We start from the raw sequence: 71,360 nt of genomic DNA, 5'->3' as shown, positions 1-71,360 counted from the left end.
ATAAAATATGTAAATATTCTCTGGGAACAGGGAAGTGCTAGATGATGTTAGTTTATTATTGTGAAAACTACTAGATCTCAGGGTCCCGAGTGACCATAGGCTCCAGGTGTCAGAGGGAGGACTGGGAGGGAGCAGGATTTCCTTCGGGAAGGAGGTCCAGGCCTTTGCTCTTTGGCCTCTGCCTTTCTAGTGATTGACACCCATGAAAGAGACACACACAGACCCATTAAACTGCCTCCCCCAGGTCACCTGGCAGTGAAGAGCAGGCAAACACCAGCGGCCTTACATGCCTCCTCCCTGGCCGCGTCAGGGCTGAGGTCATCTGCCCGGAGCACCTGGTGGTGGGGTGAGGAGAGGAGCCTGGAGTCTCCCACAGTCACTCCTGGGCCTGCAAGGCCAGGCTGGTGACATCCTCCTTAGTCTGGCCTCCCCCCACCTCTACCACTCACAGCTCTGAATCCAGCCCAAGGGGGTCCTGAGGGGGTGTCTCCTGGCCACCTTTGCTGCCTCACAGAAAGTGACCCACACTCAAAGAAATCTGGCTGGGGAGGGGTGGGGGAGGGAGAAAACACAGCTGGGTGTGACAGGAAAGGGCATGGAACAGTATAAGCCTGGGAACAGGACCAAAGACAGAAAAATGACAGGGGAGAGAGAGAACTGGAGAGCACTATTATTTTTTTCTGCTCTCTTTTCTCATGCGTGAGAGTGAAATCATTAAGAAAAAAAAAGACATGCTTCAAAGGAAAAATAGCAATCAGTGTTAGCTTTTTGTGCTTGCTTGGGTGGCAGTACCTTCCAGCTGCCATCAGGAGAGCTAATATCACTAAGGGATGCTGCAGGCCAGAGGCCCCCCCCCACCCCCACCCCCCCAGGGCCTGCTGGCCTCATACCCAGGCCACAGGACCTGTGCAGGCCACTGCCACCAGCCAAGCAGTTATTTATCAGCCACTCATTCTGGTTCTCTTTCTCCTTCATGAGTTACGTTGGCTCCAGCAGAGACTTAACATAACAGTTCATTACACTTGGAAGGTGCTTATTCCTTCCAGAGAGCTTCACATCTGTCAACTACAAGCTCATACATCTGAATAGCCCTTCAGGGTCGAAAGTACATGTGTACAGAGGGACTCTGTACTGGAAGATTCTGAGTTCATTATCACAGGTAATGCAGTTATTATCTGCTATCAGCTGGGGCCCCATCTCATCCTCAGAGACCTGTTCAACTTGGCTTAAACCCCCATTTCCAGGGCCTGTGACCAGGGTTGGTTTCAGACCATAACAGGCCGCAGGGCCTTTTAATTACAGAGTTTGCATTCCACATTATATCAAACACATTAGAATATACCCATATTTCACATAAAATATAACATTTTTGCTGTGGAAAAAAATCAAAAAGGTTTTATTAATTTTGCTTTTGAAACTATTTAGCTACCAGTCATTCATTTATGATACGATTGGCTGTGATTTCTGGGCTGTCATCATAAATGCACGGGAAATTTTATAGAGTGAGAAAATCGAATCGTAGCACTATTTTCAACTGGAAAATATTTATAAATACTAAATTTAAAAATGAACTTGACATAATTATGGGTTTGGTAGACATTGAATTAAAATCTGTTACTTTCAATTTTATACTTTTTATGTTTTAGATCCATTGAATTTTTCTCTCATCTCACGTGTTTTCACAGGCCTATGAAGAAAGCTCATCTGCCGGAGGCCCTGTGCCCATGGGGCCTGCTCACCACATGGCCCCATTCGTGGTTGGTAAAAGCCCTTCGCAGATTTCGACCTGTCCCTCACCTCACTTCTAGCATCTTTCGGATTCCTTGCTCCTGTATATCTGCTCATGTTTTGGTTCTAGCTGGTATCAATAAGGGTCACAAAGCTCAGCTCCATCAATATTTCCTACAAAATGTCCCACCACACCAAACATTTCATCAAGTTGGTAACTTGACAAATTCTGAGGGCCACGGAGAGAGGTCGCTCATGCACCTCGCAATCTTTGCCATCTTGATGGCTCCACCTCTCCAGCCAGTGGCCACCTTCCCCGCTCCATATCCTCCACACTGCCTGTGCCAGCAGCGTGGCCACCTTGCCCAGGGCAGCTCTCCAGGGAGCCTATGTCACATTGTCTCCTTCCCTGTTCTGGCTGCTTCTCTTGCAAAAAGCAGACATGCCAGGAATGCCTGCACTCTCTACTCCCCTTTTTCTCCATCTCCTCACTCTGATGCATCCGTCCCCCCAGAGCACCCTGAGCGGGAGCCCCTGCTGGCCACTTCCTGGGATGGGGCCCTCACCATCTCTCCGGTCAAGGCTTTGGCTTGCCTTTGGTTTGTTTTTACCGTTACAAAGTAATAAGATCAGTCTGAATTCTGGCTTTCTTGAACCATCACTCCCGCTCCTGGTCCCACCTCAGGGCTCCTTTGACCTTCAACATCCCCCAGAGAGACACAGCTGCATCTCCAGGAAACAATGGCAGAGTTAAGCCGTTAAGTCGCAAGTGGGACCCAGGCCTCTCGATGGCCAGCCCTGGGCTTTCCCAGGGTCTTTTCCCCCTCACTGCCTTTTATTACTTGGCCTTCTTCAGGGAAGAAATGCCCTGCACTGTGAATTTCCTTCAGCAAATACAGACTCTGCTTGTTTAGGCAAACTGGGCCATGGAGGGTGGGGTGCAGCAGAGGCTGTGGGGGTGGGCAGCAGGGCCAAGTTCTCCATCAGGCAGGAGGCACAGTGCCCAGGGCCGTGATGCTTTCAGAGCCCCATGGATGGGTTAATTTCTTTTAAAATCAGAAGAAAAAACAGAACTCTTAGGTCAAAGAAATTGTTTTAATATATAATATTCATATGTTTGTCTTCATACCAATGCAAACATACCTTTAATATTTTTTATGGAGGAAGGGGCCCAGCAAGGCAGAGTCCTCAGAGTTCACAACATTCATAACGTGGCTCTGGTGGCCAGGGGTCTCCTCATTGAACTTTACCTGTGAAGGTCCATTTCATGGGACAGTTGTGCTGCTGGAGGGGGACAGAGAATTGGCACCTCCTGAACTATGATCAGCTATTGCACCCGCGAGGTAAACCAGATGAACTAATTAAAAGGCTGCTTCTGTCATCAAGGTCAGCATGGATGGGGTCCAGCTGCCCAATCTTAGGGAATTTTCCATAAGTGGAGATACCATACAGAGTATGTGGTTGCTGATTTTCTTCCTGACAAAGGAAGATGGCATAAAACTTAGCCATGGTTTAGGATCGAATCAGTTCTTTATCTCACACCAGGTCAGTGGGCATGGGTATACTTCTTTGTCCTAAGCATCAGACAAGTAAAGCCATAGACCATACTCTGGGGGAAGGGGATAAGCTTTCTCAGCTTGGAGTTGGCAGTCTGAAAGCAGGGTCTGGGGCACGTGTCTTGAAGCTGTGTTTTCACACTTCACGTAATATAAAGAAATATTAATAGCTTATATCAAAGATGGAGGTGTGCAGCCCTTGGTGCTTCCTCTGTCTGGCTTACAGTAGCTCCTCTCTCTTCTTTTTAATGATTTGATCCCATCCACCAATAATCTGCCTTCATGGCACCCCACCTCCACCAGCCACAGGAAGACAGTGTGGTATAATGGGAAATGCTCTGGATATGATGCCAGGGGCCCTCGATTTTAAAGTGAACCCTGCTGCCCCTTAGCTGCAGGATTGTTGGGCAAATTGCCTCAACAATCTGGTCGTCAGTTCATATCTGTAAAATTAAGTCTCCTTTTGTGAAATAATAATATACATATATTGGTCTCTGGTTCCTGACACAGAGCTCCTAAAACCCTTGAAAATAGTGGTGCTAGCAGAACTTTGGTTCTAATAATTTAGTCTTTGACTCCAGTTCCTAACACAGAGCTCCTAAGACTTTTTAAATTTCATCAGTGATAGGCGTGTCTTTTGTTCCAATGAGGTGACTCATGGTGGAATCCTGGATGGGGACTCGTCACTAGAAAGACTATGCTATGATCAGAAGCTTGGAAATTCAGCCCCAACCCCCATCCTCTGGAAAGGGCAGGAGGCTGGAGATAATTGACCATGCCTACATGATGAAGCCTCCATAAAAACCCCAATCATACCAGGTTTGGGGAACTTCTGGATTGATGAACACATCTACACACTGTGATAACGGTGTCCCCCAACTTCACGGGCACAGAAGCTCCTGCACTCAGAACTCTTCTGGACCTTGCCCTATGTGTCTCTTCACCTGGCTGTTCATTTATAACCTTTATTATACACTTTATACTAAACCAGTAAACGTGTTTCCCTGAGTTCTGTGAGCCATTCTAGCAAATTATCAAACCCAAGGAGGGGGTTCATGGGAACCTCAATTTACAGCCAGTACAGATGACAACCTGGGACTTGTGATTGGTGCCTGAAGTGGGGACGGCCTTGTGGCACAGAGCCCTTAACCTGTGGGATCTGACGTCAACTCCAGGTAGATAGTGCCAGAACTGAATTGAATTGTAGAACACCCAGCAGGTGTTGGAAAATTGCCTGATGTGTGGAAAATCCACACATCTGGTGTCAGAAGTGTTGTGAGTATGGTAGTATTTTGATTTTATGACTCTGGGCAAATTCAAAGTTTCTTCACATCAGGAAAAGATTGGGGATTCTTTGTTTGAAGGTATTTCACGACATACACCACACTACACTGTGAAAATGGGGAGACGGAAACATTCACCAGGCAGAAAACCTGCTGCCTTCCATTAACTCCTTCAGTTCACATCCGGAAGCTGGAGCTGCCTTTTAAATTGCTCACCAGTAAACTAGAGGCAGCTAGAAGGCTCCCATGCTGCTATTGGCTGTGTGAATTCTTATATAGTACCCTGCTGCGACCCTTTGACTAAGGTGAGAAGGGAAGATGAGCTTCAAGGCTCACACTGGAGAGACCAACAAAATCCCTCTGGCAAATCCAGGAAAATCTAGACTTCCAAAGCACCAGGGGAAATCACAACTCTCAGACTCAGATCAGACTTCATCAACTTTCCCAACTGGGAGGTGACGTCTCCCATGAAAATCCCTGTGCTGCCAACTCAGCCCAAGTTTACTTCCCTTGAAGTTGACCAGCTGCAAACCCAGAAGTTTGGGGAGAGAGTCCGTGTGGGGATATGGGGACCAAAATGACAATCCCACATTTACCAATAAACTTGGGAGTGGAGTGGGGGAGAATGAGAAAAATACCAGTTGTGGAATTCCTATCCTGGTCTGTTCCCGCCCGCAGCTCCTTGCAGTATGGAAACCATTTAGCTGCAGACAGATGATTTCCCAGGCCTATTGTCAGGAGCACCCGGAGTAAATCACTTCCTTCTCCACCCCTGGGAAAAGTCTCTCTTGCTTGGATCATAATTCAGTCTGCCTCCGGTGAGCTGAGACGGAGATGAAGTATGGAGTGCCCCGGTACGGATGGCCTGAGCTCCAAGAATTATGAGCAGTGAAAAGACAAGATAAAGAGGAGGAAGCTCTGGGGTGAGGCAGCGCCTGCTTCAGACGAACCGGACCCCCAAAACTCAGAGGAGAACATTTGCATTTCTCTAAATCTAAATAATTATTTTAGGTAGAAATATAAAAAATATTTAAAATGATTTTATTCATAAGATTTCTATTTACACATACCTTTCTGGGAATCTATGTATCTCCTAAAATAGGTGTCACTTCCTCACTAAAATTAAATTACATCTAGTGATTTTATAAAAAACACTGGAACAAGCTGATGGGATAAGTAACAAGAGTACAAAGAGCCTCCTTTTAGAGTAGGGAGGCAATAAATGTCTTCCGTAAAGAGCTAGATAGTAAATATCTTAGACTTTGTGGACCATAAATCTCTGTCACAAATACTCAACTCTGTAGTTGTGCCACAAAAACATCCATAGACATCACATAAATGATTGGATGTGGCTGTGTTCCAATAAAACTTTATTTATAAACAGTGAAACGTGAATTTCATATAATTTTCACATACCATGGAATAGTATTTTTTTGAGATGTTTTTCAACCATTAAACAATTTTAAAACCATTCTTAGCTCTCAGGTTGTACACAAACAGGTGGGTTGAATTTAGCCCATGGGTGAGGTTCTGCCTGGTTTATAAAATGCCTGGGGCAAAGAGGCAATGAAGGCAAAGCTTTGTTTTTGGTTAATGTAATCCCTTTCCTATGCTCTGTATTTTAAAATAAGACAAGTGGGTAAGGAAAATGAAAGTCAAAGGAATAAATTGTTAACACAGGAATTTCTAGAAGAGTAAGAGAAAATATTTTGAAGAAGGTCCCTCATTTGCCAGCTTGTAAACAACTACTGACAACTTCAGGAGTGCTGGTTTCACCTCTGCCCAAATCAACAGACTTGTACTGCCCTCTGTTATATTGCAGGAACACACTAAGTGCAAAGATGGTGAAAAAACAGCCCCTGCCCTCTGATAGGGCAACTGCTATTAAATAAGGAAAAATGCTTTCCATTGAGTGATAGGATGCCAACAAAGCATTTATTGAGCACCTGCTACAGGCCAGGTCCTAGGTTAGGTGCCAGATGTTCCAAGATAAATTCTGAAGATGTTTATGGTAAGAGACTTTCTTCCTCACTTTTGCTTGGTTCTTATTTTCTTGAGGGACGAAAGGAGGCACAGAGGGTCAGGCTGGCTGTCCCAAAGGGAATATCAAAGAGGGAGACCAAAGCGTGACTTGTATGTGCCTTAGCAGGGCTGGGACTAGGGTGAGGGGAGTGAGGCCTCTAGGGTGCTAAAGTTAAGGAGGTAATCGCATGCAAGGGCATGACCTTGAGAGTGAGCACCTCCTTAAATTTTGCACCCTGGCACTTCACTTGCCTCACCTTAGACCTGGCCGGTGCCCTAGCTCCCCATAAGGCCTGCTGTGGTCCTGGGAGGGCTGGAGCGAGCATTTGTGGGTTTGGACGACCTGGTGTTCAGGCTCCCTTCCTAAGATGCCCCGATTTCCTGCTGAGCAATCACTTCTTTCTCACCGTCTACAGTCTTGTGGAACTCCCTCGGGGGCCTCCCCCGCCTCCCCCAGAGCCTCAGCTGGTGTGAGGCCCTGAGGCTGGTGTGGGCATCACGCGCTCCCTTCCCGGACTGTGACTCCTGAGCTGGAGGAGTTGGTTTCTGTCTCTTCCCACCACCTATGTGACATCAACAGTCTGAGTAATGCCAACATTACATACCAAGTCACATCTCGGAGCCCTGCCACTCTGAGTGTGGTCCCCAGACCGGCAGACCGGCAGCACCTGGAGCCGATGAGGAGCAGAACCTCGAGCCTGCCCCAGACCACAGTCAGAATCTGCATTTCGACAAGATTCCAGGGTGATTCCTGGGCTCACTAAAGTGTGGGAAGTGCTAACCCACACCTTTCCCCCGCCCGCCCTCCCACCACCGCCATTGCTGCTGCCCTTGCATTTCCCAACCACAGGGACCTGGGAAAGGAGCCTTTCTTGGAAACAGGACTTGCTGAAATTCAAGGAGGCTCAGGGCTGACCCTGCCCTTCCCAGGTGGGCAAAGGGCTTCTCAGACACACTCACCTGGTGCTTTGTTGATGGCTGACTCTACAATAAAAGAAAAAATCAGGCATTGGTTTCAAAAATGATGACAGCACCACCCTTTGAACAAGCCTCTTTCCAGAAAAGCCCCTCCCCTTTACAAGTTTCAGGCAGTGGAGGCAGGAGGCTCAGGAGGCTGCTTCAAAGGGTAAGTTTCCCTACAAAGTCCCCCAGGCTAATATGGGATAGTGGTGGTTCTTTTTTGGAGAAGGGACCTGCTCTATCTTCCTTTTAGAGTGGGCCAGGAGTGAAGAAAGGGCACCAACAATCCTAATCTTCACTGATAGCCTGCCATGCACCAGCTCCTGGACATGTTCTCTCTTTTATTCTTGAATGCGACCATAAAGGACAGGCTTTTACAGAGGAGGAAACAAATTCAGAGAGGCCAAGTAGCTTGCCTCAACTTCTCCAGCTGTTACCTGGGAAGAACCAGGTATTGAATCCAGGTTTCATCAGTGTTGCAGACTCATAGAAACACATGAAACCTAACACACAAGAAATAACTGCGGTCAGCGTGTGCCCCACCTGAGTGGTGCTGGTGATGACGGCTCTGGGTGTGGACGTGTGTGAATGTGTTGGGGGATGGTGGGTGGGGTCCTCGGGAGAGTCGAGGGCACAAGTGAGAAGCTCACAGAGGGGCCTAGCCCTTCATGGTGGTGGGCCACGGCATGGATGAGATGCAGTTGGCTTAAGGCACCCTTCACACATTCGTAATTCAAAATAAAATATCATTACAAAATAAGTGGCAGACAGACCAAGGATGTTCAGATTTTTCCAATGGTGACTCCATCAATGTTTTTTGGAGCAAGTGTAAAATATTAAATTCTATCATTTTTTTCTCATTCTCTTGGGTGCCCTGCTTTTGCTGATGCACTCAGTGCACGTCCCTGTAGGACCCACCTTCACGCCAGCTCTGAGGCCTAGGGAAGCTCGCTCAGCTATGTGGAGGGGGCAGTGATATGCCCCACCTGGAAGACCAGCAGTGCCAATCATGGTTAGGGAGGTGAGGAGGCTGAAAACGCAAGTGAGTCACTGCTCTAAGGATTTCTGGAGTGCCTGCTAGCCCCATTCCTGGGCTCTGAGTCAAGAATGTCATTGAAGACATAGGACAATAGAGAGTGAAAGGAAAGATGTTCCCTGGTGTCAGATACCCTGGCCAGCCAGGGCAGGTGCTTGGCTTTTGTTCCTGCTGCTGGCCAGATCCCTGTGCCCTGCCCCACACCCCAAAGCCTCTCTCAACAAAAGCCACAGCCAAGCAGCTCAGGCTCCTCCTCCAGCACATCCAGGACTGCTCCGACTGAGAACAGGAACAGCCCGCTTCCTCCCGCCGACCCCTTGTTTCAAGGCTAAAGCTACAGAGGCAGGAGCCACATCCTGACAAAGGGAACCACGAAGCAGGGCCTCACATGCTAAGGTTTTTTTTTACCAGAGGAGGACAAGGATATTGTTTTTGTCTGAAGAAAACTTTCAAGTGTCCCAGGTAAGCTTCTCCTCTCTGGAAATAGGATCAACAACTAGGTGAGCTGGGTTTTCATAGTGTCCTTGATAAGTCCCTGGGAAACCAAACCCTGGAGGCGAAACTCCATCATGCCCTGGTGGAGACACCGACCTGGACGCTCCCTTCTGGGCGGCTCGGGGGAGGCGGCTCCCAGAGAGCTGGTGATGGTTGGTCATTCCGTCATTCAGGGTCTATTCAGGCCCCTCCCCTCCCCACTGGAGAGGGGCTCTTCTTACTGTTCACCAACACTGGATTTTAGTTCTGAAGGGCAAAGAAGCCTTGCCTCCTTGTGATTTCAGGGGGGAGATCCAATTGGACTATTTGGCCCTGAACCATCCTGATGAAATGAACATCACAGGCAGCCTCGAAGGAGCCAAGACAGCACCACACAGCAGCCTCACAGGTGAGTACGGAAGAGACAAAGGGCAGCCTTATCTTTGAAGCCTGGGGAAGTTGGCTACAGGGGCTGTTCGCAAGGACACAAGACTCAGATGTGTTGAAATAATAGCATAACAAAAGAAGTTGTCCATCATTGACAGTTTGCCGCATCGGGCACTGTACCAAAAACTTTTACTTGCAATATCTTAATGATGCTGTGAATGCAGGTACTATTCTTATCATCCATTATGCAGTTGGAGAAGTAGCTTACCCAAAGTCACATAACCAGTAAGTGGCAGAGGTGGCTTTCCAATTCTGGTCTTACTTCAAAGCCTGGGACTTTAACCACTGTCCTAGGCTGCGTCCTCCGCAGCACAGCTTAGGTTTCTTTCATCATGACTTCTTTCCTGCATCACTGCTCATTACCAGTAATTAAGGGTCTTCCCAAAATGGAGACGAGAATCGCCCTGGGCAGTGCCTTGGAGCCCACACACCCATTATTCACTTTATCAACTCTGGATCTAGACAAAGAGCGGAGTGGTCGCTGGGAATGTATCTCTTAAATTTCAAGTTTGTGTGTTATTGTTGGTGGGAGGAGGAGAGGGGGAGAAACAGAGACAACACATGGAGCTAGATTTCTTCAAGGCCTCTATTTCAACCAGTGTGGGGAAAGTGTTTTGTTTTTTTTTAAGAACGCAAAGCCTGGAAATCAGATGGCCTTGTAGCGGGAATCACGACAGAGTTAAACAGCTTAACACTATATTTAGGATATGCCTGCACTTAAAAGAAATAGCTTTGTTTGTTTTTTTTAAAGTGTGTGTTTTCATTTCCTATGAGTCAGAAAATATCCAAATTACCAAGAATCTCATCTCAGTTCTAGTTACGAGAGCAAAAAATCAGAAACAATCCAAATGATCAAAAATAGGAGAATAACAAATTATGGCATATTAAGCAGATGGAGTATCATATAATGATATCATAAAGACTAGGTGAGTCACATAGGAAGGTGCTTATGCAAAATTTTTTGAATAAGGTTTTGAATGAAAAGCCCTATATACACACATAGGCAAAACATATAGAAAATATATTTTTTATAGTGGTAGTGAGATTATGAGTGACCTTTTCCTTCACAGATTTTCTCTATTGCTTTTGTAACGTTTTGTGACACACAAAAAACTTGAAATGTATACAGTTATATGGTGGCATGTACATTTTGGCTTATTTGCCTTGCAACTCTGTATCCAAATGTGGCAAAGAGCTTTTCATTTGAACTCACAAACTGCTGCATGGAATTTACATATTCCTTCAAATATATAACACATATCTATTGCTGTTAGACAAATTGGAATGAATTCTTCAGGTTAGAGTCTCTTTCATCCAAATTTAATTATGCCCCGTTTATCAGTAATACTTTATCTTTCTTGGGTAGGAACCAACGTTAGAAAAGCATAAGGAGAGTTCCCAGCCCCCTGCAGTTCCTTCAATACAGTAGCAAGACCCAATTCTCTCTGGCATACCACCTCACTTTTCATCTTTCCTGGAAGGCTGGAAAATGGATTATCCAGAGATCCCCAGGCCTCCTTACCCGTTACGAAGGCTGAACCCCTGCAGATCAGGTCACTGCCTTCTCTCAGGGTCGCAAGGGCTCGGGAGTCTTCCCATGGAAGAAGTGAGCATTCATGGCAACTCTCCTCCATTTGCTTTCCCAGAAAGCAGATGCTCCCTGTGGACCTCCCTAGTGGAGTAGAAAAGCTGATTTTATAGTCCCTAAGAGTCGATGTCATTATTTATACTCTATTCTTTGTTCTAAAGATTGAGAGATGCTCTGGGACAAAAGCCAAGGCATCGCAAAACCAAACTTTACAAAAAGTTAAATGGCACAAAACAAGGAATGGGAAGTGGGTGAGAGTGGCGAATTTTTAAAGTCCCGCAGAAGAAACCTACAATAAAGAACAAAAAACTTGGTGGCCAGAGTAAATAGTAAAGCCAAAGCCTTTATAAACTAGCAGAGCTCATTTCTAAGATTTGAGAGGTGAGAGCGAGTCGTGAACTGCGTGTGGCTCGAGGACCTGAGAAAGTTACACAGCATGCCTGAGAGCCTTTCCCACTCATTTTAGGTGGTTAAAAATCTTCTAGGAAGGGGGCATGATACCTGTTTTCAATGCACTCCTGTATCATTTACTCTCAATTTGCCATGTAATCATATCCTATTATCACTTTTTAAAGTGTGTGCATTGCTTCCTCTAGATTATAGACTCCGTGAGGTCAAGAAGTCTATTTTATGCTTTTTCTATATTGTCCTACAACCCCCAAGCTATAGACCCTAAAATAATGTGTGTGCTTCTTAAGTGGAAATGGAATTTAATTCTTAGTCCCATAGGCCAAATCAAGTATAATCTTAATTTACATCTATTCTCTAGTTACTAGAAGACAACATGGAAGCCCTTTCTGTGTTTAAGAGAGAGCGAGCAGAACAAGAGATCTAGAGTAATAAAAAATTGTAGTCGGAGGGGGAAGAGAGAACCCAAGCGAGAAACAGGAGACAGTCCAGTAGGGGCTTTCAAGTAGAGGATTAGCCACTGAAGAGATGTGAGCAGTTTTGCCAGACTTTGAGACTAGCAACACTTCGTTGCGGCACATTTTCTTTACATTTATTACATTCTTATTCCTCGGCAAACTACTCTGCCTTGTTCCTTTTTAATGTCTTGGGAAGGTGCTAAGGCAGTCTTGGAATGTTCTGGAAAGAAGTACTTTGTGAGGAAACAGCAGGAAGACAAATCATGATGGCAGTCTTCAAGCTAAATAAGCCAGCAATTAATCACTTGCTGGCTGGGTTCCGAGACACAGATATGCTGGCCATCCCTACGAAGCCGTCATCCACTTTAAAAACAAAGATGAAAAATCCTATTGCCTGGGTGCTGGTTCATATTTCTAATATGCTCATCACCGTGCTTTCAGCAACAATATTTAACCCTATTGGGGTGGTGACAGGGTTCACTTCAGAAAATGGTGTCCTTGATCACAGCATGATTCAAGTAGTTACTCGGCAAGTGTTTTATTGTGAAATATGGTTTTCCCAGAGGCTTGGGATGGGATGGGGTGGGGGTGAGGGTGCTGATGCAGGATGTGGTCAGCCCATCGAAACCTGGCTCATTGGAAGGCCACAGAGCTATATTATTTCACTGCATGTACCTGGGAGTTTAATACCCAATTTATGAGTCCAAACAACAAGAGTTCCACTGGAAAGACAACGTTTCAAATCCTGAGTATCTCCTGAGTTGAAAACAGACTCACCATCACACAGTGTGCTCCCCTCTCACCCCTGTTCCTATGAAGCATCCACCCAGAAGCTCCTCCATGCCTCCCGCCCAGGCGTGCCCAGTTGGCCCCTTGGGAGACAGAAAGGAGAGTCCTTCCTTGGGCACACACACAAAGGGCATTTTACCTTTCCCATCATTAGCTTTCCTCTGGAGACAGTGGGTTCCACAGTGGTCCTGCCCAGAGGCTCCTCAAGAATGAATGGGGCTGACCTGCCTTCACTTACACCGGCTGCAAGGACTGTGAGCAGTATTCCTTATTCTGTCCGCTTCCCCTCAACTCAGCAACACATCCAAACACAGTTTGAGAATGCAGCAACAGAAACTCATTTCCAAGGGCCAGTGTTTTGCTTAGAAATGAAATGTGAATCTATCGCTTTGAAACATTCTTTGCCTCTTGTGCACAGGTGATTAATGACTCCGGAATTGTTACTTGAGGGTCTGTGTCTGGACCATTTGTCCAATTAACAAATGTATTTTGAATGTCTTCTATGTATGGGGTACTGTTGCAATGCAATGAATGGCCTCCAGGGGGATGGAACTGGGAATTTTCATTTCAAAAGGAAAAAAGTTACTTTCGGTTTCCCTAAGGACTCAATGCAGGGGGAGAAGGGCTGAGGAGCAGAAAGAGGACCAGAGGAGAAGGGGGGCACTATACACACTCCACCTCGTTTACTTGTGAGGAAGTGTGTAGGGATGGGAATTAGGCGAACCATCTCCATTAAGGATGAAGAAATTGCAGCTCAAGTGGTAAAATTAACCCGGGGTCTCAGTGAGTGGTGGAGCAGGATGCAACGCTGGCCCCTCTGGTTTCCAGACCCGGCACTGCACTGCCTGCCCCACAGGAGAGCTGAACTGGATGGGGTTGAACTCAACCAGCTGAATGACCTCGAACAAGCCACTGAACTTCTCTAGGCCTTGAGGATTTCAAGCCTCCTTCCTGCTCTGAATCAGCATTTCCAGTCAGGGCCTCAGCCTTGGCAGGCCCTGATAAGGCCCTGACTCAACTCTTTGTTCTCCATGGCCTTGGTAACAGATGGAAATGAAACTCTCACAGGCAGCAGGAACCAATCTTATCCTCTAGGTCGATGCCCATTTGTCAAAAATTTGGCAAAAGTTGCATTCCTATTAGCGAACCCTCAACATAGCTTCATTCATTGTTTGGCACACAAAATTTACGACATCTGTCGAAGGAATGTAGCTCTGAAAACTCTCAATGTCAAAAAGTATATATAATGGAAGGAACATTTCTTGCGCCGCCTGACATTTCTAATTTCTTTCCAAATCCCTGTCTCCAATTCTGGGAATGATGGCTCCCTGAGCACCCAGTGCTTTTTGTTTTGATTGGAGAATTCAGATTTTTTTTTCTGTATGTACATCTGACTGCAGATTAAGAAAAAAAAAATCACTTCTACAAATAGTGTTGACAAGTTGGAAAAATTGTTAACATACACTCAGACATTTGTTCAAATAAAAGACATTTTTTTCCCCTAGATTAAAAGAAAAATCAGGCCCAAAGTATTAAACTCTGGAAGATATGTACCAGCATACCCCAAAATTCGAGTTTGTTTCTGCTAACAACCTCTAGAAGCAATAAGGAGAGAAATCGTTGCCTTCAATGCCAGTCTCAAAAAGTTCAGAATGTATCCACAAAGCACTTTTCCTTTTTTGTTAATAAACGACTGTAGCACTCTCATCACAGATGTCATCGTTTTTGGAAGGCACTTATGTTCCTACCCTGTACCCCTTCTCTCACTGTGGAGTTCCAGTGTTGTACCCTGAATAAGGCAACTTTGCCAGCTGTTCCTTCTGAAATCCGGGCCTGCTAAATTTCAGCAATGGAATTTAGAACACGAATCTTGAATTCTTTGTCTGACTTCATGGTTTTCTAAATGGTGACCACATCAGCTTCCAGCCTCAGTGTCTCCAATGAGGAGCCCTAATCTCTGAGCGGCCTGTTCAGGTTATCACCCTGGGGACAGACCCAAGGTGTGTGCCACATGGAGATTGGGTGTTCTCCCTTTTCTATTTAATCAGAAAGATCAGGTAATAATCATTCTTCGACTTGCATGATGCTTCCTTAATTCATGGATTTCCTCTGACCCCTGGAACCCAGGGAGGAAGTCAGGCGATAAACCACTCGTGGTCATGACAGCTGCAAGTTGACTCAGCCTACACCCTCCCAGCCGAAATTGCTGCTTCGTCTCTTTCTCCCTATGTCTAGTAGTTGCTTTTCCTCTGCTGTAAAACATCTGAAACAAGTGGAAGAATCCGAACGGGGCTTATGGAGTCACACAGGCCTAGGTTTGAAGTCCGACCCCACTCCCTGTGAGCTACAGGGCTGCAAGTAGGTTGACCCAGCCTCCTTGAGCCTGTTTCCGTGTTAGTAAAACGGGGACTGATGTGAAGCTGAAATAACATGGGTAAGGTGCTTATTACAGGTTTTGGCGTATGGCATCCGAGAATAGTATTAACAATCATCATCATCATCTGGGGCAAAGGGAGTATTGTCCCAGCTTGTCCCAAGCTGGCTATTAAACATCCTCTGTGGTGGTCTCTGGAGCACGTGTGGCATGCTGAGGACAGCAGCAGTTGGTGGTTATCAAGCATACCTGAGGGCCTGTGCTATGTACTTCATTACACGGGTTATGCATTCGAGTCCCATGATAACCTATGTGCTAGGTGCTAATCTTAGCCCTGTTTCATAGATGAAGAATCTCAGATTTTAGGAACTTGACAGGCTAGGCAGCTAGTAAAAGGGAAGCCAGATCTGGCTCCCAACGTGGGAGTGTTGGGTCCAGGAAAGGCCTCTAGGACTAGAGGTGAGGCAGAGAGGCCTTGTCTGTCTAGCTGAGGAGGGCAGGGTGAGCCCAGGGAGGTGAAGATGCGGCAAGGTCGAGACCCAGAGCGTTGATTTGCCTTATACCCTTTTTTTCTGTGGAGAAAAACCTGGTCAAAGGGCTTGGAAAAACAGCTACAGAGATGTTCAATACTTTTCAATGGAAATACTACCCGAGCATCCACAGGCGTTCTCGTTTATCTCCATTCTGCTGTGTTCACTTTTCCTGAGAATGCCTTTTCTCCCTGCAGCACAAGTTTGGCCAACTAATGTTGTTACTCATCTATCTGGTTGGCTTCAAGTCTTCAAGAGTGATCCGTGATACTTTGTTTCCTACTCTGAGAAAATGACCAATGTATTGGAATTTAGAACTCAATGTAAAAGCAGAAAATCACAAAGACCCTTTAAAGCAGTACTTTTAAGTAGAATCACACTGCTGGGGACAAAGCAGATTTGGTGCATTACCCCATAATTTGTTGATCTGTATGTTTGGCACTGCTGAAGACTAACACATGAGGCACAGTCGTCAAAGTAGTAAAACCACTGCTGAAGGGCCTACAGGGAAGTGCAGATACAGACAATAGACGATAACTGGAGGTAGTCTTCTGGAAAGGGTCTTTCCTGCTGGGTTGTAACTTGAACTGACCGAAGGGATGCTGCCTTGAGTTGTTCTGGGAGGGTAACACATGGAACCCCGTTTCCCCCTGGACTCTGGGATATCGTTTTGCTTTCAGAAACCACCCATCAGGGAAGGTGGGTCAATCATGCGATCTAAAGTTCACGAAGTAAAAATAAACGACAGGACCACCAGATTTAGAAAATGTCCTACAATGTGCATTTTATTCCACATCATTATACAATGTTTACATATAGTTATAGCTCTTAAGAACATGGTTTTTCTTCACCAATTATATGTAGTGCCTAAATCTTTCACTTTAACATCAAGAAATGAAGAGTGGAAACCCACATCGAATGCTGTCCTACGAGCTGTAATGAGCTGCAAGTGTGCCAATTAGAAGGAAATGGTCTTAAGAGAGCAGCGTGACTTACAAACCCTTGGCTTTAGTGAATTCAGGCATACAGGATCCATAGTCTCATCTCATAGTAAAACTCAAGACAAAATAAATTAGTGTTGGACGGAGTTCTAAATTGTACAATATGGAACGAAAGACCACAGTGGGACCTTTTGTTTAAAGTAGCACCAATCCACACCTGATTGTGTTTCCAACATGAATCTTCCTGATGAACACGTCGTTGGCACTTCGAGTGGAAATCTTCCTGCTCTATCTAGTGAGGATTCCTAGACTGACTAAGCATACAGTGCTGCTAAACTCTCTACGAAGTGTGGCAACGTCAACCCGGGAAATGGCACATTGGAATCTTTATGGCCCTGACAGGGGCTTGCCTCTGTGTGTGTGTGTTTTCCCCACCCCCTGATCTAGCTGGTATGTTGTGGATGTTTCTGTGACAGTGGTAAAAGTAAATAAAAATGCATTTACGGGGTTTCAGGGTAAGCATGGTGTTTAAAAACAAAACAAAAAAAACAACAAACACAACATGAAAGAATGTGGTTCGCAGCTAAGGAGGTTTTCACATGTTGTTTAACTCCAGTAAAGTCTGATCCAGCATCTGATGCATACTAAGGTTTTCTTCTTTGGCGTGAGCCACTTTCTCTGTGGTGGGATTAGAAAATTAAGTCATGAATAGCTGCGCTTCGGACACAAGGGTGGTTTGTGCCTTTAGGCAGGCGAACATCAATCACAGACATGGGGGAGACGATTAGAACCAGGCATGCTGGGAGGACACTCCTCATTTCCACACAAGGACCTACGAGGGGGAAGCCGCCTCTGACCAGGAGGAACCACAGGCACAGCGGGTTCTCACGGAGCGGCCAGGCGGGCCTTCACCAGCAATCCACTCAGAACAAAGCTCAGGTGGGGTCAGGTGACGGTTCGCCGGCCGTGTGCCGTGGGGACGGGGAGGTGCTTGCAGCATGGAGTTAATAACAGCAGACATTTCTGAGTCACAGGCAGTGAAAGGTCTGAGAGAAGTGCTGTGGCACAATCTCGCAGAAAACAAAGATGATGTAAATGGTTTTCCGACAACGTTTGAAATCACTTATTTCTGTTGCTCATTAAAAAAAAAGGATCAACATTTCATGCACACTTAGTACGACATCCCCTTACTACTCTTAAAGTGTTCTATTTATCATTAGCATGACAGTCTCACCAGACTCCAACATCACCATCAGACGGAATCAAAGCATACCTTTCAGACAACCAGGGCCTTCTGACATGAGCTCCTGTTTTCAAAAGCTATTCTGCCCAAGCATAGGTACATTTAACCATATTTCAAACACTATACCAGGTATTAAGATCTTAGGAATATGAATATGTAATAGAAATATATATATTATATACCATACCCCATATATAATATATATATATAGTTATACACACCCCCCCTGCTTTGGCTTTCTAACTTAAAGCAGGACTCAGTTCTCTGTAGGAAATAGAAAACATTTTTTTTTTGGTTCTCATTATATTTCGGTTCAAACAAGAGGACCTGCTGTCGCAAAGAGGAATGCTGAATTGATAGTTATAAATATTTATCCATATACATATGTATTTTTACCATAAAAGCTGTTTTGAGATTAAAGAGAACTTAATACTCGAGATAGAAGAAGATAATGCAGGCGAGGCCAGCCTTTCAGCTGCTTCCCTCTGCTTTCGTACACTTCTGCAGAAAGCCACTGTTTTCAACCCTATTAGTTGGAGGTACGACAGTCTGAGGTTTCCTGCCCAGGGCTCCACTCCTAGAATTCAGCCCCAGTTCTTTCCCATTTAAGTTTAATCCTCATTCAGGGCCAGCTTTAGTTGGTTAGTTAGGCGGCGGTTTTGCTCAAGTTGCTGGTAGAGTTGATCTGTACAGGTCAGCAAGCAGGTTAGCAGAAGAGAAGAGGCAGAAGGAAGAGAGGTTAGCTAGACTTGGTGAGAGGAAGTTAACAGACAGAACACAGAGATACCTCAGACACAGGTCACTGGCTGAGCGGTTTACCCTCACCCCATGGTCATCTGTCCCGTCCCCAGGGAGGGTGGATGGTAAAGGCCTGGCAGACTTAGGGGAAGCCAGGACCTCTCTCTTGGTGGGAGGGGAGGGGAGCAACAAGATATGAGGGGGAGAAAGAGTGGATGTTTCTCCTGCACCTACAAAAACCACTGTGTGTGAGCTGGAAGCAGTTTCTGGCAAAAGCTGGGGAACTGAGGCAGGGCTGGAGGCAAGCCCAGCATGTCACCCGCTCCTTGCTAGGGCTCAGTGGTGATCTTACGGTGACACCTCAACCTGCCCATTGCTGCTCACCTCTTCCTGGACCCCCTTTCATGTCCACTCCAGGGGCTGGCTTTCCTTTCAGGTAATACCAAGAGGGGGCAACAGATACTGCATTAACATTTTTTGAAATGCAGAACTAAGCTCGCTGCCCCTCCCCCAGTCACCATGACACAGGGTACGAATTCTGAACTCTTGTCCAGCTTTGCTACTGGGTGTGTGTACCAAACAGCAAAAGAACACTTATCTCCATTCAAAACTGACTTCAAATTTATCTGCTTACTTCTTGAAGAGGATGGCATTCGAGTTTGGCGCTAGACGGATGTGTGTAAAATGAACAAAATCTCAAACATCTACATGGAGACCAGTGTGATATAAATTTTACACATTGGTATGTAATCTGCAAGGAAGTCTGTCTGTACTGATAAGAGTGAGTCTATATCTGACGGTCCAAGGGACACCCAGACAATGACAAGAACCTGGCACCTACCACAAAAAGCCGGAGAATACAAAACTGTTGTGAATGACAGTAACAGCCCGGACCCAGAAACTCTAATGATCTTGAAAAGTTGAGAACCCCAGCCCTGGGGAAAATGAAAATGTCCAGTCTCCAGCCCTATGTCTGTTGGGAAATTGATCAATTCTTATTTTAACTTTCTCTGATAAATAGTAGGAGATGGGAAAGATGTTATGTTCATATTCTATTTTCTAGCTTGGAGTATCTGCCGCCTTGTCCTCTTTGCTCATCCAAATTTTCTGAATACTCAAAACCCTGGTCAAATGTCACCTCCTGCAGATGGCTTTCAATTATTCTCTCTTCCTCGCTGACTCTAAACGCACATCACCTATTAGTTCAGACTTGCTTCACTCATCTGTTTTCTCACAAGATGGCCAGCTCGTGGAGGCCAAGAACATTTCTGATTCATCTCTTGACCATCTTCCACTACTTTCCACAGTGTCTTGCAAACCGAAATCCTGCCACTATATTCACAGCCTCACATGGGGAAGTATCCAAATGGGCAGGCAGGATGTCTCAGTCTGCTGAGCCAATGTTTGGCCAAGCTGGAATGGAAGAACTTCGGAGAAACCTTAGGGAATCAATGTGAACTGAGCTCAAATGACAGCTGCCCCTACCACATCCTCCTTTGGACCTGCTCCACCTCAGGTGCCATGGAGCTGAGACACCTGGGTAGCCTGAGGGCAGGGATCAGAAATCGTTACATATTTGGAAGTATTTTCCCCTCCTGTCCCACCTCCCAGGTGTTGGGGCCTCTAGTGCCCAGACTTGGCAATGCTTTCGATTTGGTCCAACCAAGGCTCTTGCAGCAGCTGTAGCTGTGGCCTAGCCCTTTGAACTAGAAGGCTGGGCTCTGACAATTTCTCGATAAACTCAACTTGCTACTTATCCTCTTGCATGCCCACACCTTCTTGGGCTATTCCAGATTTGCCTTCCCAATCCATCAGTTTCCTATTTCCCCTTGTAGACTGTACTTAGAGAAAGTGTGAAAGTCTCTGGAAGAGCTTCCAAAAAACAGATGTGCCCTCAGACTTAACAAAACATCTGCTCAGCAGAACGTGCACTCTGGCCATTTTGTCTATGGCAGGAAGCAGGGTTACTCAGAGAAGGGCCCACGTCTATCACCCTGAATTTAAAGAAGAACTAAGCATGAATCATGGTCAAAAGTAGGCCCAAGGAGCCTTAGGAAAAGAAAAACGTGCAATTCCAGACGTCTTTATATTCTCAAGGGAGAGACACCGTCCTGATGGAAGTCTACTACAGCACTGCTAAAATACTCATGTCACAGACCTCTCAAGGGTATTCTTTTCTCTGCTCTGACGTCTCTGTTGAGTGATTGACATGACAAGTTTATTTGACTACAGTGGTACATCAACCCTCTTAGGCTAACAAAACCTACACACAAACAGATGAAGATCACCCACATTTAAAACACAGGAGAAATACAGCCAGACTTTTGAGGAAGGAGAAATGTTGGGAATTAAGAAACAAAAGTCCACATCATTTTAAAGTTCTAATTTTGCAATGTTTGTGTGTGTTTTTAATCACTTACTTGCTGTTTTTGAAGTGAAATAGTGAAGCCCAAATAAAACAGAACTGTATTCTGAATTAATTTCCACCAACTAATTTGGCAGGGGGTGCCGACGGGGAGAGAATCACCTTCATTTGCTATACTTTAAAAATGTTCACAAATGAAAAAAAACCAGCTATTAACACAAAGATTCTGTATGTACAATCAATTTTGACTTGAACATAGTAATCACATTTAGTAAACCTAAGATGTCATTTCATGATTGAAATGAACGTGGCTGAGTAATGAATATCCTTTGAAAAAGTTTTAAGTGTTCTTTGTGCTAAAAAAAAAAAACGGATGATCAAGGATCTCAACTTACGTGGTTTGAATCCAAGTTCTTTTTCACCTTTCCCGATATGTAAATTCCTAGCAATGGGGGATGGCTGGGGAGCCATTCATTAGTTAATCACGTCCTCCCATGCAGGGCCATCTAAATATCAACAAAGAAGGCTCACCACACCCCAAACTAAATAAACCTCTGGCAGAGGAAGACACTGCTTAAGGTGGATCTTTCAATTCCAACAAGCAGCATCCTCTGTGCAGATGTTCTCAACCCAGACTGTACACCAGAACCGTCACAATCCCTAAAAAATACAGATGCCCAGGCCTCACTCTAACCCTTGGAAACCAAAACTCTGAAAAGGACTCAGGCATGGGTATTTTTTTTAAAAGTTCCACAAGGAACCACTGCTTTAGGAACTCTTGATATTAACGCATAACGTTCAGAATGAAAAGGGAAAAAGCAAAAAAAAAAAAAAAAAAAAAGCAGCAGCCAAAAATTAACCCTCATATGCATGAAGCAGATTTGTAGTTTATTCGGTTTTGGAACTAAAATGTCAATAAATAAGAAGTAAAAAGAAAAGCCAACAGAAACAGTTCCACAGTGTTTATTTTACACTGAAATGAAGAGCTTCTGTACAGTAGAAAGCACAGTGTGTGCCTGGCCCTACGGCAGGAAGCTGACAGAAAGAGCCAGGCTCAGCTGGAGAAGAGACAAACCGCAGAGCTCAGAGAGGTGGAACGTCCAGCTTGATGAAAGGGTCTTGGGAGAAGTGAAGCAAAGAAACTTATCTGCATGAAGAGAAAAGATGGGAGAAAAAGAAAAAAAGTGGCACAAATGGAAAAAAGGAAAACCGAACTCAGAGATGAGAACAGCACTTGAAACACAGGTGAGAAGCAGACATGCAAAACCCGCGGCCAGCTGCACCTGCAGGAGGACGGCCATCTTTACCCCCAGTGTCTGGACCCGAGGGGTCACAGGCCCCCTCTGGGTAAGGGTCCATTTAAAGACTCATGAACAGAATTTAAAAGCAAATTTTAAGCGAAACCCACCTCTCAGAATATTTAATTGTACTTGATGCTAAACGTTTTCCCCATAGAATCACCAAATTTTAGTACTGGAAAAGACCTTAGAGACTGTGAATCTGGTCCACCCCTTCATTTACAAATGCGAGAAGAGTCATGGAATGCTCTCTAGTTTCCATGGTGACAGTCGTGTCTCTAAGGGCAATGTGGAGATTCTATAACCTGTAAGGCAGCAGGCACATGCCACACTCTTCAAGCTACCATTTTTCTGCATGGGTAAAGGAATGACAGGTGGGCCTGGAAACGAAATTTCCAGCTCCTAAGGAATTCGCTGCTATATTATTAGAACGAAGAGCATACTCGGTGAAACATTCCAGGTTAGAATTTAAAGAGGCAGAGTAAGTTTAATGTTTAGGTTTGGTTAGTAATATGTAAATTACTTCTGTCTGCTCATGGTTCTCATGAGAACAAGACCATCTACTCCAACACTGACTGCCTCACCATAGAAAAAGCTGGGCCATTAACTCCCAAACTCATATTGCACAATCTGTGTTCTATTTCCCATGTGTTTGACACAGTTTGTGGTGTTTTTTGCATTTTAATTCCTTTTATATAAATACAGAATATTAAAGGCTTGGTTACTCAGCAGAGGGTTCATTTCTGTCTAGAATTCTTAAAAGTGAGGAAGAGATGATCTTTTACAGCACCATTCTTCAGGCTGCATTTGATCAATTTCCTTTCCCTCAGAACCTCAGTAACCTGACACTTTAGGGCTCTTTAAATGTGTATTTCTTTTGTGAAAATGATCACATTGTATTTCATTGAATTTCCGGAAACCAATTGTTATTTCCAGGGAAGTTCCTGCACAACTGCACAGCTTTCTAATTTCACTTGAGCCTCGTTTAACTTCCTAAAAAGATAGCGCTCAAGTCACTCATTGCAGGTCACTGCTTGGTGGAAACAATCCAGCTCAGAGATTATGAAATAAACGGATTCTGAAAGGAAAATGACTTGTACAGATCCTTAAACTACTTGGCCTTTATATTAGTAGAATGTGAAAAAACAATGACGATCCTAGATTACGCAGAGAGTAAACAGAAAGGTGCAAAGATGGAGATTCTGGAGGTACAGAAGGAAGCAGCGGTGAGTTTATCGTATTAGCGTGAGGGCGCGAATGTGAGCAGGCAGGGTGGATGAACATTTACATGGAAGTCATATCGTTGAGAGCGTGGTCCAGCTCCTCGCTGATGGCTTTGTACTTCAGTTTCTGAGCGTACAGCTCGTCTATGACCAGGAAGTGGAAGGCAGAGGTGCAAGGACATGGAGAGTGATCAAGAGATGGAGGGTGAGTGAGGGTGGCACGGACACCATCCCGACACAGCAGCAAGAAAAGGGCAATGCATGAAGGAATTGGTGCCGCAGCAGGTGGCCAGTGCAGGAGGCGTGCGTTTTGTTTTTAAATGAATTGAAACAAAAACAAAAAGAACAAAACCCATTAGAAAATAAAACAAGAAAGACTCAATATGAAAATCATAACAAATAGGGTAGGTAGGTTTATCAGTAAACCATGTTAAGCCCTAAACAAAACCACAGAAGGCTGTCTCCTGGGTGGGTAAGAGAACACTTTTCTTTTATAGGGCCATATTTTAATTACGGTGGAGTAGTCAGCCGCCTGCAACTATAAACAGTGGAAAAAATATCCAAGGGCAATGTTTGGGAAGAACAATTCATGACAATAGTCTGTAATCCTTCTCTGGCTCCACTTTCGGGCCACTGACTTCCTGACAAACTAGACCACTAAGCCGTGGATCTCTCAGTGCTGTGTAAACTCCTCTTGTGGTCTTCCTGCTCACGCTGTCCTGTCACCGCCCAGGGGGCTTGAAAGGCGCCGACAGCCACACTTTTGACGGTGGTAGTGTGCCCAGCCTGCACTTTACAGTTTGTCATGATGGAAGTTTCCCACTTTGCTGCCCTCTGGCAGACTGTTTGGTAACCATTCATCATTCTCTCTTCTCCATCAGCTTGGCTATCATCTGCACCAACCCCCAGTCCCTCTCTAGCCCCTTCTGCCTCTGATGTACATATTCTATGTACTTTTTCTTTCTTTCCTTTCCACAGCTGACCCTTCACAAGCCTCAGAGCTCAACATTTAGGATTTCTGTGAGATACAGTGGGTGTTACTAATACAAAACCTTAAATATCTTAGGGGAGAAATGCTTAAGTATAATCTCAAAATACAATGCCCTATTATCCCCACCCCCTTTCAGGGTATAGAGCATTTGCCAAGATCATTAATGGCTGAAAAAATCCCCACCTACACCCTTACACTGAATTCCTACTTGGAAGAAGATGAGTTCTGTCTAAAGACAAATCCATATCATTCTGTCAATTAGGAGGGGTGACTAAAGACAGACAATACACTAGAGTCTTTCCCATTTACAACCACCTCACCTACAATGAAAAATAAACCTGCCACACTCCTGAAGGGTGTCTAGTAAAGTTGGATGGGTCTGGCATTACAAAGAGATGTACCCTGTCTGCTGGCTAACAATCATCTGGTGAGCAGAGGACTCAGGCCCAAGAGTTTTAGAGCCAGAGAATGAAAACCCCGAAGGACAGACAGGAAGAAGGTGCAAGAGCAAAGAAGTATATTAAGGAGGATGCACGTGGATTGGAAAATTGTCTTGCCAGGTCAGTATTCAACCATAAGGATTAAATTAAAAACAAAACTTAAGGTCTTACCTTCTAAGTCATCAATGCTTTTCTCCAATTTAGTTACTGACCTCTCTGCAAATTCAGCCCGAGTCTCAGCCTGTAATGATTCAGTTTATTTCAATTAAAATTGGGAAGTTTATATTTCCAGTAGCTACAAATATAGAGAAAACCAGACAATGAAAACCAAGCTCAGCACCCATAAAATGGGTCTGATACTACCTGCCAGTCAGTCACCACCGTGAGAGGCGGCAGCTAGCGCAGTACATGAACTCCAAGACCACCTATGCATATTCCTGACTTGGATCATCATAACTTTAAAATGAAAAGGCCCTGACCTGCTCCATAAAAACAAACTCATTTAAAATCCAGTTGGCTTTGTCCAAAACACTCATAATATTACCTCCTTCAGCTTGTCAGAAAGGACCTTGATCTCTTCCTCATATTTGTCTTCCTTCTGTGAGTACTGTAATTAGAAAGAACATTCCAGATGTCAGGCCACAGCTCACTCAATACTCTTGTCTTCTAATACAAAGAAAGCGCCAGCCCAGCCAACAGATGTTGAGGATCTCTTAGGAGGTAATGGAGCCCCTGATATCAAATGGCATAGCACAATACATTCTCTGTTTTCTTGCCTCTTGTTTTACATGAGATAAGAACAAGATAACTTATCCATTTGGCACTTGGTTTAAATTAAATTGTTACAGATGACTCACATACTCAACATAAAATACATTCTTGATTAAAAAAAAAAAAAAGAATCTGTTCGCCAATAACCATTAGGAAATCACCTCAAAACGATTCCATTTACTAAAATGCCTGATGCACTACTGCTTTCATCGGCCGGGCCTCAGAAAAGAAAAAGCGTGTGTCTTTTGAGTAGTTCTTAGAAGACACTTTTCCCCCATACCATGCTCCTGGCCTACCTTCTCAGCCTGAGCCTCCAGTGACTTCAAGTTGTTCGTCACAGTTTTCAATTCTTCTTCAAGCTCGGCACATTTGCTAATGTTTTCGATCAGAGGCAGAGAGGGTGGGAGACAAGCCAAAGGAAAGAGGAGAGAAAAAGGAGAGGGATGGGAAAAAATGAAAACCGAGTCCTAGAGAACAAAGGGCTGCCTTAAAGTAGCCAAATCATCATGTATTAAAATGCTCAATTTTGCCATGGACACTGCCCCCCTTGCAAGAGCAGAAGGCAGGGTGACAAACGCCAACAAATTTGAAGTGTGATAATTTGGCTGCTTCTTTGGCTGCACCAAAGAGCATTTATGAAGGAAAAACAAAGGAGTATAAAGGACCCAAAGAAAGCACTTAAAGCAAGAAATAAGACAGCAGAGGGTGTAGTGAAGGTGCAGGCGTTACACCAAACGGACCAGGAGGCATTGGAAGCTGAAAGACGTCTGGGTTGCAGTTAAACCTAAAAACCACACATGAGCCATCAGTACCTTATCCTCTGCAGCCATTAATGCTTTCAAGGTCTGATCCATTATTCTTAATTGTTCTTCCAGCTGTCGAACTTGGCTGTTAGTGGACACAGGAAATGCACAAGGCCATTCTCAAAATCAGTGTGCGGGTAAGGCATGCGGTGATACACACATTCACACACAGACACCCCGCACAAGTGCTCCGAGTTCCGTACTCGTAACTCATCCACGTCAACACAGAAGGAGCCCGGAGCTGAAACAGGTACATGTGCAGCTGCCAGAAGGTCATGCTGTTTAGTCACTGCTCTGCAGCACCCCACACACGGCCTCCTGGCACCGGGCCTGCTTACCCTTCTGAGAGCTCAGCCCGTTCCTCTGCACGTTCCAAGTCACTCTCAATGATGACCAGCTTACGGGCCACCTGTAGCAGGACAAACAATACACACACACCATGGGGCTTGCAAGCTTTGAGTAAGGGGGTTTCGGGTGGGAATTGGATCCATCTGCCCCTAGGAGTTCTTGTCCACAAACAAGACGATCTTCTTTCCCATGGACTGGAGAGAAACCTCTGTCCATGAGGAGTGCCACTGGAGAGAAGACCAGAGGCCTCTGCTTACAACGACCCAGAATGGTTAGCGATGAGTGGGCAGTCTCATTTTAGGTCCGACCCAGGTGAAGTCTGTATAATTACACAGCAGCCAGACCAAAGTTTGGAAGGAGGGAGAGAGACAAAATTCACAATCTCAAAAATAGCAGTATGAGGAGACATGACGCGTTTTATGCTGAAAAGGTGGGGGCTGCCAAGCAAATACTGAAAATAATCCTAAGAACTCCATCAATTTAGAGCTTTGTACCTTAACCTCCTTTTTGTGGAGGAAGGTGAAGTGCCAACAGAAATAGCAAGAGAAGCTAACGTGAGATAAGCTGGCGAGATGACTAATGAAGCCAAGTCTGTATTTAGTGGGAGAAAGAACCAGTGAGAAGAAAAGATCCTCTGAAGCATTTCAAAATTAATGGGCACAGTGTAATCTGGAGATGACGACAATAATAATAAAAAATAAAAGAGGGTCAACGCCATTTTCAGGATAGCCAGGATGTGATAAGTAAGGGAAATACTAAAACCTTAATGGTCATTTTGGATCTGTTATAGAGGTCGTCTTCATGGGGACACAACCAGGAGCTGATTCACCCTGAACCCGCCTTGATAATGGGATTCCACCACCTCGAGGAGAGAGGAGGACAGATTGAAAACAGCCTCTGTGGATCTCCTGAGTGAGGGCATGGTCCGCGTCTCTGCGCTGCCTGAAGCGGACGGTGCTCGGTGACACGCCCGGAAGAACCGCCTGCACGCTGACAGCAAGAGGCTCCTTCCACAAGACTCAAGAGGCCCAACTCTCCCTTCTCCTGGCCAAAAAGCTTTTGCTCCGGTCTTTGCGGGGGAGGGCAGGGAAGCTTCGGTCTCTCCTAGTGCTACTACTGGCTTCATGATAAAGCCTGGGATCCGCTAGCAGGATCAAAATAAGAACCATTTTCTGGAGACAAAGGAACTCTGCTTCTCAAAACCAGGCGTTTCTGCCAAGGAAGCAGATCATTTCACTGGAGAATTCAGGGCTGCACACTCTCCCTGGCCCCCCCTCCAGGGCTACTGCTGGGGAGTCCACGAGGCTTCGGGCCCCAGGATCTGACCTCTTCATACTTGCGGTCGGCATCTTCAGCAATGTGCTTGGCCTCTTTCAGTTGGATCTCCTGAATTTCCATTTTCTCTTCATCCTTTTGGGCTCGGCTCTCAATGACTTTCATGCCTCTGAAAAGGAAGACAAGCAGGAAACCCCAGGTTTAGAGCTGACCCCCACAAACCCGGGGCAGGCTGCGTGATCTGTGGGGTCACAGTGTAACTGGCAGCCCAAAATAGAGCACAGAGCTGCTTTTATTTTCCAAACCACAAAGACTTCTGCAAAGTTCAGACTTTGCAGAGCTGAAGGCAGAAAAAGACACACACTTCTGTTTATCATGAATGTACTGGTGAAACTGTCCAGGCATTGAAAGTCAAATGGAAGGTACCATGTCAGGATGCTGTTTGAATCTGGGAGGCATGGAATCAGGAAAAGCCAACATGCTTTACTCGCTATGTAAATAATGGGATTTCTTCCCTCTCCTAATGGGAAGCTTCGGCTTGAAAATGGACCAAGGTTAGAACAGAAGCAAATTTATCTTCATGCACCCCGTCCTACAAGGAAAGTAGCTGTTCTTACCCCAGGAGCCATAAGTGAAAATATTAGATTGAACCACATGAAACTGCTGACATTTGACCACTTCAGACCTCCAAAATGGCAATTTCATATGGGTCAACCTAATATTTTAGATGTCAAACTATGAGTTTTGCCTTTAGTGGAACTCCTTCATAATAGAGGCGTTGAAGACAGGACTGACACCATCTTCTATGCTGATGTGCATATTAGGGTCCAATAGCATGGTGTGTTATGGGAAAATGTAAAATGACCTCTGATACACTACAGATTTATGGAAAAACAAGTCATTTAAAATGGCATGCACTTGCCAAAATGTAAGTAGGCAGTACGGTGAATAAACCACTCTTTTTGGATGAAGCACTACGATCTGCTTTAGGAGACCTGAGTTCTAATCTTGCCTCGGCATAAACTGGCTGTGAGACTCCGGACAGGACACATCAGTCTCTGAGCCCTAGTTTTTTCAGCTGTAAAACCAAGGGATTGGAGTAAATGATCTCTAAATTCCTTACTACTCCAAAGTCTAAGATTATCAGATTGCCTTTTCGGTTCACTAACAAGTGTATTTCAGGAAGAAGTCAGCCACAAAACCACTGGTATGTGTACACTGTAGGAGATGATGAGTCATCTTAAAGAATTCCAAAACTCCTGCCGGAGAAGGAAACAATAAGCAGCAGTGAATAATGAGCTGAAAGCTTCAACTAAAAAGTTTCTTGAATCCTGAAGTCTGAAATCACTCTTCATCCACGGTGGCAGGGAGCAGAAACTCACTTAGAAGGTGGAGAAATGGACAAAATAATTGATTGCATTCTTCTGCCCTGGTCACAGTACAGACAATACACTTCCAGTGTTCTGAGTCACCACACCACTTTGTCATCCCTCAAGCATCAGAACTCTTTTCGGGTCTCACCGGGTGCTTCTATGCAATATGAATACATTAACTTGAACAGCTGAGCATAAGAGAAAATGCCTTCCAGAATATATGAAGTTGTGCTGGTCTATGTGGCCACGGTTCTCCTTTACTACCACAAAGCTGAATCTTGGAGCAGTAAGCCAGGCACAGCCAGGTTACACTGGGAGCGGGCTCAGAAGACACGAGTACCTGACTGTTTCACGTGGGCGCACGTGTCTTATCAGCATTACTAAGTCCATAACAATTTACTTTTGCAGATCATGTTTCTGTTTTATCTGTGCTTTCTCTTCTACCTATTTGGGCTATTCGACAAGCAACAGCCCACCGAGGCCTGAGCCTTTCTTTGGTGCATTTTAAAATCAAGTTATCTTTCAGAAAAAATGCAGTCCTGTGGTCAGCAGGAACAAAAGAACCAATGTTACCCCTAGAATTTCTCGTTTATACGTCCATCCCCGTTGCTGGATGGTGAGCTCTCCGAGGGCAGAAATAGGGTCTCTTTCTTATTTGTAATCTGGGGGCTGAAAACAGTGCTTTGCACACAGGTGTCCGACTAATGTCAAATGAACAAAACCAATAAAGTTACACCCGGGACCAAGTGAGGAAATGATCCCACCAAGGGACGGGAAAACTCTTAAGCTCCAAATATTGGAGAAGCCCTCCCGCTCCCCCAGGAGGAAAGACCTGTGCTAAGAGCTGGGCTGGATGGGGCGTCCTCACCTCTCGCTCTCATCTGCTGCCTTCTCGGCTTCCTCCAGCTTCTGCAGGGCTGTGGCCAGACGCTCCTGGGCACGATCCAGCTCTTCCTCAACCAGCTGGATGCGTCTGTTCAGAGAGGCCACATCGGCTTCAGCCTAGGCAGAGAGAGCGAAAGGCATGTCAGAGGTGGAGAGAGGAGAGGGTCTCGCCTTCGGGAAGTGGCTGAGACTGGAACTCTGATTTCAGTCAGGAACCCAGACCTTGTGGTGAGCTACCTTTAAATGCGTAACCAGCCCCAGTCAACTGTGGAGTTCTCAGTTCACACACTGATTTCTACTGTGAATGTTCACACTAGCGTAAATGCAAATCCACACCCACAAACCTCATGGAACAGACGGACCCTTAGCAAACGCTCTCTCACTTGGTTCCTTTCTTTCATAGATTTCAACACACCAGCTTTACCTGACTGTTACAAGAGACCTTCATTAGACAACTACCTCAGTGGGGGCCTGATGTACGACAGAGACGACAAGACTTACCCAGGCTCAGCCACATAAGGCAAGAGCAGCACAGCCAGAAATCAGACTCAGGAGTCTCAGTTCCTCTTTCTCCTGGCCAATTTCTCAAAGAGGCCTTATAAAGGAACTAAAATATTTTAAAATTCAGCAGTTCTAAAATATACACCATAAAGACACACAACAAAATCCAGGAACCACCTTCCCCACTGCCCGTTTCAGGACCCCCTTCAGAATAAGTGCTCACACTGGAAGAGGGCCAAGACAAATTTCCCAAGAGTTTTTAACACAAGCCTACTGGAATTTCTTACAAGTCAAGGTCGCTATAAGGAAAGTTGCAAACTCCTTAGAAGAGAAGCAGTGCAGATGCTGTTTTTATTTGGTATCTATCTCTGAAATAAGACACTTCTTGGGGATTCAGTGATTACCTACTGTAAGCATCTATTACGATGAGCCTCAGCGCGCTGGCCAGACTGTGATGGTCTGTTATATACACTTGCATTGGCAGCTGTTTAAATATTATGCATGGAAATGAAAGATGGAACTTACGAGTCAGATATCATTTCCTCATCCTCATCCACTTTGAACATATGCCTACCATGGGGTGACAGGGTTTTCAGGACACTGGAGAGTTTTCTAAACATGTCGGGGACTATGCTAGTTCTCTATCTACATTCCTTCTTTGCTCAACTGTCGCTTCTCAGGTGCACAGAATCACAGTTCTCTGCAGAGTATGGGCTCAGTAAACGTCTGCTGAATAAAACGAGTAAAACCAACCTAATTTAAACAAAAGCAACTTTCTTAGCCCATGGACCCATGATATACACAGTTTGAAATGCACACACAGTTAAAAGAGAGGCTGCGATTATGGCCTTGAATCAAAGGAATACAAGAACATTCAGCTCTTTGCTCAACCACATTTGTAGGATTTCAAATGCCAAGTTTTGTCTGGGAAAGAGAGGAGATTAGGGCATCTCCAACCATAGAGAAGGACTCCTTATAAAAAACCATTCAAGTAGGCTTTTATCTCGTCAAAGATTAACTATGTAGTAATAATCGGTTGATAGAGGCAGGGGGAAATGAGAATTGAATTGAGGACAGTTTATACCTTTACTGGCCCACAAAGTAAATCATTACTGATGCACAGCTAGTAATGAGCCCCACCAAGTCTGACTGGCAGGTGACCTGTAGTTCTGGAGGAGGGGTGAGGGTAACAGGGACAACAAATTTCTTTTTCTCCCCAAAGTCCCCCGGTACATAGTTGTGTATTTTTTAGTTGTGGGTCCTTCTAGTTGTGGCATGTGGGACGCCACCTCAGCATGGCCTGATGAGCGGTGCCATGTCCGTGCCCAGGATCTGAAGTGGTGAAACCCTGGGCCGCTGAAGTGGAGCGCGTGAACCCAACCACTCGGCCATGGGGCTGGCCCCAACAAATTTCTTAATTACAGAGGACTGTCTTTTTAAAGTCTTTAGCCCTATTTTTAAAAAAATTGGAAGGAGATATATACTTTAAGGGTATACTTTTGGGTCAGGTCATCTTCGCTTTTATGTATTTTCCACTTCCAATAAAATTCTATTCCTTTTATGAACAGGAGGAAGCAAGCAAGTAATTCTGAAAGTTAAAAACAAAAATGAAGAGCAAAACCAAAAAAAATCCTCAGCAGAGTGTCTAGGTCATGTAATCCAAAGTATATCTCTTTTTCTCCCCTTTCTTTCTTGTTGTTTTTAATATGAAGGCAAATATCCTTGTCACAGGTGCCGTGGCCAGAGAAAGTCAACAGGACTTTCGAAGCGTTTTTTATAGCCACCACATTCTAAGTTCCCTGCTCTGCTTTCGATCTGCACCCCAGCCTTGAGAACTTTGTACTCACAGAAAGGAGACCGTTTACGCTCTAAGGAAAGAAACTTCCTGGTGGCAAGGCCATGCTAGGTCTCCAGCTTCCCACACAGTCAGTGCTTCCGAGAGTAAGGAGACAGCACCCCATGTCGTTCCTGCCTCTGCACACAGATCTCCCTCCCTGAGAGGTCCCCCGATCAATCTGTGTCTTCCCTCTTATTGCCCCCCACTCTAACCGTCCTTTCTTTTAGCTTCGCACACTGTTTTATAAATGTCACTAACTCTCTCCCTAGGTGCATTTTGTAGAACCTTAGACCTCTCGGCATTAGGGGTTGTGCCCCAAAGGAACACCAGCCAACAGGACCTCACGGAGGGCACCCAAACACTGACTGGGAAGGGAGGTCTGTTCTAGGAGCCACAAATGGTACACGTGCAGAGAGCACACCTGCGAGTGGTCTGCAAAATGGGGTCTCCGTTGTTCAGCTGGAAGGGTCCCTAGGCACCGTCTCAGTACTTCCTACCACTGGCTGGGTGTCAGAATCCACTAGGAGACGCATATTAGAAATACAAACTTCCAGGCCCCATCCCTAGAGATTCTGATGCAGGAGGTCAGAAGGGAGGGGCAGGAACCCGCACTATAAATAAACAACAAGTGTTCTACCCCTCCCCCCTCCCCACCCCACCACCCAAAGAAGCTGGCAAATCCTGTGGGAACCACTCTTCCAGCTCTTTGTTAAAGAGAAAATAGGAAGAGGGAGAGATCTTTGATCCAGAATGCTGAAGCATGCTCAGCTCATACAGCCGCCAGCGGGAGACAGGACTAAAATCCAAGCCCCCCAGCTCCTCGTGTGCTGGCTCTGTCACATGCTCTCATGGCCTCCTGGAAGCTCATGGAAGCCCTGGGATGGGTGGTTCTCACCCCGGAGTCTTTCTTCCCATGTCAGAGTGGCAGACACTCTACTGCTGCCCCCACCCCAATCTCCAAGAGAAAGAAAGGCCTCGGGGACAGAGCCTCGCCAGGACTACAAGTCACCGTATGGAGCATCATCCATTAAACAAGGCTTCGCATCCTTTTTGGAATAAGGGATGGAATAAAATCGAAAACCTCATCAAGTAACACTAACAGCTAACAGCTCACACAAGGACACAGAGAATTTGCTCTCAAGCCCAGGAGCCAATGCCTGCTGCCCCCAAGGTGTCAGAGAAGAGGCGGCAAGGGTGCTCTCAGGTTGTCCAGAAGGGAGAACAGCGTCTGGCTCTACGTAAGGTTCCTGGGAAAACCCTGGACTCTCCCTGGCTCCTCCGGCCCTATCAGACTGGTCTAATCACAATTGTGTTTGGTTCCCTAGAATTCAAGATATATTTAATTCCGTAAATTAATTAAGGGCACGTTTTTCTCTCATGTCCACCTTTTTTGTCCTGATTATCCTGCCTGTTCAAAAGGCCCACATCTCTCACCTTCACTAGTCTTTATTTCCGGTGCACAGTCTCTAAGTTCTGAGGCTTATTTACACATTTTCTAAGGTTCCTTTCATCTCAGGCCCTGGGCAGTCTACTTAAGATTTAACCTGTTGTCGCCTCCGCCAGGGCAAGCCCACAGCCGCAAGACCATCTGTTATTTAAAAAGCAGATATACATAACCAGGCGTTCGGGAAGGGCCAAGACCTCAGACACAAATTACTTCCAGGCATGGAAATCACCCTCAGTGCACTGGGTTAGCTGCTTCTAACAATGGCCGGTGTGTTGACACTGCGGGCGAAGTCTTTTAATTTGGGATGCTAGTTTCTTTTATTTCAAAAGTGCTATTGTGTCCCAACATGTAACGAGCTGCTCAGAAAAGAGACTGCTACATTAGTAAAGGCTAACAACTGTCTTCCTGCAGATCTGTGATGCTCCGCACTTGTGAGGGGCCTTCAAGGAGCAGGTGCCTGCCCCTTCCCTCCGCCCCCAGGGCACCTGTACAGAAAACAAGGGCAGGCAAACCCCTCCCCCCATCCCCAACAGGTAATACACGGAAGTCGAGGACATGTCTGCCCAATACAGCAAAACAGTACTCCAAATCAGATCTGAAAGAAAACTTTTACAAGGCCCACATTTTCATGAAATCCAGATGTTTTAGCTAAGATAACGAAAAAAATATAAAAAATAGCAATGACTTTCACTTAAAAAAGTATTCCAGTTAAGATTATTAAGAAATAATCTTCTTAGGAGAATAAGAATATACCCTAAAAATTAATCCTCTGGAATATGTTTTTAAAGTCCTGCCCAAACCGGAGTGGAGCACGGGATGATCAAAGGTCAGCCCTTTTCATTTCATGCAAACTTGTAGTTTACAGAGAAGGTTTCACCCAACTTGCTGTGTAAGACCAAGTAACTAGAGCCAAGTTAAACTTCTGCCCTTATATGGTAAGGAAAGGGAAAAAAACCCACTGATGACATTAAGGGGCACTCCCATGCATAACAGATAAACACGACCTCCTCTATCTGCGCCAAGGCCTATAATTTATGAGGCATATTTCTATAATGAAGGAGAACGGATATGAACAAGGCATTGTCATGCCCCTGCCTTGCCTACATCCGAAAGCGGAAATGGAGAGTATATATTCTAGTTACTGCCACCCTCAGAGTGCCAGCCAGAGGACAAAATGCACTCTCAGTTCCCTCGTCTCAGAACTATTTACCGACTCTAAAGAGGGAGAGGGCTGGGAATTTTGGTAAACTGGTTATCATCCATGATTTAATAAAGTTACCAATTAAGAAATGACAGGCAGCAGCTTTAAGACTCCTTGTTTGCTGGGAACTACCCAGAAAGGAGGAAGGAGGATTGACTGGCTCCTTCTTGCTACTTTTTCCTTCGATAATTACAAAAAACAAACAAAACCCTAGTGGTCACAAGACCTAGAGTCAACCATTACATCAAGCAAAGTAGCCTCATTCCAACATTTTGAAGGGCCCACACACCTTGGAAAAACAAACCAGTAGGAAGGAAGGAATGGCCGCTTTTTCCAAGGTTAAGTGCTGGTGTAATACAGCCAATTAACTACAGCCTGTCCAAACTTCTGAGAATCCGAATTTACGGCCAACTCTCCAGTCAAATATTTTTTGCAGTGGCTCACGATTTTGTCACTAAGCCTTTATCTTTGCTGCTAAGAGAAACTCTGCCTGCTGGCTTAACTCACAGCTAAGTCTGACAACTACCCGTCACGAAACCACCTTAACTTAGGTACCAGCAAGCTTCAGTTTCAAAAGTTAGGAACTCTCAATGTGAAATTCTCTCTTCAATGGTCCGACCCAGTCTTTAAGTTGCTGTCTGCCAAGCTTTGGTGTCCGATCACCCAGACAGATCGACCCCCAGGACAGGAGTGGATCCAAGGCTCTCCCGTACAGGAACACAGAGTCCCCTTCTCAGCGGGTGAGGGCAGTTCTGCTGACTTCCCCCACTAATAGCACTCCAACCCCAAGAGTCCTTCCAGTCTGCCCACATCCTCTCTCCATCCAAGTTCCAGAAAGAAAAATGAACGATTAAAACTATTTAAATGGAGTGTTTCAAGATGTAGTGATGTGCAGGCCATTTTCCAGACCCTCCAATAGGTGGTGAATAGAAGGTGAAGGAGCTCACACCAGGCGCCGTGCAGTTTTAACACCAGCTGACACTCACAGAGCACTTACTCTGCTGTGCCAAGCACCCCTGGAACTTCCTTACACCTTCTAACTTCTTTCACCCTCACAACAGGCAGGTACTGTGATCAGCCACATTTTAGTTAGGGAAAAGAGGGACTGAGAAGTTAAGTAATTTGCCCCACGTCTCAGAGATAATAAGTATCGGAAGTCAAGATTCAAATCTTGGCAGTCTGGGTCCAGAGTTCTCGTTCTTATCCATCATGTTCCATTAGCTTTAATGGTTCAAGGACAGCCGCTAGCCAGTCAGAGAGGCAGTTGGAATCAACTTACCGCCCAGTCAAACTGAGAGTCATCCATGGCATCTTTGCTGACTTGTCCTCTAAAGAAAATTATCTTTTGCCTATAGGTTTCCTAATTCCTTTCTGTATTTCATCTGAAACTTCCTCCAGTTAGGCCTTCCTTTTAAGAGGACCTGTTTGCTTCTATGTATTTTATGTAAAACAGGTCTTGTTTCTGCAGCCAGCCATACTGCCATTACAAACTTAACCAATAGGATTTACTCAACTTAGAATAGGCCAATATTAAGCACAGCTGGACATCATATTATCGCTTGTCATAAAATCCCCAAGGTGTTTTGAGTATTGTGATTTAAAACACACACACACACACACACACACACACACACAAAATCAACAAATAGCAAATGCTTAAACTATCTCTGAAATCCTGCTTCTGTTTGCTGGATACATTTGCCTTAGGAGAAAGGAAGGAAGCCAGGTATTACACTCAACATGGGGGAGGGGGAAGCCGGCAAGAGAATACACCCAATAATCCCTGATATTTAGCCAACTTTTTTCAAGACTCGGTAACAAAGGAATACTATCTGTATAAGAGAACCTGGGAGAAAGGATGTTAAGAAAGGGAAGGCAAGTTATTACTATATAATTCAGAACCTGGCATTGTCAATGTCTCAGGCTTCCAGGACACCAAGGGTGAACGTGGATGGGGGAGTTTAGCACCACCGGGCTCCCAAATCTGGCAATGCCTCAGACTTGACCTGTCAGCGCCCCTCCCTAAAGAAACGGATTTCCAAAAGGAGGGACTTCCCTCCCCACCCTCAGAGTAAATAATTCCAGCAGCGCAAAGTGCACATCCCAGGGGACCAAGACCGAACGCAAACACCCCAGAAATACAGCCCCTTCTGGGAAAGCGCTGCTTCCAGAACCTTCTCAACACCACTCCTGCCTCCCTTCAGAGCTTTTACTCCAGACCAGCGACATGGAAAGAAAGGGCTAAGGAGAACCGGCAGGGCCCCTCCCCAGAACCCGACGCCAGCTGGCCCAGGTGCGCCAGGTGCGCCCCGGAGGGGGTGGCTGGGGGCAGGGGAAGGCCCGCTCCCGAGGGCTCTGCGGGGCGCACTGGGCAGAAGGCGCCTCGGTGGCTGTGGTGGTGGGGGTGGGTGATGGGTGGGTCCCTTACGGTCTCCCTTAGCTTCCTCTCGTAGTCCAGCTCGCGCTGCAGGCTGCCCGCGCGCTCCTCCGCGGCGTCCGCCTGCTCCTGCAGGCTCCGGATCTTCCTCCGCACCGCCTCCAGCGAGCTGCTCCCCGCCATCGCGCGGGGCGCCGGCGGGCAGACGGGCAGGCTGCGGTGGGCGAGGCTGGCTGCAGCGCTCCGGCCGCCGCCGCTACTGCCGCACTCCCGACCGCCCGCGCCCCGCCCCGGACGCGCCGTGCGATCGGGGCGCCCCCTGCGGCCCAAAACGAGCCCGGAAGTGGCGGCTTCCCGGGCGGCGCAGACGAACCGCAGGCGGGTGCGCGAGCGCCGGGGGCGGGCACAGGCGGCGGGGCGGGGCGCGCGCCGCGGACCCGCGGAATTCGCAAATCGCGGGAGGCACTGCGCATGCTCGCGGCAGCAGGGCTGCTGGGCGTGGGGGTCGCGCGGCGGGGCACCTGGCCGGCTGGGCCCTTCCGGGAGGGCGGCCAGCGCGCCAGGAATTTTACTTCGACTCCTTGCGCCCCTCCCCGGCTCCGAGGTGACCCGGGGTAAGGGACCTGGCTGCGAAGGGCGATGGTGTCGCCTCCTGGCGGCGGAGCGCGCCGCTCCGGAGTCCCGGAGTCCCATGCCCAGGAGGGAGGGAAGCTGAGCGAGGGGTTTGGGGCCTGAATGTGTCCCCGAAGGGACTGTTCCTCGTTATAAAGAACCCGCGAACACAAGATCCTAAACATAAGGACCCTCCTGCCCCTCAAAATTCACGAAGTGAAAACCACTAACATATTGCACGGCGGTTAAGTCTCCTAAATGCTGTCTTCCTAGGTTAGAAACTGGCTCCTAGTTCTCTCCTGGCTGTGTGACTGGGCAAATGACTTGACTCCTCTGGTCTTCATCTGTAAAAGTGGGGTTAATAGTAGTACTTTCCTCATAGAGCTGCTGTGAGGATTTTGAAATAATATAAAACGCTTAGCACAATACCTTGTACATAGTTAAGAACTCAAATAACAGCTTTAGTTAATAAATACGCAGGCACGGTCTTAAGAGTCAGGCTGGGGCCCATAACCAGCTGTGTGATCTCGGGCCTGCCAGTCTCTTTGGGGCTCACTTTACTTTCCATAAAAACAGTCATCTCAAGGGTTCCTTCTAGTTACAACCTTCTCTGGTTTTAGATCAACCTCTGAGATCTTCTGGAATCTGACCAATTCTGGGCTGGATTGGGATGCCTTAAAAGGCACACCAAGGAAGGCTACAGAGCCCTATAAAAGCCTCTGGCTGCAGCTGGGTGAAAACCACAGTGGACACAATCTCTGGGAGGCATCCCCTGCCAATTCTGCCCCTGGTCTGCGTTTTTCAATGCCTTCTGTCTCCCGGCTTTCTTTCCTCGCCTTTCTCACAGGAGGCCCTCCCGGTCAGCTCCTGATGTGTTTAAGGGTGGGAACAATGCAGAAAAAGATCGAGCTTGACAACCCCCTACCCCAAAGCCTAACAGCGCCCCTCCTTTGCTTTCCTGATCCGTTTTCTATGGACTTTCTCACAGCCTCTGCGGACGCTCACAAACCCGCGCACCGGCCGTCCTGTAGGTGGAGCCCCTCGCTTTCTGGCCACACAGTTGGTGGGTCAGGGCGGAGGTTACAACTCCTCCCCAGAGGAGGACTACACACCAGGGGCCTCCAACTTCGAGGGTGGGGGAAGGGGGCGTCTGGGGGCATCTGGGAGCCTCCGAGAGGAGCCAGGGAAACTGCTGGACACTTAGAAGTGTTCTAAACAGCCAACTAGTGACTTAATGTCCTGCTTTTCAAACACCTGGGAAAGTCAGTTTCAGGTGAGTTCATTTTCATGCTGATGTCATTATACAAGAGTTTAGGACAGCTGTTCTCTGCCTTGGCTGCACATTGGAATCACCTGGGTATTTAACAAATGCTAACGCCTGGGTTCCACTCCCAGAGATTCTGACTTAACTGGCCTGGGCTGCAGCCTGGATTGGGAGTTTTAAAACTTCCCTCGGTGATTCTGTTTAGATAAGGTTGAGAATCACTGATTTAGGAAGCCAAGACCTACAGGGAATAAAGACTTACATACTGTAAATATCAGGTACATCACAGTTATTGGGAATGATGTTGGGGGCCAGAGAGAAAATGGAACCTTGATCCCCTTCAGCCTCACTTAGGTGGAACGACAACAAAAATTTTTTTAAAAAACCCAGGTGCTACCTGAATTATAACTTTAAAGCTAGGAAGAGCCCACTTCTGGAATAAAACTTGTAAAGTATGCTGATAGATTAATAGAAAAATGTGAAATTGTTTTACACTGGTGAGTAACACCAGTGAAATGTCTTAATCTCAAATGTAATATGATTCTACCTCAGGAAGCTGACCTCCCTCCCACCTCCCCTTTCCCTAGTGACATCTGTCTATTCCTCCTCAAATCTTGACTCTTTTTACTAGTTAGGAATTACTCCAAATATAGCATTTCTTCACAAACTTCAACATCCCTACAGGTTTCAAACAACCTAAAATGTCTTAAAGGGAAAGATGATCAATACACTACAAAAAAAAAAAAAAAAAAGCGTACCATATTAGGGACAGTTTTCCAGTGGGAAAAAAAGAACCAAAACAGTCTCAAAAATCTCCCTCCCCTCCTGGCCCTGCCCCCAGCTGGCTTTAAATATCCTCTTTTCCACTTCTGCCCTACCTCATTCCAATGCTCCCTAAACAAGACTTTTCAATAAAGACATGATAGCACTCCATAAATACAATAATTATGATCTTTTTTTCTTAAGCATTGTAGTAGCTTTTTTTCTCCTTCGCTTGTCTTCAGTCTTACTGGGCTATTTTCAAATTCTCTGCATTCTTTTCCTTATAAGGAATATCTCTCCTTGATCTATCAGCGGCTCTTTTGAAAAAACTAAATAAACGTCCTGCTGGAGAATTTGGGGGAGACAGACATCCTCCATTTAGCCATATACGGAGCAGACATCTGATCTGCATTATACAAAGCAGGCACAGAATTATATGTGTTTTTTGGCTCTTTTTCTAAAGCCAGGTCGTTTGTAACTTAAATGTTTTAGCTAAAGCAGTGCTTCCCTGAACCCCCTTTTCCAGGAATCTTGATTGTCACTGAAAATTTCTTTTTGTCAGATTCTAAATGTCCTGTGTCTGGATTTCTCATTTACAAAGCGCACTTGGAAATGACACTTCAAACCTTTCCGGCCACAAAAAGCCTTTACTGATTTCAAGACCCAAGACCGTCTAGCAATTTGCATTTTACTCTCATACAAAAAATTCTGCCCTTGAACTTGGTAGTTCAACTTCCGGGCGTAGCTTTCCTGGGTGCTCATACATTCTTGGAATTGTTACTGACTTCCCAAGGAATTCTTTCCTAATTGGGCCTCTAGGCTTAATTAGCTTCTAGAATGGAATCCGACAGTGTGAGAGGAAGTCAGTCCTTTGGAAATCTCATGCTTAGCTTGACTTATTCAGCAGAAGAGGCCAGCTCTTCAGCTAAAAAGATTCCAAAGGGCATCGGACAAAGTGCGGGGAGAGCTCTCACAGTGTGTGCATCACCCCTGAAACTATGTGGTGGCTGTCAGAAGGCTGACAGGTGGGGGTGGGGCGGGCAGGAAGGGGGTGGGCAGCAAGCTCACTATACCATATAAAGCACTGAGCTATATATAACTCCCAGCTTACTTCTGGATCTGGTGCCCTCAGACTGCAGACCCAGCAAGTATCATCTTCCCAGGCAGGTCTTAAGGGCTGGATTAAAACTTCCCTAGTGAGAAAGGAGGCCTCAAGTGTCTCTGCACCCAACCATCAAGCTCAGTCTTCTAAGCAAACGTAGCACCATGCCGTTCCTTCCACTTAGAGGCCAGGCCCTCTGTACCCTGACTAGACCCACAACTGGAAACCAGGCCTTCCCACCCACCAGAGATGGCAAAAGGAAAGAGCGAAGAAAACCAGGCATTCTGTTTGCACAAACCTTGGTGATGACACCTCAGAAGTTTTCTGCCACCAGGGAGGCAAGGTTCACCTCCAAAGTCCAATTTCAGCTGCTCTATGTTCCCAGCTTCTCACCCACCCCACTCCACCCCCAGGGGTGGGGAGAAGGAAGGAGAAAAAGAGAGAGAGGAATGGATGAAATATAAATGAATGTGTGCAGTAGCAGTCGGAGGCAGCATCCAGTGCTCTGAGCCATGGCGGAGCTGTGTGCAGGTGTCCAGCAGGGGGAGGTGACCCTCCTCCACTGCTCTCTGACCCCTGTGGTGACCCCACAGTGGCCACGCGGGCAGGAGGTGAGGGAGGCATTGTGTGCGTGCACTTACGTCGGTGGCCTTTTTCTCCGCCAGCTCCAGCTTCTCCTGGGCATCTTTGAGAGCCTCGGAGTATTTGTCCAGTTCATCTTCGGTGCCCTTGAGTTTCTTTTGCAGCGACACTAGCTCATCTTCCAGCTGGGAGTTGGCCGTGGGGGACGGGGAAGGTGGGGAGGGGGGGTGCAGCAGGCAGCGTGATCCCGCAGGGGAGGGGTGTGGGTGCACAGAACCAGAAGGACAGGAACAGAGGGAGAGAGGGAAAGACAGGGAGGGAGAGGGAGAGAGAGAGAGAGAGACAGAGTTAGCCATTCGTGCGCCGCGCCGCGCCGCGCGCCCCGGGTACCTTGGCGGCGGCCTCGTCGGCGGCCAGGAGGCTGTCCTCCGCCTTGTGCAGCTCCTCCAGCACCCGGTCCCGCTCGTCCTCCGACGCCCGCATTAGCTTCTCCATCGCCGCGATGTCCTCCTCGAGCTGGGGGCAGCGGCGGGCGGGCGCGGGCGGCCGGCACGGACCGGGTGTTAGACACACACACACAACACAAGGGCGCCGGGTTGGCTGGGCTCCTCGGGCTTGGGGCGCCGCCGAGTTGGGGCTCAAGGGTCCCTAGGTAACCTCCTCTCGCCCCGAGCTGGAATCGCAGCGTGGTTCCCCCCGCCCCTCCACCTCCCCCCAGAGGAGACTCCTGCCGAGGTCCCAGCGGGCTCAAGTGCACAACTTGGACGTGCAGTAAAACGCCGGTGTCTCCCTGGCCTTACTCTCTATTCTGTCCCATCTTTGTTCTTAGGGAAAACTCCATGACTTCCCCCGCCTCCAGTCTCTATCCCAGGTGAAGCTTTTATTCTCCCCAGGCAAAAGTCCAGAAGAACTACTAACACTTCCCGGACTTGATTCCTTCACTCCTCCACCCTACCCCACCCTCGATCCAAAACTGATTCCCAATCCTGACAATCAAGTGTCTCTAGGACTTGAATTGACTTCGCGAGCTCTGGGAACAGAGAAGGGAAATAAGAGTCCTCAGACGAGACTGAAAAGTTAGAATAAGCCTGCGTCTGGCTCTTCCCCTCCCCCTTCTCAGACGCACGTCCCTCGCCGCCCAGGAGTGAGGGTGGCTCCCCGAGTCCTCCGGGTGAGGGGCCGGGAAAGGGTGCCAGGCCCGGGTCCCAGGGCTCGGGGGCATCCGGGCGGGCGGAGCGCGCGGGCGCACGGCGGACGCAGGGCCGGGGAGGCGCAGACCTGTTTGCTCCTGTCCTCCGCCGCCTTCTTATCGGCCTCTGCCTGCTCCGCTCGATCCAAGGCGTTCTCCTTGTCGAGCTTCAGCATTTGCATCTTCTTCTTGATGGCGTCCATGGTGGCGGCGGTGAGGGGCCCTGGGGCTGCGGCGGGAGCGGCGAGACGGGAGCGCGGTGGGGCTGCCGAGCCGGAGTGCGAGCGCAGAGCCGCCTGCTGCTCCCAGATATGTACTTTCCCAAGGGGGCGACCGCATTCCTCAAGACAGCCAATACTTTTTTGGAAAAGCTTTTTCCTCCTGCCCCCTTTCCCCCTCCTCCCTCCGCCCCCTGCCCCCTCCCCGCGCCTCCCGCGGGGGCCGCTCGCCCATTCGCTGCCGCCTGCCGCCCTCCCAGTTGACGGTGGATATGACTATATATGGGGACCGGAGCCGCCGAGGCGGTGGCCGGGCGAGGCCGCCCTATTTCCAAACCTGCAAGACTGGGAGAGGGCACCGGGGCCGAGTCCGGGCTGGGGCGCCCCCTGTTCCCAGGGCCGACGTCCCGCCACCAGGGTCCCCAGCCGAGCCCGCCCTGAGTCACAGGAGGCCGGGGGGGATAGGGCAGGTAGTGGGTGCGCGTCGCCCTGCTGAGCCGCCAGACCCGGGCGCGCTCAGCATCAGGCCCGGAGGTCCCCAGCAGCCGTCTCACCCGGCGCCCGGGCCTGCGCGCTCCCTGCACCCGCCCAGCCCTTCCCCGCAGCTCTCAGCTGGCCAGGTGTCAGCTGGGTGCTCACTTTCTGGAAATTCAACTGGAGCAGAGAACGGGATGGTTAGGAGGAAGGCCTGGGGGCCGCTCCTGAGACTTTCTCTGCCGGTGCGGGTCAGAATGTCTGGAAATCTGTCTCCTGCGTGCCCTTACCCGGGGGGGGGGGGGGGGGGGGGGGGGGGGGGGGACGGACGGACAATCCAACATTTTAGGGACCTAGGACCTAGTTGGCTTAGTTCTGCTTGTGCTTGTGTGTGGTGCTTCCGCAAAGGGGAGAGTGCCAGCGTTGTGTCGGTGGATGGGTGCGAGGTTGGGAGTTTAAGAGGAAAGGATATTGACTTTAGACTCAGGCAACTTGGTCTTTGGTCTCCATCACCAGCAGCTGTGTGACCTTGACAAGTAGCCTTGGGGCTGCAGTTTCCTCCTCTTTAAATCCAGGGGGTAGATGATTCCTGAGGTGCCTCCGGATCTCACATTTTAATAATTTTTCTTGCATTGATTTTATGGAATCGGCCTCTTTCCATGTTAGGTGCTCAGGTACCAGGTTGCGAAAATGTGGGCTAGATGTTATGCCAGCGAAGTCACTGTGTCACAGCCATAACCCTGAGGAGGGAACAGGCCAGCTCTGTACAGTGAGCTCTTGCTAAGGCAGGACGATTTCCCCCAAGTCTCTGACTCCTCCCAGCTGCCAGTGGGGAAAAGCCTGCTCTTTTCAGAGCTTTGATGGGAAGGGATGAAAGGGGGCTGCCTCAAGGCCCTGCCTGAGACTGGCTGCGGCAGAATTGGTGAGGGTCTTGTTCACAGTCCCCATAGAATAATTCACAACCTGTACTACACGGATACCGAATATTCCCTGGACAGTATCTGAGCAGATTTGGCAGGCCAAACAGTTTGTAAATCCTTCAGAGAACAATCAAGTTCCTCTCCAGGATTTTATCAAGTTTCTTCCACTAACCCAAGTGCCCAGGAGGGAAAAATACCCTGACCTAATGGTCAGAAGATTAGATCTGTGTGCATAGGGGCTGCGTGGTACAGAAATTCACCAGAATCCTTAATCACCGTATCTCAACCCAGCCACTGGAGCACTGACAAAGTTCAAGGCCTGTGGGCAATATACAGATGCGTGGACCACAGGGAGTGACTCCTCAGCTTGAAGCTCAGCGTAGGGGGCAAGCGTAGGGACTCAGAAATTAGACCCTGGGATCCAATTCTGACCTGGCCATCTCCTTGCAGGGCAGCCTTAGCCGTGTTACAATCTCCTTAAGTCTCAGTTTTCTCTTCTGTAAAGTAGGCATAAAAATTCTTTCCCTCTTAGGGTCATTACAAGGATGAAAACATGATAAAGAATGAAAAGCATTTTGTCTTGCACATAGCAACGTGCTCAGTAAATTCTGGACTCTTGGGTGGCAGAGAGCAAGTCATTTCCCCTTTCTGGGCCTCAGTTTTCTCATCTATAAAATGAGACTACTGAACTAGTGAAACTCCTGGAGGGACCATGTCGTACTGACTTTTCTCCACTGTGCCTAACATAAGAGAGCAACTCAAAGTTTCCTTAAATGAACTGGTGCTACAGACAATTCCTCCAGCACACCACTGCTGAGTATCTGCTCTATACCAGGCAGGTACTAGGCTCTGGGATTCCCAAATGATAAGACACATCTATGCCCTCCAGGTGCTCAGCACGAGCAGGGGTATAAGAATTCGGAGAAGGAAGAAATCAAAATGACCAGGTCGGAGCAGACGGAATAAACTTTCCTGAAAAGTGGTGGTCTTTAAACTGGTTTTAGAGGAAAGGTGGCAGATAGAGAGGAAGATACTGTATGAGCCAAGGAAAGAAAAGGGAATGTTTGATGGTGGTTGGGCAGTAGGTTTCCTTGGGTGAACTGGGACATGAGACTGGAAAGGTAGATTGGGGGCGTATGGTGAAGGGACTGAATTCTGGGTTCAGACGTTCAGGTGTTATTGTTTGCATTGAAGCCAGGCAGTTTTCTTCCCCTCCCTGCCCCTCTCCCCCAGGGCTATGTTCAGAGGATGAAGACTGTGGTATCCGAGCATGGAAATGGAGCTGCATAGAGCCAATTGTTTAAATCCCTTGGTACCGCATCATTGATCCCTAGATTGATGGGTTAACATAGCAGGTCCCTGGACTCAATCATTTCCACTTCACCACTGTTGAGATTCTGCCCTATGAATAGCCTGAGAGCCAGTCAGACCCAACCCAGCTTCATGGACTGCACCATCCATGACCTTTCTGTCATCAAGGGCTAGGACAAGCAAAACAGCATGATTTAACTCAAACAGCAATTTCTTCTGTTCTGGACAGATCTCCTGGTCCGTGGATCGGATCAAGAAGGGTAGGCTGGACAGCCATGTGCTGTATTGTATATCCCTATTCCCCAGCTGACTGGCCATGACTCAAGGACAGACCCATAGGCTAACCAGGGACCTAGCGTTATGGTCTGCCAGGTAAAGATGGACTGGGCCACTCAGCTTCTTTCTCACTGTGGTTTGAACTAAGGGACATGGAAAATATGAATCATTAGCTGTGGCTGCTGAAACAAAAGGGGTTTACAATCTTCGTCTAGAGATGCCTTGAATGAGGGTGATGAAAGTTATTCACAAATATTTGGGCTTTCTCCCCAATCAGGGTCTTGGTAGCATTGCACATCCTCACCCAATTAAGTTAGGTGTGGTCATTTGACATGCTTTGGCTAAGGAAATGTGAGCAGAAGTGACTTATGGTGGACTCTAAGAGTTAGCACATTGCCTCACTATGTTCATTTTTCAAGGCTGTTGCTGCTCTATCATTCTGGGTTCCCAACTGGCTGTGATAAGCAGAGCGCCCCCTCTCCTCCCAACCAACATATCATCAACATGCAGCAAGAGCGAGAATATACACCTTTGCTATTTTAGGCCACTGGGATCTGGGGGTTGTTTGTTACTGAAGCATAGCTAGCTTCTCCTGCCTTATCTACCATAATCGGCCATGCATAATATAAGTTATGAGGAAGCAGAGAAGTCTGCTTATAGAGGAAGGAGAATGGAGCAGACATATCAAGATAAACAGAAGCACCACTGAGAGAAAGGGGCTGGGAGAATATGACCAAATTTCATTTCCAGGGGTCCCTATAATAACCCCCCTTTCTTTCCTGAGGTTACATGAGAGAGTCTGTGTTCCTTGAAAGTAAATAAGCTGATCAGATCACGGTGGTGTGGGAGCCTGCACAACATCCTTGGTCCAGAGGTTCTATGTGAACATCAAGAATGTCCATGGAATTTCCAGGATATTTCTCCAGTGCTTGGTATTCAGTCATTTCTCAGTAAATGTTAATTGAATGACTGTTCATTGGCTATTAGCCATGCAAGTCAGTAGGAGAAGCAGTATCTGGGAAGAAAAGATAACAAATCTAGGCTCAAAAGATCTTATTTCCATTCAAAATATGGACTCCATGATTTATTTTCCGAAGAATGAATATAAGTATTGTGATAGGGTAGGACAAATATTTACTGAACACCTTTTGTGTGCAAGGTATTTAACTAGAATTTATGGGATCAAGGAAGATGGATAAGAGACATGAATCTTTTCCTCCAGGAAAAATATTTATGTATGATGTGGGGTAAAACCCTCTCCCTGGGGGTCATTTAATGTGAATTTCCAAGCATGTTACCATCGACCTAAATGCTGCCTGGGCCCCTCATATTGCTGTGAGGATCACATACCTCAGATTTTCTGGGAGAGCTTTAACATTAAATATACTGTCCCTTTCCCACCATAAGAGCGCCTGTACTTGCCGTTTTACATTGCCTAATATTTGGTTAGAAAAGACAGTAAACGTGAACATAGCTCACTAGTGTGACACCTTTAATAGACACATTCACTTGAATATGTACGTGAGGGTTTGTGTGTTTAAACAAAACAAAACCCTCATTACCTGATAGTCACACCTTGTTTAACAGCAATAGCTCCACCTGTGTACCGTGACTCCCCTAGAGTCAACAGTGCTGACTCAAGCAATTAAGGGAAAATGAAGAATCTATAATTAAACTGAGAGACAATTGCTTCTTCCACTGGGTTTTGGAATGTAGTGTGTTATGCTCATGGCTCATTGTCCCACAGAACAAGATACAGCATGTTCTCCTCATACACAAGGGAGTTTTCTTTTTCAAAGGTTCGTGATGCTACTATCAAGGACCCAAGGCAAATATGCTCTGCTTCCAGGGAGCTTTTGGAGCTCTGAGAAAGGTCTTTGGGCCATTGTGGACGCCTTCCTTCATTGTTAAATGACGCACATCTGGTCCTGATTCTGCTGCGAGGTCTCTGAGTACACTTGCTACCTGGAGGGTTTGTACAGGCAAAGTGATTCTCCCAGTACAAAAAAAGGCCATGAGTTTTCCTGCCTTATATCCTCTGTTTTTCAATAGGAACAACTACATACAGGTTTAATCAAGCTGACTTGTAGTGGAATTTAGCTGCCTTAAGAATAGCAATATTCCTTATTTCTGTAAAGTCTAAAAGCACTTTCAAGTTCATTTTCTCCTCCTCATAACCTCTCATGACAGCAACAGGATGAGAGCTGTTATTCCCACTCTATAGATTAGAAAACTGAGGGCAGCAACTGGCTCAAGATCACCCAGCTGGGAGGTGGCAGTGCAGGGACAAGAACTGGATGTCCCAGCCCCCTGCAAAGGTGCCCTTTTCATACCATTCCCCAGCCTGTTTTTATATGAATGTTTGATTTCATGTTTAAAAGCAACACTTTATAAGGTGAAGAGGAGAGGAGAGGGGGCCACCAGAGATCTCCTCTACATGTGAACCTGATTAAAAGGTGACAGGAATGAGGCTGGGACTGAAGGGGTGACTTATCCTGCATGAGCCAGCTCAGTACTATACCCAGGGCTCCTAAACCCACCTCCACTCTCAGCTGCTGGGAGAACCTGGTGACAAAGTGTGGTTGGGCCAAGGAAACCTTTCCTTACTCTCGTATTTATGGTCCAAGACGGGACAAGAAGGACATCTTCACAAAGATAGAAAGGGAGGTACATTAATTTTGTTTCTAGTAGCTCCAAGGGAGAGTTCAAGGTACTCATTAGAGATCTACACCTGCTTCTCTCAAAACTCTTGGGTCAGCAAAGGAACGAGCCACCAATCAATCCAGGCAGTGTAGTTGGGGGAAAATGAAGACCAAATATGCGGTCAGGACAGCATCTAGTCCGTCCTCAAGCCCCAGCCTGTGCAGAAATGAGAGCGTCCATGGGCTTCGCAGTCTAGAGGCTTAGGTCAGCCTCAGGGGCCACATCTGAGCTAGGAATGGTTTTAATTATTACTTTCCAGCAAACCCCGCATTCTTTTTGTATTGGATGCCCACCTATTCATTTTTATGTTTTCATACGTGGTCCTCAAGTTTCCACTGATGTCCTTAACAAGAAGATAGGTGAAAGTGACCTTTGCAGCCTCCCGAGTGGCAGGCAGAACTCCACTCTTACTTTGCAGACTGTGAAAAGCGATGCAAAAATGCCTGGGGATGTGGACAACCCTGGTGCCTCCTGCTCTAACTGACATCTAGCTATCACTCATCCAGGCGCTAGAAGGGCGGCTGTGTTAGGTAAATTCAAAATTGGGCTTTCTGAAATTCTGTTCCTGTGCCTATGTCATACCCACTACCAACAACTCAATTTTCAGTTGAGATTCTTTGGTTTGGAGGCCCAAGGGCGGGCCTAGGTCACTGCAAATAGGCAGTAGACTTCCTTGTTGTTGTAAAGCCCTTTTGCTTTCTTGGCTGACTAGCAAAAGCCTTCTCCCCAAGTACTTTCTACTGGGACCTTGGCTTCTCCTTAAGAGAGCCTGTTTTCTTGATTCAGTAGAAATTGCTGTTTCTCAGTAGAAATGCGTCGTTGAGTGTGTTTTCTCCAGAGGACCATTTCCACCTCAGGAACTTCAGTGAAGGAGGGAGCCAGATCTTTCCTACTGCTTAAGGCAGAGGAAATTCTCTCTTCTTTTTCTGAGGTCCTGCTGCTTGAGGAGAGAGCTCTGGGCTGCCGGCAGAGTTCCAGAAGAGTCTGGGTATTTTTAGCATGGCCTTCTTTACTTCCCAGCACCTGCCATGATCTGTAACCCAAGGGGCTACTTAAATGCCAGTGAGATGACTGAGGACAAGGCAGCCTGAGCGAATGTCCTAAAATACCACCCAAGGAAGGCTTTTCTGGTGGGAGCCATCTCATTTCTAGCTGTGTTCCTTTTCTTGTCCCTCCCCAGACTGTGGGGCTGTTACAGGTGGCATCTGTCTTAGGAAGAGGTTGGAGAAAACCACTGCATCTGTATACTTCGATGCCAGCCAGTCCTGTTATGATGATTCTGCTCTTGGCTCCCAACTTCAATCTTTCCCTCTACTCTTTATGCCAGATGGAAGCAACAAGAGAAAGAATGTCTACACCTATTTCCCTGAAGCAAATCCTCTTTCGATATCCATGAAAATAAGGTGAGAGATGAAGTCCAGCTAATTTTCCAGATCAGATGATGGTAACAGGGATGCAAACATCTTTCTCAAAGCAGATGTAACTCATTGAACTCATTATCCCCTAAGAATGGTACAAGCTGAAAATAGAGATATGTTCTCAAGAAGCCTGATACATTTGTGGAGCACAGATGCATCATGGGTCATGAAGGACAGTGAGAATGTCTTAGGATGTCTCTAATCCTGGAGTTTGACATCAGCCCATACTCTCCACTGCATTCCTTGGTGCCACTGTCAGATGTACAATACTAGGCTGATAAATTGTAGGGCTAGCCCAGTGTGGAAGTTTTTATGTGCCTCTGTTTTCTCTCACTGCTTAAATTCTCCCAAGCACCATGGAAGGGCTAGTTAGGAAGTCAAGAGCCTATTTCAAAAGAAAGTAAACCAGAACTTAAATATTTAAGTGGCTTTTTTCCCCTTTAAAGTGGTCAGTTTTCATTTAGTTGAATGAAAAATGCCAGCAGTGAATCATACATATGGTGATGCAATTTAGTAAAAAATGATATATATGAACATACGTAATATATAGTATATATGTATAATATATATGTATACACACACAGAAACATAAAAAAGATTTGAAAAGTTGAAAATCAATCTGATAACTGACTTCACTTCCTCTGGGGAGGTGAGAGGGGGCCCAGGATTGGATATGGTGGTCAAAAGGGAATGTAGGCATATCTTTAAGGTTTAATTTTATAAGTACAATTTTTAAAATGAATTATATAATGTGTTAACAATCTCTTATTTTCCTTTTACTGTTATTTAAAAATATATTATTGAGTGTATTACAGAAAATTCTGGAGGGCTTATAATTGCCTGAGTCTCTTGGAGGAAAATCCACTTTGGCACATATGCCCCCCAAAGCCACACTAGCCAGAGCCACATGGCAATTGAAAATCAATGAAAAAATAAAGTTGTCAATCTCCTTCAGGGAACCCAACTGTTTTTAAGTGCTGCCTATTATTTGTCAGGCATAACCCCGGGCACCAGAAATTTAAAAATGGGCAACCCCAGCATTCTGGCCTTCCATGAGATCCTTTATTTCTAAATCGCTGCTTGTGGCAAGCTCAAATTTCACGCTACCCACTGGAATTGCCATTAGTGCTATTTTACAGGCCACTCAATAAAATTTGTTTCATTGCTTTACCATCTTGTGTTTGGACCAAAAGCAACAATCCCCCAGCTCGATCACTTATCAAAGTTGCCGCACCTGGTTCCTGATGACTTACGGGTGTTCCCAAAATGCCGACCTACCTTCAAAGGATAAAGATGTGCCCCAAGAGGCAAAGTCAAAAGAATGTGCTGGAGAGTCTAAGGGAACAGAGGCTCCAGATGTGCAGCTCAAAAATACTTTCGGAAAAAATACAAACAAGAGAACGTACAGCAAAATATGGACAATAGTTTCTTGGATGATGGAATCACGATAAATTGCTGAAATACTTCCTGTACTTTCCCAAGTTTCAAAAATGAACGTTTTACTTTTATAATAATAAATCAATAAATGTTCAAAAGCTCCTTTAACCATCAGCAACAATGCTTAATATGTAAATATGAGGCCTCCCAAAGGGACGATTTTGAAAGGGACAGAGCTTATAACTCTGAATTACCTGTTGGGTAGCTTGTCATATTCTGCATGTCTCCTATTTCACAATCACAGGCTATTTGTGTACTTGTCTTAATGCCTCTCCTAGCAGGAACACTCCTTGAGAGCTACCCTCTCCCCACCAGCACCCAGCTTAGGACTTCCACTGAGTAATAACACAAGTAATAAAAGCAGCGGACACTCTCTCGACTAGGCCTGAACCAGGCGAGGACTTGAACCCGATTCAGGCACCAGAAGTCACCTTCTTGACCACTGGACTACAGTGCCCCTCTCAATGCTCAATGGGAGTGGACCACGACTTACATTTATTGAGTGAACAAATGTTCCACATGCACACTAAAAGTTGCAGTTGCAATGTCTTACAGTCACACATCATTAACAGCAGTAGGAAAGCCAGCAGCCAGTATCTTCTCAGCTAAGATAAGAGAGAAAGCAAAGGTCACGCCAGCCTGTTTTCACCTCCCCTCATTCTCCGTCTGCCTTGAAGTCTGAGCAAGGACGGTGAGCTCATGGCTGGGAATGACGGTGCTTCCCCCAGGTGTGTGGTCCAACAGGAAGCCGTTACTCATGTCCTTCTCTCCTCCGGGGAAGCTGGTGTGGCTTGTGACTTCTCAGTCATCAGCCAAATTCCTCCAAGGGACGAGTGCTGGCAGTTGCTCTCTGGGTTCCCGGGTTCCCCCTTTACAGGGAGTCCAGTGTGGATTTGCTCCTTGGTGTGACCATTTCTTCTTGGTGCTCACTGAGCTGGTGAGCTCTGGCCCTAGTATTGCCAGAGACAGACAGAAGCCCTGAGAAGTAACAGCCCAGTCACTGAGCACACCTGATCCAGGGCAAGGTCAGGCCACACTCGAGTCTCCTGTCCAAACTGACAGCTGAGTGGTCAGTTCAGTTCAGAGGTCAACCCAAGGATGTAGATTGCCTTGTTCGGGGGTAAAAATACCTTCCTGGGCTTTGGAGTCACCCAGGCAAGAGTCTGAATAGAGAGGGAGACCCTTAATCTCTCCCAGCCTCAGTTTCTTCTTCTGCAACCTAGAGACAAGACGACCCACCTCATAAAATTGTTAGGAGGATTGTGTGATAACAGAACCACTGTCTCTGTTGCTTCCCTTCCAACATTTGCTTATGGGGAAATTATCAGCAGGCTAATTATCTCCTATTTACCCCTTGAAACAAACAAGCTCATCTGTTTTGCTACCAGATGTATAAACCTTTGGTATAAATCACTAATAAATGAAACTAAACATTTCCTGTCTTTTATTTTACACGGAGGAGTCAAGAGTAAAAACCTCTGTTTGTCCCTTTTTGGGGATATGGAAAGTACTATTTTAAAAACATAGGCTTTGGAATTAGACAACTTGATTTTGCTATTTATTAGCTTTGTGACATTAGTGAAGTCACTAAACTTCTCTGTGCCTCAATTTCCTCATCCGAAAAATGAGGATAAACAATAGTACCCATTTCATCAGGTATCATAGTGCCTGCCATGAAGAAAGGTTCAATAACTATCACTTTTATAATTATTATGAATTTATCAAAATGTCCAAGGCATGTGAACATGTGCACACACACATATGTGTGTTTCCAGGTCTGTGAATAAAACATTAGCCCAGACACATTATTATCACAGGATTTGGGGTTGTCTTCTTGGCAATGAGCTCTTCTCTACCACAAACTCTTCTCAGAACGAGGCTACTCTTCTGTGACTTGGCCCTCTGAATCCTATTCTCTTCCAGGACACTTGGGTTATTTATTTTAGCCAGATATCACTTGTGTGAAAATGCTAGTGAGCTGGGACCTTGCAGTCCTGCCAGAACTGTATCAGGTGGGCTCTGGGGGCAAGTCAAGACCTGACCCCTGTTTGTTTCATTTCATTTTACTTATTTGTTTTTTTGGTGAGGAACATTGGCCCTGAGCTAACATTTGTTGCCAATCTTCCTCTTTTTGCTTGAGGAAGATTGTTGCTGAGCTAACATCTGTGCCAGTCTTCCTCTATTTTGTATGTGGGATGTCACCACAGCATGGCTTGACAAGTGGTGTGTAGGTCCACACCTGAGATCCAAACCTGTGAACCCCAGGCCACCAAGGCAGAGCACACAAACTTAACCACTACACCACTGGGCCAGCTCCGTGTTGTTTTATTTTTAAACTTTTTGTTAACCATACATACAGAGATATCCATATATCATACACTCATGGAATTTTCACAGACTCAACAGACCTGGGTAACCAGTACCTAGCCTGGGAATTAGAACATTCCAGAAGCCCCTTGTGCCTCCTTCCACATACTATCTCTATAAGGGTAACCACTATCCTGATTAATTGTTTCCTGTTTTTGAACTATACATAAATCTGGCCCCTGATTTTGAGCAGCTCAGTGCCTATTTATTTCTCCCCAAAATCTAACTGTGATTAGGTCTCCACCCATTTCTGATTATTAATTCAAGCGTCAACAAACTTTTGTTCAGCAGCAGCTATGTGCGAGACACTGTGTTAATTAACTAAAGCAATGAGACAAAAGAAGTTCAGTGTCTTTGGTGACGTTTTTTTTTTTGCAATCTTCCTTATATGGGGCGGCCTCCTTGAGCTGTTTCTCTCTGGAATGAGTTCCAAGTTTCCCATACACTTCTCCTTGTCAGGCTTCCAATCTGTATCCTATCCATGAAAGTGAGTCTTCCTGGGTAAAGATCCTAACAGAAACCCACCAGCGTATCTGATTTCCAACTCCAGAATTCCAGGAGAGGATGTTTGACTGGCCTGGCTTGGTCCACTCTTGGTCATGTTAACTGTGGCTAAAGGGTTAGGGACCCATGATTTAAAGGGAAAGGGTATATAGCCTTTTAGCACCAAGGGAGGGCAGCTAAGAAAGGGGGAGGGGGATGCTTGGAGGTGCTCAGCAAGGACCGTGGTCCAAATTGGCCCCTTCCGGCTCTGATAGTCTATGATTTCTTTTCCTTCTCAGATGCAGATCCTTGACCCAGAATCTAAGCTGACTTATTCACTCTTTGCATCAAATCTGAACTGAAGCAATTAGATAACACGGCTCATGGAGGACTAGGGCCAATGCTCCCCAAACTGTAATTTGAGAGGCACTTCCAGCTTTGATGCAGCAGCCACCTACTCAGGAAGGCGGCTCTTTCATCTGGCTCTGAGGATCAGCTGTGATTTTATAGACACACTCTGCAGTCTCTCCCTCTGAGGAAGAGGCGTGTTCCATCACAACACAGACCTGGCCCCTGAAAATTAATTTCCTAGACGCAAGGACCACCAACTGTTTATGATGATGATTATTATTGCAGAGCATTGGAATTCCTGCCCAGATTCCAAAAGTCACCCATGTGGAGGAGTGTTTGCAACGGCATCCTGAATCCTGCGTAGCCTTGTGGTCAGAGTGGAGAGCGTGATGCTGGGTCTGTGCTCCCAGCTCTGCTTCTGTCATGTGTAGGGCAGAGACTGAGGCAGGGAACTGTGCTCCATTTGCTTTACCTCGATGAGCTCAGTTAATCCTCACTGCAAATCCAAGAGGCAGGCACTATTCCTACTCCTCATTTTTGTGGATGTGCAAACTGAGGCAGAGAGTGGTTATGTATAACACAAGTAAAGCCCATTGTCATTTATAAAGTGCTTTCCTCCTAATTATCTCATTTCATCCTTAGGAAACTCCGTTTTACTGGTGAGCTTCTTGGGGCTCAGTTTTCCAATTTTGCACAGGTCAAAAGTGGCAGAGGTTAGACACAGACTCAGAACTCTGACTCTGATCCAGTAAAGCAAACCTGCAAATAATTGTAATAAGAAGCGGAGGGTGAACTATGGTGTTTCAGAGACAGGTGAGTTCACATACTGATAGAGGAAACTGAAGAAGGATTGAGGAAGAGGCTGTCTTTAGACCTAGCTCTTGAAGGTGGGCATATTGGATAAGCATAATTTGAGGGAAGGCCACTCCAAGAGGGATGGACGTGAGCCAAAGTCTGGAGAGGAGGAATGTTCAGGAAATAGCAGGAAGTCCATTTGACGTACTAGGGAGACTGATGGGCAGAGTGGGAGAGGAGACTGGAAAACCAGGGTGCCTCTCGCCCGGCCCAGGGTAATTGTCTCCTTGACAGGTTGGGGCAGATGGGATGGTGGGTCAACAACCCACAGGTGGAGGTCTGTGACCTCAGAATCCCCTGACCAAACTTCCTCAGCTTCCCTGGGTGCTTATGGTTAGGGACAGGGTGGAGGGCAGGGGTTGGACCGCTGTATTACTTACAAGTGCTGGGGTGATCCAGCAACTTTCCAAAAGAAGGAACAATAAAATTTTTATAGACTGCTACAGAGTCAGTTGCTCCGCAAGGTGGAGTCATACTATGTGTGTGCATATATGCGTGTTTTGGGAAGTTTGTAAGTCAGGCAGGGTGGGGGGCAAGGCAACCAGTGGGTAACAGCTGGGCGTGGCCTCCTCTGGCCCCATGTTAGTTTCCACCTCCAGAGACACGGCTTATGGGAGGACAGCATGCCTTCTCTGAGGGTCAGTTTCCTCATCTACAAAATAGGGGATCAATCCTGGTCATATCCACCACTCAGGATTATGGCCACAGCAATCCAGTAAGATATGCCAATGTGCCTTGTGATGTTACTTTCATTATTACCTTATGCTATTGTTAAACTTAAGCCTTATCATGGGTGCATACATTCCCAGCTATAAAATAAAAGTTGTTAGATGTAGGGGCCATGTCATCTATTTCTTTTAATTTTTCACAGTGCCTAACAAACATGCAACAAATTGTTTCAACAAACAAGGTAGACACATTCTTAGTAAGGTATATTTGCCCACAGCATGAGCCAGTCCCTGGGTGTAGATTTCTGGAGGCTCACCTTAGTTCTTGACATCGTAATGAGCCAGATCTCAGTGAGCTGAAAGAAGCAAGAGGGGTTTCACACAATCCTTTCATACTTGTCACCAAAGCTGCACTGAGTCCCTGTTGTGTGCCTGGCCATAAGTGAATTTGAATACATCGGAAGTAGATTGTTTTAGACTTAAGAAGATATGTGATGATAAGTGAACGGATCAAATTATTGAAAAATGAAGGTCATGTCCTTCCTGCTGCTGCAGGCTTGTCAGCAAAAGAATAGAGAGTGCATTCTCCCTTGAGCCTCACTGGATAGGGCAGCCAGACTCTCCTTTCTAGAGCCCTATCCATCTGGCCCTGGAGGATGTGGTGGTGGGCTGGAAAGAACAGCATTGTGCGTGATTCCAGGACAAAGGAAAAAACACCTGGGCTTCTTTTGGAAGGTCCAGGCCCTGCTAGAGGAAGGTTTGATTGTCCTAGAGAAGGAGGGGTCAGGGGCTTGGGTAGGGGAGAGGATGGGAAAGCTTCATTCTCAAGGGTGACAGGACCCAGGGAGGGATGGATGCCTGATGCTTAAGGGCCAGGGTTCAAACACCATACTCATGGAACTTTGTCTTCTGTCCCACGTCTGACCTGGGCATGGTGGTCATAAATATGTTTGTGAAGCAGCTACCACACGGACATACATAATCACAAACATAGTCACCCGACAGTGACTATGAGCCCAAACTAGAGGACTTGCTCCTATTGTCTCACGGGTCGTGAAAGTCCTGGAGAGAGGGCAACAGAGCCACAAAAAATGACCAACATGGGATTTCAAACAGAGCTTGGTTTGTGAGGAATCAGAGCTTGATTTGGTTTAATTCAGAAGCATTTCTGGTAGTAACAATTTTTGCAGCTCAAGTGGGGCGCAAAGATTCATGCCAGTTCTGCTAACATGATGTAGAGAAATTGCTACAGGAAAACTCTCTTCGGACCTGAGCACTGTGTGTTGAGGGTGGTGGGGAGAGAGCAGAAGTTGACAGTGGAGGATCTCAGGGCCAATCTGCATAATCTTTGGGTGATAAACTTTTTTGGAGAGTTTCCTTTTGGGATGAATGCCTGGAAAATTTGTGTCTTTGATACGTTTGAAAAAGTAGGAGACTCTACAAAACCACAGGCAGCCTCCATGATGTTAGGAGTGGGGATTTGGATTTGAGCTTGTCACTTCACTTGTGCTATTCTTCTGTGGTTAGCGGATCCAGCTTTAGGAGAAGGCAAGGATATTTTGGGAAGTGAAGGCCTTATTTTGGTTACTCTGTATTTTGTTTCATTTGCTTATCCCCAGAGCTCTTGTGCTAAGTCCTTTTCTCGATGAAGTTTCCTGCCTTGACTTCCTATTGGAGGCTCACAATTTGGTGTCATCACTAGATTTTCATTGTCACCTGTTTTGGGGACATTGTTTGCCCCAGAAGCCCAGGGACCACAAAAGGGAAAACTCTGAAGGTGTGGTTAAGGAGAGACAGCTTCCCCTAAGATTCTAATACGGGAGGACTGTGTTACAGCACCCTCATCCCAAACCAATTCAGATCCAGGAGTCAGAAATCTTTGAGGTGAGTCTGGTGGGAGCTTACCAGTGGGAGGGGTGCCTGGCTAAAAGGGTCCAACTGCCAGGTGAGGGGGAAGGGTATTACTTAGGGCAGCAGCTCAGGGATGCTTTGCCAGTTTGAGGGTGCAGAATCATAGTGGGGAGGAGTTCAAACCAAAACCAAGGGGACCATAACAAGTGTCAATTCCAGAAGGTGGCTCAGATAGAAGAGGAGAAGGAGCAGAAAGGTGAGGAGGGTGTTGGAGGAAGAGGTTGGGCTGGAGAGGCAGGACAAGATCTGTGGAGGGAGATCACATGCTAGGCACCCTTGACACCCACTGGCTGGTTCTCTCCCCACAGGAAAGTGCTGATCCTAGGGGGCCAGCCGGGCTGAGCACTCACCCTAGAGTCCCTTGAGAATCTATGGCAGTCCCCTTCATGCTTATCTTCTTTTCTCAACCATCTTGCTGCCTAGACTCAACTCCCTGACTGTCCGAGTCCACCTATCTACCAGACCCTCCATCCCAAAGTGGCTGGGGGGAAGGAAGCACAGAGAAACAACAGAAGTCCACTTGGCTATCAACCAGTAACAATAACTAAAAACAGTTTTGATCGAGGATCAGAGGTTGAAATAAGCAAGCATTTCAACTCATGGTTTGCTTTATGTCTCCTTGCCTTTCTCTACTTTGAGGCAAGAGACCCAACAGTACATGCCAGCCGGAGCCCTCTCCCAAATTATAGACAGTTCTGATTTCTGCCCACTCCTCCCTCCCTATCACCAGACTGGGTCCTCTTAAACTGTCTCCTCTGCGCTCTGCACTCTGTTCTGGGCTCCTGGATCAAGCTAGATCTTAGATGGGGGAATGGCAGGGACCTAGAGCTGGAGCTCTATACACGGCCACTGAGTCAGCGTGGCGGCCGGTCTTTCTGTGGCCTTGCTGCACCCCTCAGCTCCACTTGGGCCTGAGCTCCAGGTGTGGGCTTCTGACTTGCTTACCATTTCTACCTTGATTCCCTAAGCCTCATGAGACTGGGTTCCTCTGTCTTGCTTACCATACCCCACCTCACAGTCATTGCTTGGTCTGAAGTCTTGCCCTTGAGCCTCAGTACTTGTCCTTTGCCCTTCCCTCAAATTATACTTGTTCAATACTTCCCTCCCTCCAGTCCAGACCCTCCAGCCTGGATCTGCCTGACTAGCTACCAGGATGTCCACTGGTTACTCCCAAACCCCCCTTAGGCCAGCCCGCCCCTCTGGACTTAGGATCTCCTGTTGCTGAGACCATCGTTAACTACCTGCCCTGCCTTGGTGGGTCTATGTTGTGGCCAACCTTGTGTGACCTAGCTCCTTCCCTCTAAGCCATAGTTGTGCTCAGTGATTCCAAAATTATTAATCCAACATCCAAGAGGTAATTCTTTATGGAGCACCGACTACATGGTTGGTGCCATGGGAGCAACGTTCCTCAACCAAATGGTGAGTAAGAGGCAACAAACACCAGTTCGTAGTGATATGAGACCAAATATGGAATTACCTTCATTTACTCTTTTGAAAGAATTACTTGACTGACTGTATTAGTTATCTATTGCTGCATAGCAAATTACCTCAAAATGTAGCAATTTAAGAATAAACATTTATCATCTCTCACAGTTTCTATGAGTCAGGTATTAAGAAGTGGTTTAGTTGGGCAACTGGGGCTTGGGGCCTCTCATGAGGTTGCAGTCAGGATGTCAGCTGGACTGCAGTTATCTCAAGGCTTGTCTGCTGCTGAAGGATTTAATTCCAAAGTAATCACACCATTTGGTGCTCGGTGCTGAGAGAATACCACATTCCTCCCTGCAAGCCTCTACATGGCTTTGTAAGTGTCCCCATGACATGGTGACTGGCTTCCTCCAGAGCGAGTCATCCAAGAGACCAAGGATGAACTAGCAATGTCTTTTGTGACCTAACCTTGGAAGTCACAGACTGTCACTTCTTCCATATTCTGTTGGTCACTGAGGGCAGATTCAATGTGGTAGGGACAACATAAAGGCATGGTAACAGGGGGAGAGGGTCATTGGGGACCATCTTGGAGACTGACCATCACACCAAAGAACCATTCAGCTTAAAGGCCAGGAAGAAAATCAACTTTATCTGTTAAAAAGATGATAATATTTGTTTAATGCTTTATCTCCAACGCTGGAACTGTGCCGGGCATACAGTCAGTGCTCAGCAAACATTCAATGACTTCATGATTGAATGAATAATATATGTTACTTTCAGGAAGTACTTTGTAGATTATAAAGTACTTTCCCAGGTCTTATACAATTTCATTATCACCTCTATGAGGTAGATAGTGTTAGTATTATTACTACTATTCATAGAAGTATTAATAGAATGATGAATACTGTTTTGTTTCAGATATGTAAAGCATTGCTCAAAGTCACACAGCCCTGAATCTGATGCTGTTTTCCCCATGGTTTACTCATATCACATGATCATGTGACCCCAGTTCACTGGGCTTTGTCCATCTCATTGGCTGTGAGGTGGCTATCATGAATGGTAGGTGAAACGACCCTTGGGAGGGGCCAACCCTCTTTTATGGTTTATAGGGTGGATTTACTATGAAGCTGGTGACACTTAAGGCCTTTCTCTTGCACAGGCCCTTCCAGGGCAATTTCAAACATCTTGGCAAGTGAAAACCATCTATCTGTGACTCATTCAACAAACCCAAACACATTCCAAAGGATGGTAACCTGCTGTTTAACAACATTCACAGTCACTCATGACAATGCAGCTGCAAGCATTCTGTAAAAACAGCAAGGGGTTCGCAGAATAGGTGTCATGTCCAATTGATTTTCTTAATCTCACACGAGAAATCTCTCTTTCATGGTGCCTGAAGTGATTGACATTTTCAGTGTTTTCCAACAGTTACATTTTTCCTTTTCGTGTTCGCCTCACAGATGGAATGTTTTAAATATAGATACTAACTTGGACTTTTCATTAAAGAATCTCATTTTTCTTTAGCTAAATAACTGAGAAAATTCAGATAAAAATGAACAGTTTATGAAATTGATGAAATGGACATAAATTATTCTGATATCAAGAAAGAAATTGTAACAAGAGAAATTTCAGTGTCAAAAACAATAATTCATTAAGAAGAGGGACTTCTGAAGATAAGTAATAAATAGGGTCTTGGGCTATTGATAATCTCATCTCTAGGGAAGGGCTCATCTGGGTCGAGGAGAGGCTTGTCCTAGAAGGTACGTCTCCTTCACAGTCCAGGGTCTGTGGGCTGCAGCTCCTAACAGCCTTGGCAGGCAGGGGACCCAAGTGAGCTTGGGCTTCTCTTGCCGGCTCCTGACCACCCAGCTCCTCCTATGACCCCTATGACCCGACCTCTTTCTAACGAGCCAGTTAGAAGTTCTTAGGCATGAGCAAATAAAAAGAAGCCCAGAAGAAACTTTCTATATTTGTTTAAAGTAAATATTTGCTCCCCCTGTCTCTTTTATCCATCTTCAGTTTCAGAAGAACCTTTGTCTCTGGATTAGTCCAGCTGAAGTTATTTTTCTTACCCTCTGTAAGGAGGATTTTCCATTTTTTCAACAAGAAAATAACCCTTGGGCCAAAGGAACTGTGAAAATGTTTAGTCTCCAGAAAGGCATGCAGACTCTCAGGGCGGCAGAATCCTTGCAACTCAACTTTGGAGAGTGCCATTGTGTCATTTATGAAATAACCTCTTTTGCTTTTCCTTTGCACACCCAGCATCAAATTTCTGGCCCCCACAATGTACCATAACTGTTCTTTGGGATGTCACGAAGAGATTTATTGGGGTGGGGTGGGGTGTTGCTGGAATACCACACAATTATCCAAATAGGTGGGTGGAGCAAGAGAGTGGATGCCGGGTTTGGAGCCTGGAGAGCCGGCTTGAATCTGTTTTCTTGCTGGGTGATCATGGGCAAGTCCTTGCCTCTCCTCATGTCTCAGTTTCCCCAAATGTAAAAAGAGTGTGATGAACTGGCTGATCTCCTTTTTAGGTTTAATGATTTATGGGCCTGAAAGGGGGCATGGTGAGGCCAGGATCAGGGTAGTTTGTACGGTGAGTTCCATGAAATGAGTGATGAAGAAGGTCATTCTCTGCATATCCTTGTGGGGAGAAAGAGGCCTTGTTTTTAAAGCATATTTTCATATTAGTGAACTGTATCACATCAGGCCAATGAAGGGCAGGGGATACTTGGTGGAGAGGAAGCAGGGATTGTGATCACAAAGCAAAGCTGACAAAGACCTAGCTCAGGAGGACGTGGCTGAAGTTATCAGTCGAGGCAGATCAGGAAGCCAGGTGAATAGTTAGGTACAAGGAGACAGTCGGAAGGCCAAGGTCAAAGTAAGACAGAGTGGGGAACTGAGCAGTATGTATAGCAGCAGCTAAAATAGCTTGCACCCGAGACCCCTTCTGCTCCAGCCAGGGAGCCTTTTCTATGCCTCCTGCTGAACCAGGTGCTGATGGTGAGGCTCCACACCTGGCCAACCCGCTGTTTGCCAACCAGGAAGGATCCTGGGAGAGAGGAGTGAGTGTGGCAGGAGTGGTGAGTGAACCCATCCAACGCTTTTATATGACTGAATATTTATGCAAATAAATATGCAAAACAATCTGTTGAAATAAAAAGATGAAATATAAATTATAGTAAATTCCTATCAACTTTAAAAATCAGTATTACCTAGATAAAAATAGCTATTTTGGGGCCGGCCCTGTGGCCGAGTGGTTAAGTTCACTCTGCTTCAGCGGCCCTGAGTTTTGCTGGTTTGGATCCTGGGCGCAGACATGGCACTACTCATCAAGCCATGCTGAGGCGGCATCCCACATAGCACAACCAGAAAGACCTACAAGTAGAATATACAACTATGTAGTGGGGGCTTTGGGGAGGAGGAGAAGAAGGAAAATAAAAGAGAGGGAAGATTGGCAACAGATGTTAGCTCAGGTGCCAATCTTTTAAAAAAAAATCTTATTTTATCTTTTGAAAATGTAATTACATCTTTAAAAATATTTTCATAAAAGTAACACTATTTGTAATTCTAGCTTTCAGTGTCTGCCTGTGGTCAACATAAAGAATTAGTATCCTGCTTCCTGTATGTTATGGATAGGCCTGCAAATATACAAATTAAAAGTATTATGATTTGTTTACTACTGCCGAAATGTCCCCTAGCCATCATGTGTAACTGTTGTGAATACTGCATTAATTTTTGAGCACCTCCAGAACCATATGCTGGAACAGAGAGAGAGGCAAGAAACAGACATTCGGCACTAGTAGGAAAAGATATTTTGCGTTGCATGAATCTGTTGCATTCATATCTGAGAGGAAGAATATAATAAGTTAATCAATTTGTCTTTGCTTTTATCTAAGTGCATCCGTTGCTCAAATCTTGCCCACCCTCTGAAGGCAGGAGTCCATCTCCAATGTTGGCAGCAGCACAACCCATAAAACTTCATGGCATTTGGACACAATTTCCTTTTGATTTGTAGGCACAGGGCAAGAGATGTGGAGAAGGGTTTCCCTGGGGCCTGAATGGTATAACTCAGGAGAGTGGATGTTTAGGGATGTGGGCTGTGCTGTGCCAATGCTGAGCTCCGGGTCCCGAGTGACAGAAACACTCTCGTGCTCTTTAATATATTGACTTATTTTGTGTTAGTGACATGTGATACCTGGTAAGGCAAGGGCTCAGAGAAGGGGCTCTTCTTGCCTGGCTCTTGCCCAGATGACTCAGTCAATAGATGCCTGTTGGATGGATGATGGCTAAAGATTACACGTTCAAGATAGAGAAGAAGCTGAACCAGAGATAAAGAAATTCCATTTTTTGAGTGTTCCTTTATGCAGCTTTCTCTAGTCTCTCTTCCTCTCTTTTTTTTTTTTTTTAAAGATTTTATTTTTTCCTTTTTCTCCCCAAAGCCCCCCGGTACATAGTTGTGTATTCTTCGTTGTGGGTTCTTCTAGTTGTGGCATGTGGGACGCTGCCTCAGCGTGGTCTGATGAGCAGTGCCATGTCCGCGCCCAGGATTCGAACTAACGAAGCACTGGGCCGCCTGCAGCGGAGTGCGAGAACTTAACCACTCGGCCACGGGGCCAGCTCCCTCTCTTCCTCTCTTACAGTCAGAATTAATCACCATCTATTGAACCACTCCTATACATATTTTTAATTATTACAAATATCACATTGTAATACATAATTTAAAAAACATGTTGATATTTGTTTCCCTGGCTAGGGTGAAAAGTTGAGAGTCAGGTGGGATCTTAATTCTCCCTGTGTTTCCTCCACGCAGCACGGCAGCAGATGTATCACAGACACGTGGGCAGAAGTGGACTGTGAGTGTTAAGAGCTCGTGCTTCGGAGCTGGATACACCTGAGTTTGAATCCTGGGCTCACCACTTCCCAGTTGGGTGACTTTGGAAGTTTCTTAACACCCCTAAGCCTCAGTTTACTCCTCTGAAAATGGGGATAGTGACACTGCCACCTCATTTGATTGTTCTGGCTTACTCATGATAGTATTTGTAAAATGTTTAGCACAATATTAGCTGTTGTAGTTATTCCATTATTAATGCAAACCGAACCAGCTCCTTTCCCTGCCTCACAGCATTGACGTGCAAAGACAACAGGCAGCGCACACCGGGGCACTTGCAAGGATATTGCAAGGAGGCATTATTGTTAAGTCAATTTCTAAACTTAAAGGGGATGCTGAGTGAGTGGAAGGTCTGCAGGTCTTTGAGCTGACTGGGAGGGAGGAAGGATTAAGGAACTCATCTAAGCTAAAAGAGTTCTGGAACAAATAAACGTAAATCTCCAGTTGTCATTCTCCTGGAGGGTGACGCCCTCTGGCAAATATTTCCTGCTCTAATGGGCCGGTGGTGACGGTCCTGTCCTGAAGTAGCTCCCAACAAAAGCTGAGGAGCGGGAGAGGAGTGTAACCTGAGACCTCACTCCAGCGGGCCTGAAACCTCAGCCCACAGCACCAGCTTTCCGAGCAGCAGACTTGCTGGGGCTCGGCTCTGCTTCTGGCATGGCCGTGTCCTGCCTGTCAAGTACAGGGCATGTCCTGTCTTTGCAACCTGAAAAAACACACAGGCTGTCATGGGCTGGTGTTCCTATCTGTCAGCTGACTTTCTTAATCATCTGCAGTGGCCCTGAGAGGTGCCCCGGCTTTCCATTGCCCCGCTGACCATAATCTTTGCTGTTTGGGGCCCTGGGAGGCAGGGTCTGCAGCCTGTGTTCTATGACATCAATGGAGCCACCATTCGACAACGTTTCTAAGCTCTGATTCATCTCCAGGCACTGGGCCAGGTGTGCAGGGGACAGGAAGGGTAGGAGAAGGCTCTTCATTCCCGGCAGCTTACACTCTGGTAGGGGAAAGAGATGGGATGCTAGTCAGCTGTTAATGTAACACAGCTGTTAATGTAATAAATGTATGTCTTAAGTGTCAAATTGATGCTTTCAAGGGCAAAGGAGGGGCCCTGTAGAGGTGGCTGGGATGTTCAAGGAGGGAGTCTCAGAACAAGTGAGGTTTCTTGCCACATTAGGATGAGTCTCTGACTTTGCAGTTGCCCATCTATCTGCAGCCCACATAACCAGCATAGGTGCCAGCCCCCAACTGTCAGGATTTGGGTGGGGGGCAGGGGAGAGGTGTCAGACTCTTGGTGCCAGGCTCGTATAACAGTGTAATTCTTAGAGCAGCCTGGGATGAGATTTGGAAATCACTTCTCATGAAAACCCTGGGCTCAGGGGCAGTCCTTAAAAAGGTGGAACACCATGGAACAGCTTCCCTCAGTTCAAAGAAAACATGGGAAAAAACAGAGCTGCTGCTGAAGCAGAGCATCTCCATCTAACGTGTGTCTCTGACTGCCATGAGGTTACATCAGGCAGGGGGCCCAGGCCAAAGGTCTGGCTGACTTGGGACCAGATTGCAAGGACCACAATGGGGCTTGAAGTAGCATGCCCATCTGGGATGCTCCAGGATCTCAGGGCAGGCCACAAAGAGATCCATTTGCAAAGCATTGCAGATGGGTGTGGGGGTACCCCTTCATCCTGCTCTAGATTAGTCCCTGGGGGACTCGTAGCAAGTTCCCTGTTGGGAGAGTCTATTCAGCTCCATGAGTAGGGCCAGCTTTGAGAATTTTAAAGAGCAAATACTTTTGAGAGACCAGGCCATTCAAAGTAGTTCAAAAGACCTGTCATCAGATGGGAGTACCTTTGCCTTTTCAAGAAACCCTGAGAGGGGTTCACATAAGGAGGAATCATAGCACATGTCCTTCATTGATGTCATCATCATCATCATTATCATTTGTTATATAAGAGCAGTCATTAACAACCAAGTACATGTCAGGCACAGTGCTATGCAAAAAATGTTACTTTCCTCACTTTACCAGCGAAGCATCTCAAACTCAGAGATGTTAAACAACTTGTTGGAAGTTAACTTGTTGCGTTAAAGTAGCAAGGCTGGGACTGGAAGCTAGGTCTGTCTGACTTTGAAGTCTATCTTCTGCTTTGGCAACTGTTTCCACAACAGCAGCAGAGATGTAATGGCTTTGGCTCCAAGTGAGCTTCCTCTGACTGTAACTGCTGGAGGTGCAGGACCAGCTGGGATTCCTGGTTGCAAGTGACAGAAACTGAATAGCTTATTTAAATAGGAAGGGGGTTTATTGGAGAATCATAGGATAAATCAAATACAGAAAGACCGAAGAACCGGGCAGGGAACCTGCCCCACCGAGACTCACATGATGGCAAATTCCTCCAGGATGGTATTCATATGCTGGGAAGGCAAACATTTATTGCAGACTCCCAGAAACAGCAGAGCATCAAGGATGATGGGATTGGAACCCCAATAATGAAAACTTGTGGTCAAATGTAGCTAAAAACCACAGCCATTGGTACCTAAGCCTCGATGCCCTCAAGACTGAGGGCCTACAAAAAACAAGTCACCTATACAGATTTGAACAAACAGGTGATAGTGTCCCTTCTGTTTGCCCCCCTCAGACAACAACCAAACTCAAGTGGGCGAGCTTTTGTGGTGACTATTCCCAGGGTGGTGCTAGCCTCAGGACCCACTCATTCTACTCACCCTCTCAGATGGCCCCCAGAGACCCTAGCCTCATCGTAATTTTGCTCTTTTATAGTCCCTCCCACCTTGAATCAGGGCTGCTGACCTATTTGAACAATAGAATACCATGGATGTGACAACATGTGAATGTCAGAGTTAGGCCAGAGAGGCGCTGCCGCTTCCTCCGTGGTTTTCCTGTAGACGGCTAGGGGGAAAGCCAGTTGCGATGTTGTGGGAACACTCAAGCAGCCTCAGGGAGAGGTTCTTGTGGAAAGGAACCAACTTACCAGCCATGTGAGTGAGCCAGTGAGTTTTGGGATAATTTGCTACACAACAATAGTTGCAGGTGAGAAAGAAATGAGGTAATACGTGTGAAAGCAACACCCACTGAAGGCACACAGTCCTTCTCGGGGCTGAAAGGGACCTTCTAGCTGATATGGCCATTTCCTTAATAACACTGCTGACAGGTGCCCAGACTCTCAGCAAACGTGGCGCTCCCTTATCTCTTCTTTATGTGTAGTTGTGTTTGCAAGAGATGCTAAATATCTTGGCCTCCTAGGGCAAGAGTAAGGCAGTTCAGGGAGAGCCTCCCCTCTATGGAAAGGGTCCTTCTGGCCCCCGAAGCCTGTCTAGCCACAGACCTTCGTGTATTGTGTTTTCCCTTTGTGTAAACCAGGGATTAGCACACTATGGCTTGTGAATCAGTCACCTATTTTTGTAAATAAAGCTTTATTAGAACTCAGCCACGCCCATTCATTTATGTGTTGTCTAATGCTGTTTTTGTGCTACAAGAGCAGAGTTGAGTCGTTGTAACATTTATCATATGTGGCCTGAAAAGCCCGAAATACTTACTATCTGGCCTCCTAAGGAAGTTTGCTGACTCCTCGTAGAAACAGTAAAGCACAGTTGGCTGGCACAGCTGAGAGCCAGAGAGGCGGCATCAGTGGCCTGGTCTCCGTCTCCAGCTCTACAGTGGACAGAGAGGCATGGTAGCTTCTCTCTCTCCCCCCTTCAAGATGAGGGACTTTCCAACAGGACAGAGGAGAAATGTCAAGGGAAGCTTACCGAATCCTGACACATGGGACGTCTACCCTCCTTAGATGTAATTTCTTTATGTGTAAGAAATTATCCCAAAACTTTGTGTCTTAAAACAACAAGCAATTATTATGTCTCACCGTTTCTGTGGGTCAGGAATCTAGGAGTAGCTTAGCTTGGTGGTTCTGGCTTGGAGTCTTTCATAAAGTTACAGCCATGATGTTGGCTAGAGCTGCAGTCACCTGAAGGCTTGACTGGGGATGGAAGATGTGATTTCAAGGTGGCTCACTCACATACCTGGCAAATCAGTGCTGGCTGTTGACAGGTGACTTCAGTCTCACCCTGTGTGGGCATCTCCACAGGTTGCTTGAGTATCCCCACAAGCTGGCAGCTGGCTTCCCCAAGAGAAAGCACACTGTCATTTCTGTAACATCCTATTGGCTACCCAGTGGGCAGGGAGGGACTACACAGGGTGACTACCTGGAGGCAAGAATCATTGTGGGCCCTCTGAGAGGCTGGATACCCCACATCTCACCCCAAATAAGGGTGCTCATGAATGGTGGAAAGTGTCATTTGTACAGAGAAAGAGCTGGATGTTCTTGTTGGGTTTTGCATGGGGATGGAGACACCTATGGGTTGGCACTCAGGAGACCTAGGCGTCAGTCCTGGCTCTGCCCCTGACCCCCCAAGTGTCCTTGAACAAGTCATGTTCCCTGTTGGAGCTGCAGTGTTTTTAAATCCACAAATAACAAAGACTAAGCTCGGGTCAGTGTGGCATGGGGGTCCAGTCCTTACCATTTAGTCAGTTTCCTCATTTCTGTGGACTTCAATTTCTTCATCTCTAAAGATGAAGATAAGAACACCACCTCTCTCTTAAGGTTGATGTGAGGAATAAATGAGCCAGGCCATGTAATATACCTAGCACATAAAAGGTGATCAATAAATGTGAGCTGCCAGTATTAGCAGCAGGAATAGCAATATCTCCTCCAGCTTTAAGATCTCTGATTCCACAATCTGCTCTGAGCCCTTAGAACAAGGGGCTTCTGCACCCTCTCTCCTCCTCCATCAGTTCTGACTCCTGATTCCCTCCAAGGCTGGCTTTGGGCAGATATGCTCAGGCCTCTATGGTAGGCTGAGGGTATCTATTTCCTTTCTCACTATCCAGTGGTCAAGGCACTTGCACACTTATAGCTGGCTGAAATTAGAAACCAAGCAAGCAGAAGAGCCTCAACCTTTGAGTTGGGACCAGTCCTTGGGACAACTGTGAAGTGTGAGATCACAGGGTGGCAAAGACGGAATGGACCTCAGACCTCATCTAGTCCCTGAGCTGACCACCCCTCCAGCCTGTGGGCCATTGTCCCTCCTCCTGAGCCCTGTTTGAGCAGTTGTCTAAAGACCTACCATCCACCACTCGAGATCCATGGAAGTGGCTTAGATGACTGCTGGCTCAAGGTCTGCCTGCCCTCATCCACTCTGTGGCAAGGTCATTGTGTGAAACCTTCAGCTCCAGGTCCTCACCCCACTACTAGAGACCACAGGGGTGAAATCCATCATATCTATCCCCATTCTCCTCAGTATCAGCCAGGAGCCCAGGCCTCTTCATGTACCCATTGGCTCCCAGACTCCATCCCCACACTGCTCTGTTCATCTTCTTAGCTGGCCTGCATTAACTCCTCCACTCTCCGTCATCCCCTCACTGCTCCATGACAGCAAACTCTGTATCCTCATCCCTTTCCTGGAACATTCCCTTCTCTCTGCCTGCTGTCCTCTCAGGTGGGGGCTATTATTCTCACATGCTCCCCTCGAGGTCAAGGGATCAGTCTGCAATCTTCTTGGCTCCCAGGCCACTCCTCCCCTCCTCTTCATCTTGTGAAAGCCCCTGTTCCTTTGGACTCTCACCATTCAGCCCCTTCCCCATCCCTGATGCTCTTCCGGACCCCCTGGTCAACGCGCTCACTCACCGACCATCTTGGCTTCTAGGTTCCTGGACATCCTTTCCATCCCAACTCCCTCGTCATTCCTGGGCCTTCCTCATCCACGAGGCTGACTCTACCAGGATCCCCATCTTGACCTTATTGCTAAGAACACTTTCATACCTCAGCTACTCACTCCATTCCCAGCTCCAAAAGGGCATATAACCTCCCAAATCCCAACCCAAACATCTCACTTTCTGGCCATCATTTCCTGTCCTTCCAGCTCATTTCCTCAAGGCCCCCTACAACAATTCTTTGACCTCATCATGAACCCAGACCTGCTGGGCCCAGTTCTTTCTCCCTATCTGTTAGTGTCCTCCTGGCTTCACTTCTCTTTCTTTCTGTCTCAGGTTCCATGGTCCTTCATTGGAATCACTCCCTTGTACACACCTGCAACTCTTTTGATCCTTGGGGCCTCCTTCACACTTTACCCTCCTTGCAGTAATGCCCGGTACAGGGCTCTTGTGTTTTTAGAGCTTTGAAGACACATGATTTCGTTTGGGCATTTGGGTGGTCACATACGACGTAGGGCAGGTAACGGGGCAGGGATTCACATTTCTGTCTTATGGATGAGGTACTAAGGCTCAAAGAGGTTAGGCGGCTTTTCTAGATTTGTCCAAAGCTGAGCCTCAAACCCGTGTCTCCTGGCCCCAAGTCCACCTCACTTCTCCAAGGCAGCCCTTTTAGAATAGGTGGGATTTGGATACTTGGTGATGGGGTGTGAGTGCAGGC

General features: G+C 46.6%; 1 protein-coding gene across 13 annotated transcripts; it reads right to left on the bottom strand.

The window, feature by feature from the left end:
• Positions 1-16,411: 16,411 nt before the first annotated feature.
• Positions 16,412-43,544, bottom strand: TPM1 (tropomyosin 1). Of its 13 annotated transcripts, XM_046654197.1 has the most exons (10): positions 43,311-43,521; positions 42,092-42,217; positions 30,331-30,464; positions 28,141-28,258; positions 26,805-26,875; positions 25,960-26,035; positions 25,437-25,499; positions 25,064-25,133; positions 23,527-23,605; positions 21,888-22,087 (listed from the first exon to the last, which is right to left on the bottom strand). In XM_046654197.1, exons 1-10 carry the CDS (start codon positions 43,422-43,424, stop codon positions 22,084-22,086), a joined length of 855 nt encoding a protein of 284 aa, XP_046510153.1. In that variant the 5' UTR covers positions 43,425-43,521; the 3' UTR covers positions 21,888-22,083. The 13 variants fall into 13 exon arrangements, with proteins under 13 accessions (XP_046510160.1, XP_046510156.1, XP_046510157.1 ...); XM_046654204.1 differs by lacking the exons at positions 21,888-22,087; positions 23,527-23,605; positions 25,960-26,035; positions 42,092-42,217 and adding exons at positions 16,412-17,272; positions 26,476-26,551; positions 42,423-42,548 and having other exon boundaries at positions 43,311-43,544; XM_046654200.1 differs by lacking the exons at positions 21,888-22,087; positions 23,527-23,605; positions 42,092-42,217 and adding exons at positions 16,412-17,272; positions 42,423-42,548 and having other exon boundaries at positions 43,311-43,533.
• Positions 43,545-71,360: the final 27,816 nt, after the last annotated feature.

This window comes from Equus quagga, chromosome 2, assembly GCF_021613505.1.
Source record: "Equus quagga isolate Etosha38 chromosome 2, UCLA_HA_Equagga_1.0, whole genome shotgun sequence".
Lineage (NCBI taxonomy): Eukaryota > Metazoa > Chordata > Mammalia > Perissodactyla > Equidae > Equus > Equus quagga.
Note: the sequence above shows the minus strand (reverse complement) of the source record. Positions and strands in the feature narration are given on the sequence as shown.

Excerpts from the sequence above, each read along its gene's own strand:
- TPM1 (XM_046654195.1), bottom strand. The coding sequence starts at position 38,403 with ATGGGACTCCGGGACTCCGGAGCGGCGCGCTCCGCCGCCAGGAGGCGA. Across the intron at positions 26,552-26,804 it reads CGGGCTGAGCTCTCAGAAGG|CCAAGTTCGACAGCTGGAAG; the intron begins GTAAGCAGGCCC and ends GTCCACTAACAG. Across the intron at positions 17,273-25,063 it reads AAGCATTGATGACTTAGAAG|AGAAAGTGGCTCACGCCAAA; the intron begins GTAAGACCTTAA and ends ATCCCACCACAG.